The sequence below is a fragment of the Rhinichthys klamathensis genome, unplaced genomic scaffold (assembly GCF_029890125.1).
Source record: "Rhinichthys klamathensis goyatoka isolate OS25496 unplaced genomic scaffold, OSU_Roscu_1.1 h1tg000370l_1, whole genome shotgun sequence".
In the NCBI taxonomy this organism is placed as follows: Eukaryota; Metazoa; Chordata; class Actinopteri; order Cypriniformes; family Leuciscidae; genus Rhinichthys; species Rhinichthys klamathensis.
This window is the reverse complement of record NW_026606878.1, coordinates 604,679-676,767: the sequence shown is the minus strand read 5'-3', so window position 1 is coordinate 676,767 and position 72,089 is coordinate 604,679. Positions and strand designations below refer to the sequence as shown.

The 72,089-nt window shown below is 39.0% G+C and overlaps 1 protein-coding gene across 4 annotated transcripts; it reads left to right on the top strand.

Annotated features, from left to right (window-relative positions):
• The first annotated feature begins 36,557 nt into the window (after positions 1 to 36,557).
• vegfab (vascular endothelial growth factor Ab) lies at positions 36,558 to 46,640 on the top strand. Of its 4 annotated transcripts, none has more exons than XM_056233527.1 (8): positions 36,558 to 37,305; positions 39,217 to 39,259; positions 39,818 to 40,014; positions 40,565 to 40,641; positions 40,997 to 41,029; positions 43,195 to 43,260; positions 45,645 to 45,788; positions 46,378 to 46,640. In XM_056233527.1, exons 1-8 carry the CDS (start codon positions 37,138 to 37,140, stop codon positions 46,397 to 46,399), a joined length of 750 nt encoding a protein of 249 aa, XP_056089502.1. In that variant the 5' UTR covers positions 36,558 to 37,137; the 3' UTR covers positions 46,400 to 46,640. The 4 variants fall into 4 exon arrangements, with proteins under 4 accessions (XP_056089502.1, XP_056089500.1, XP_056089504.1 ...); XM_056233525.1 differs by having other exon boundaries at positions 45,642 to 45,788; XM_056233529.1 differs by lacking the exon at positions 43,195 to 43,260 and having other exon boundaries at positions 36,559 to 37,305.
• The last annotated feature ends 25,449 nt before the right edge of the window (positions 46,641 to 72,089 follow it).

Here is a 72,089-nt window from a genome sequence, read left to right as displayed (position 1 = left end):
ACTTGCCAATCACAGACTGTCAACCCATTTGGGTCTTTATCACATAAGATTTTTTCAGCACTGTATATTTTCTTTAATTAACCAGAAGATTTTTAACAGTGACTATATCCTACTGTGGTTTCTCAACTTTCAGGGGTACGACCCTGTCTCCAATATATATCTTTAGATGCTGAATGTTCAACCACTAGGGGACATTTTATCCATGGAGGTTGATGACATTCTCATCTTACCTTGTGCATATGAAAAAGCTTTGCCTTTCCATGTCTGGAGTGACCCCTAGTCTGAATCGTTTCGTACAGTAAGTTTGAACATGCTTGTAATGTCTTGTTTAGGAAGTAGGCTCAGTTCTTTGTTGGATTGTGTGCACCGGTGGGTCTGGAGAACGAGGCCTCTGTTCTCTCCGGTCTTCCCTTTAGGAATGTCTGGCTAGAGGCTCTGTGAAGGCCTGTAATCCTAGTATCCTGGCAGTGGAACTGCTCCAAATATTGCTAAGAAGCTTAAAAAACCCAGGCTGGAAATTCAATTACCCTTTCCTTCAGAGCACTCTGGTGGTCACGTGAAAAGAAATCACTCTGAGTAATAACTCATTCTGTTCTATCATCGTGAATAACAGCATCTCCTGGGATGGCTTCCCCAAGTGCCCTTGGAGTTTCCTCCCCCCCTACACCCATTTACAGCATATAGCCTTTTTTTTGGACCGTATGGTATACACTGCCGAGAGAGAGAGAGAGAGAGAGAGAGAGAGAGAGAGAGAGAGAGAGAGAGAGAGAGAGAGAGAGAGAGAGAGAGAGAGAGAGAGAGAGAGAGAGAGAGAGAGAGAGAGAGAGAGAGAGAGAGAGAGAGAGAGAGAGAGAGAGAGAGAGAGGAAGGCTGTTTTTCATGGATATTCTTCCATATCATCACTGTCCCATGCAATACCCATTAAGCCTTTCTAAATTTCAATGCTCATATTATCTACTCAGATTCAATATTTGTGTATATTAAACATTTGTCCTGATAGATGTCCTCATGTCAGGATGTAATGTCATGGTTTGTTTTAAGAAATTTCTTGCTTGATCCCTCAGGCTTGCTTGTTTTACAGAAAACAGACAGAAGGCAATTGGAATTCTTAGTGGATGAAGTACTGTTGGACGGGGTCGCTGAATTACATTATAGCTATACTGCAACCATCTATTGGAAAGGAGAACAGGGTTCATGTTTAAATCTCAAAACCGATTTTTCTGTTCCTAATGTTCTAGTGATGATAATACCCCTGTTCAATTTCAGCAATAAGGCCTGAACATAGGAAAAAAACATCCAACTTTGGCCTAATACTAGCAAATTGCAATATCGCACACATCAACCACATAGAAATCCAAAATAATCACTGCACATTTATGAATTATTCTATTATGAGTTAATGCATTATCTCAGAAGACTGAATGTGTCTCCAATACTTTTTTATTCCTTGATTAACGTTTTTGTCAATATTTAGCTGCCTTGCTAATGACAATATATTGGTATACAATAGTATACCAATAGTTGATGTTACTTCATATTTTAAAGCAGTAGTAAGCAGAACAACATTGCATTATTTAACTTGCAGCCAGGATGAGACCATACCATTTTTATCAACTTTTCTCGGCTTTTGACTTGTGTTGCTTAGGGAATGGTGTTTTTTTTCTATTCCCTGTAGAAAAAGAAGGGAAAGGAGTTTATTCTGAACCTGATAATGTGGAGGAGGGTTGACAGAGAACATTTTAGTTCAGTTCCCTTCACTTTGCATGAGGAAATCGGGCTCTAGACAAAGCAAACAAAAGTTTAATAAAATAAATGTAACCACCAAAGACACAGCTCATCTTAAAACTGATTGATTTAAATTGTTGTTTTGATATATTTACAGGTGTGATGTGAAATCAATGTAAATATATGTACTTGATGCACTTTTTATCCAAAAACTAGAAAGCTGACACTATTGCTTTTTTGAGGTTGACTCACACATCTGGGTTTGGTTAAGAGTGGAGGTGTTTCCTCTGGGCCGTTCAGCTTTCTTTCACCTCTCGCCTTTCAGTGTCGTCGGACTTTACTCTCTACATGGTGCTACTCTGAAATATGACGCATCCATCGACATCTTAGGATTTATTCTTGGTTTATAGCTCCTCTGAGACCCCTTATCCTTCACTTATCAGCTCATTTTTCTGTCTGCAGAGACCTAACACCCCTATTATCATCTAACACAGCACTCTATGGTGATAAACAGACCATGGAGTTCATGTCTTGGTGATCTGCTCACGTGAATAGAGCCTGTGTTACCTGCTTACCCCTCAGGTTTCCAGAAGGTGATGCTAAATCTGGTCACAGGTGAGGTATGATGTTAGGAGAAAAGATGTTATCCAAGGTTTCTGTCTGTCCAGTGTTCCTGTTGTGACCTCAGATCATTAAGCACATCTTGTTACTGTTGAGGTAGGGTGCTACTAAAATATATCCTCTAAAAAAGACAGCTGTTAATGTACTGAGACAGCTAGATGGTTACTGGTTATAAAATATGAGAAAAGTAGCTTTTTCCCCGGAAGCAGGTCGTTAAATACAGAATAGATGAAAGAGTTTGTCTGGCTGATTTATGGCAATTCTTAGCATAAGCTACCATGTTTCAATGCACAGATGAGTATGAGATGCACAGAAGTGGATGAGTTCAGAGAGCCAGACACATATTCTCAGTTTTTGGGGCATTGTTGATGAACTTTAAATGTTTAAAATTTTTAAAAGTTGATTTACTGTGGAGTAATGTATTAATGTAATAAAGTATGTTGCAGCATTGTCCCATTTGCATGCAAAGACTCCATATTTTCAAAATGGTGCTGGTTCTCATGTCAGAACCAGTGTATTTAACATCATTTATTTCCCTGTTTTTGCGCTTTTTATGATTGGGCAGAGTAGATAGATTTTGTGATTATAATGGGAGTGATCTAGTTTTATGCCATTATGCCATTCGCTTGGAGCATAGATATGTCATGCGCACTGTGTAGGCGTACACAACCACCTGACCATATGGGGAAAGTAGAGCTTTTCAGTATTGTGAGTAAATAAATAGAAAAGTTAAAATTATGGTGTAAATTCAAAAAGTAGCATGTTGCTCTGATTATGCTATAAAGTGTCCTAGTCTGTGCAATAGTTCCCTTTAGTACATTATATAGTACAATGTACATAATAGTACATTTTCAGCTCCCGGACGATACAGCTGGGGATGAGTGCATTTTGATGAGTTTGATTGTGTTACTGTGAATGTTTGTGCATGTGTTTGAGACAGCTTTGTTTGTTTGCTTTTTTTTCTCTTTCACTCTGTCTTTGTCTCTTGGTCTCTTTCTTCCCCTTATTTCCATAATAGGCCTTAGGGTTTAGGTCTGAAATAGAGACAGCTGTCTCACTCTAGAGCCACCTGACCTAACACAAACACACAAACAAACATATTTAGGTAATACTGCTTGTCCAACATTATAAAACACAGAAACTCATCATTCTGTCTTGCTTTTTCTGTTATTTACACACACACATACACAAAAGTGACAGTTCTGGTTTGCAATGGGGCACCAGGAAAGAATAGTGTGGTAGTGCCAGAACCCACTGGTGTTAGTCAGACTGCAGAAATAGCAACAATACACACACATATCCATATACCTCCAGACAGCAGACAGGGAGTTTGTGCCAAACCTCTCAGCCGAAAACACACATCCACACGCAAATAGTGACCTTAGAGAGGTTTAAACAAACTTGCAAACATAAACACACTGAAATCCAAACAGGCAACCTCATTTGTGCACAATTCGGTTGTTAAAGCGTTGCACGTGTAGCCATCTAAGCTCACAAAGAAAGGCTGAGCAAAGGCCTCTGTGCTTTTCATCTCCAATGCTTTTACTCATTCATCTGACAAGCGTGGAATTCAGTGTAGAATCTTATTATGCGCACACACATAATGGTGGTTTAAGGTGCAGTGGAAGGTAGTGTCCAGACCACCATGCTCACTGTCCTGTCCACAGTCAGAGAGACGCAAATTGTCGGTCGCTAATCCGCCTAAAAGAGTGGAATCCTAAAGCAGCAGTCAGCTTTGATCCACACCCAGAGAGATAAAAGCTTTTAAGCCAGACTGCTTTTGATAACTGCTTTTACACTCTTTTTCCGCTTTCCTTGATGTGTTCTCTGTCCTTTCACTCATTTGTCACATCTTTTTTTGTCAAAATAACCTCACATGTGATAGAAAAGAGAGACCGGATGGCCTTGAGTACAAAGAACGGACAGATAGATGTCATTGATGTGAACATTTGCATTATCAGAAACTCATCCTGCTTTGTGCTAAATCCCATTTGGTTTCATCCATTTGTATTTTGCACCTGAACCAGACAACAGTGGACTGATATGTACGTAGGCAGCCTTCTGCACAGGGAGAGGGTGTGCACATTAAAGGGGCACCAACCTCAAAGATTGTACTGCAAAAGAAATAGAAAATCTTTTTGACTAAAATGTTCAAAATTATGTGCACTTATGTGAGTTTTAAAACTGTTTTCATACTTGTTTCAATTGCTTGGTCCAAACCCAAGTTTGATTCCACCCACTCTCCGCTGCCCACGCAGGTCTTATTTCTCACAGTGTTATTTTTTTTTTTTTGTTGGTGTTTTTTTTTAACTACAGTCTGATTGCACCTTCAATGGGAGTACCAACTGTTTATCACTTTAGTTGGCTAACAAGTTAGCCTTTACTATTTGACTTGTCTTGTACAGAACAAGCAGAGAATGACTGTCTGCACTGTGAACTCAGGTGGCATTTGCTGGTGTTTACACTATAAAACAAAGCGAACTCTGACTTCACATAGACTCGGGTTTGCACTAAAACTGTTAATGCACCCCAAGCCATCAGTGGTCAAGAGATTTATATACTACTCGCTTGAGATTTCCTATTATTGGGCTCTTCCAGTTGCGTAATATTAATTAGTGAAAAATGTTTGAAAATAAAGTAATTCTGCAAGTAACATTGCATTTAAAACTTTTTGTGATGCTACATTCATAACGATAGATGTCAGTTCAGGAGATGACTAAGAATATGTAGTGTATCTGTTAAGTTATAGATGACAAAGCTTAACATAGATATATATACTGGTGTCTTACCGAACTCAAAAAGAGATCTGACCAAGGCATTGACTGATTTGTTGTACACACTCTTGCTTGAAAAGAGAACACCCAAATACATGGCTTGTAGAGGTTAAGGAGTACAGCTGGGAGCAGCTTACTGGGTAATTTATCTTTCAGCATAGTAATTAACCAAGAGAGGAATGAAAGCACAACCACCTTACTTCTCTCATCCCTCTTTCTCTCCTAACTACTGAACTGCATTTCTTGCTCTCTTTATCTGGAGTATTTTTCAGATCAGACTTGTATATTATGCCTGGCAACTGCACGTGATTCTACTCTGTGTGTATGTTGGCTCACAACTTGTCTCATCACTCTATGAATGACTACACGCACTCCCTGCTTGACTGGACTTCTTTCATTTACAATACATTGCAGTCTGCCTTTAAAAAGATAAAAACAATGTTTTGAAAATTTTCAGTATGATTTTTATCTTCTCTAAGAAGATAGATATTTCTAAATTCTACAGCTGCAGACTTTATTTTAGTGTGAGTTCTTATGGTTGGATAACAGGTTTTCTGGATTTAACCCTCTGGGGACCAAGGGGTTTTTGGGGCCCTTGGGATTTTTTGACATGCACTGACATTTGTGCTTTTTTCAGTTATTTATAAACATGTTAATGGCAAAAGTGTAAATTCACTCTATATAGCACAAACGGGGCTACCATAATATGTGAGCAACATGTATGTACATGTTTATATTTTTGAGAGAATATTATTTATGCATGGTTATTGAAAAAACTAAAACTAAAAGTTTCTGAAATAAGGCCACAAAACATATATTGATTTTTTCTTTATAAGACTTTTGAAAATTGTATCACATAGTCTAGAATATTTGCTCCAAAACTATGTGAGAATCATCCTGACTACTCATTCAGATAAGTCAATAAAGTATTTTAGAATGTGTATGACGTGTTTAGTGTGAGAAAGCTTTATGCGAGGAGACGTGATCTCTCATTAATATGTATGGCATTTCACACCTGAGAAAGACAAAGACCCTCCCATAATGGCCCTATTAGGTGCTATCAGGCCATATCAGTATGAGGAGCCTTGCACAAAGAATGAGGAGATTTAAAAAAGAATGGGTTTTAGATTGTTTGGATTTATTTACAACACAACATAATCCAAAGATACACAACAAAGGACAAAAAAGCACATTAGTAAACACACTGATCTAAAGACAGAGGCTTGAACAGTCACACAACATTGTCCCATTCCTGAAACATAGTACATACCTGTCATTTCCAAGGTGTTTGATTTTTCATTTTACCATGTTCATGTACAGTCTCCTGTGAATGTTGAAGTCAGCAGGACTCATCAGTGGCATCTCATCCCTGTAAAAAATAAAATAAACACCTGTGAACATGCTGATATCAAGAGAAACTAAATGGCTGCACGACTTTGGGCATGCATTGTAGATTTTTCTGGTTAAAATAGCTTTTTAATTATATATACACACACACACACACACACACACACACACACACTGCTTAGAATAAGTGAACACACCCATGCTAAAGTTGACTAAAAAGAGGAATAAAAAATCTTAATGCCTTAATTAAAAAAATGAGGAAAACTCCAACCTTTAGGGACATGAATAATGTCCCTGAATTCTTTGTGAATGAATAATGTATCGCAAATAACTAAATGTTCTTCTTTAAAATACAGGGTACATACGTCTGGACACTTCTATCACACACCCTTCACCATATAGACATGGTTTTAATTCAGTTAGTTATTAATAATAACAATAGCCTAGCATGCCGCCTATAAATCGTTAAAAAGGAAAACTTCAGTACACTAGAAAAAAATATATGGATACGTTTACTTCAAATGTTTCCATTCGTTACAAACACAGTATTTAACAGTAAACATGGTTCTAAACATTATTATATTCACCATATTAGAGTAAACACTGATACTAGCCTAACATAAAGCTGTGTTTTATTAAACATAAAAACATCCTCGTGTCGTACATGACAAATACATTTCCTGCCTGTCTTAGGCTATAGTTCATATTTCAACATGTTTCTGTCGATTTCATAAATTTTAGTCTAGCAACAGTTCAACTGGAATGTCAAGTGTATGCAACAATAACACTAACTAATATAATTCATTATACATTTCTTACCTTACATCATTCTTGTCTTCAAATCGCGTTCTTCTGATGTAACTAAATCCAATGTAAGCTCACTGCGTGTCTTCCGAACTCGACGAAAAGCAGAGGACTGATGAAGTTTGGTGCTTTGTTTTTGAGGTAATGAGCGCGCTCGCGTTCCTTCATGGAGATTTGCATATCAGTCTCTTTTGTGGGCGTGGTCAAATAAAAAATGATGAGCAAGCGTTTGAGAAACTGGAAATCTTGTTAGTTTTATACAAATTACTTAAACAGAGAAAATTTGTTTTCGTTTTGAATCAGATCATTTAAAAGTACAAACTTAAATGATTATAAAGATATACATTTCAGGCCTGGGTGAATAGTATTAGCTGACTTTTGTTTAAGTTTAAGAGACGTGCTCCAGAAAAAAAGTTCACGGAGAAGGGGAGGCAGAACGCACACCCTGTTTATTTTCTTTATTTTACAAAAGCACAATACTTTATTTCGATTGTATGTGGGCACATAAAAAAGAAGACATTTAACAGTTTATTTTCTCATATTTCTTAACTCTATATGACCAGAAATGATGGTAGTACTTTAAGTCTATTTTTCTGCTATGTGAAAAAAAAACGAGCAAAACGCACGGGTGCGTTCTTGGTCCCCAGAGGGTTAAGAACCTAAGATAAAACTCCTCATCCCAGAAACCACCAACCTTCATATAAATATGAGACATGAAACATGCTTGCTTGACTGATTTGCTGCACGTACTTTGTCAATGTGACATCACTATGTTTCGTCATTTAGGAGAAGAGCTGATGTTGTAAGTGTGATATCTGGATCATCACTGCAGGTGGAGGGGATCTCTGCATGTCAACTTTCTGATTTAGAGTGTCTTTATAAGAGATACTTGGCATAACATTTGGTAAACTTGTGCAGGGCGATTTGGATACAGTTTGTTTTACAACTGGCTTTCAACTGACTCTTAGAAATAGTAATAGCTCTTGTAATTTCACAGTTATGGTTGAATGAACTGTGTGTGAGTAGAGAGGGACCTTTCCATTTAACAGCATAAATCCATCAGTCACACACAACAACAGATTAAAGTAATTATTCTAAACTCATTATGGTCACAATTTAACCTAATTTGGCTCCTTTCCAGTGATCTCAGAGATCACGGGCTCAAGGAGCTGATACAACCCAGTCTGTTCTTAATTAGATAGTCATCTAATTAGTCAACTTTAATTTGAGTTGCAAATTGCCTTGATCATTGTAAGTGTGATTATAGTATAGATTTATTGACTTTCTTAGCCATTTGTCATGTATGTTTTTTAGCTTAAGAAATGGAGTGTGTAAATGGCAAAATTTTCTGTGAAATTTGGTTAAGTTGATTAGTGAGATTGAGATTTTTTTTGTGTGTGTTTTTCTGTATTATTTTAGTGGCAGTGCTGACAGAGAAGCACCTCAAATGTGATCTTTCTTGAAACCATATGACTGGGACCTAAGTGTCATGACTGCATCTCTATAAACACCAACTCCCGTCAAAAGTCTGACCACGTCTCATCTAAACAACAATCCAGAGTGCAAGAAACAAAGATTTTGAATGGGATGGGTGGGTCGTACAAGCAGAGCATTGCACTGACAATTAGACAACCAAAAGTAAGCTGAAATGAGAAACGAATACCAGCACAAATACAAAAGAGTCTTCTCAAACATATAGACTGGAAAAGTAAATGTTTGGAGAGAAGAAGGAAAATGGAGGTCATGACCTGCTCAGTATTTACAGCTCCTCATGGTTGCCAGGGTACAAATCTCTTAATATGCATTCTCAGTGAATATATTTCTTAACACTTAGGAGCTAGTGAATGTCTTCAAAAGTGAAAGTGGAGAGAGGGGACATGAAATAAGAAAGGTCAGAAGATCAGAGAGAAAGTGTCCTGTAAGCCCCCTGCTATGGAGGAAATGAATGTTTGGGTTGTGACGGACATGTAACTGAGAAGGGTGGTCACCTCTATCTGACTCTTTATCGCCCCAGCACTGCATGGGATGTTAAATGAGATGGAGAAGAGTTAGTGTGTGTTTGTGTGTCGTCTATATGTATATGGTATACTTATCCATTTGTTTTGGTGATTCTGCTAATTGCTGTTAAATGTGCCATTGCAATGCACTCTTATCACCCTAAAGTTCAGCAAAAAAACATACCAACATTGGTTTCGGGACCAAATTGACTGAAACACCTATAATTAAAAATCGGTCTGAGCTTTTTTTCTCTTCTAAATTGCACCGAGCACAGAAAAAATAAATATATACTCTGATGAGCCAAAACATTATAACCACCCACAAGTGAAACAAAAAATGTTGATCATCTCCCAGCAAGGTCACAAGTCAAGATCTGGGTTGATTAGATGGTAATCGTACAATCAGTTCTCGTAGTCAACATGTTGAATGCAGGAGAAATGGGCTGAAGTAAAGACCTGAGAGACTTTGACAAGGGCCAAATTGTTAAAGGGGTCATATACTGCCATTTTTGTACAAGCTAGTATGATTCTTTAGGGTCTAAATTAAAAGTTTGTAATATACTTTAATTAAAAATTCTCATTAGTATTGTAAGAAAACACTTATTTAACTTGGTCACAAACAGCTCTGTTTTGAGCACGCCGTTTCAGTGCATATGACTTTAAATGATAATGAGCTTTGCTCACCCCGCCTCTCTGTTCTGTGTGTACACCGTTTGTAACACAATAACACAATAACCATAACGCGTTGTTCAGTATAAACGTGGGATTATGAATTATATTGAGAACATCATACATAGAAAACATGCCGTAATGTACCCTAAGTGTAAACCTTAGACGCATTCATTGTGAAGCGTGCAGCTAGCGATTTGCAAAGATTAATATAAATATTAATATAAAGTTTGATAAAACGTTACACTCACTTTAGTTGTTCTAGAGGTTCAGCAGGAACACGAATAGCTGGTACCGATCCTTTTTTCATGAGCAGCTTCTTAGCAAAAACAGCTCATACTGACCCTCGTTTATAAAGCAGTCTGGTGAGAAATGATTCGCGCAAACATGAAAGCATTGACGTTGCTCGTGGGAATATTCCCTTCGAAAACAAACTCAGCCACTGCGTCTTCAGCGGTTCGGATTTAGGAACATTAAAATGACTGCTGTGTTCGTTATTACCAGAGGTGGGTAGTAACGAAGTACATTTACTTCGTTACATTTACTTGAGTATTTTTTTGGAATTTTTTTACTTTTAAGAGTAGATTTAATTGTGGGTACTTTTACTTTAACTCGAGTACATTTCTAATGAAAAAACTGTACTTTTACTTCGTTACGTTGGGCGACGTTCCTCTCGTTACTTTATTTTAATGCAATATGTTGTTAAAAGCGTAGTTTATTCTAAGCGCGCGCTCTCTCTTTTTTTCTGGGCATGAGCGATGCTCAATTCACAAATGAATCACTCTTTTGAGTCGATTCTGTTCAAAGACTTCATCAAACAAGTTGGGCAGATCTGTCTAAATCGGTTTGCGAATCAGTTTGAATGATCTGTTCAGTTTCCTGCACGCACTGAATCGTCTCGGAGTCGTAACAGGAAGATTTAAGAACATCAAGAGCGTTGTATGAACTGGCGGTCCACAGTCTACAGTACAGTCTAGAAAGTAAATCTGCAAATGCATCATATTTTTTGCCAGCGATGAAGATCTTTATTAGTTGAACATCTTCGTATGTTACTTCGTAAGCTGTCTGTGAATGAATTATTCCACACGACGATACATTCGATTTCATTCAGGTAATACATTTTACAACCAAACAGATTATTACGCCATATAGCACTACTACAAAGTATGACATTACCGTTTTTTTGGACATATACATTACTTTATAGTTATACATTAAATAAGCTACCATCGTCCAGTTTATGAATGTGTGTACACACACAATGTGTGTATTGCGCAGTGGCGTGCAAACTCGACTTGAAAACGAATGCCTTTGCCTGCCTTATTAGACTCAGTTAACCAGTTTAAAGATGCTTTCATAAATATAGCCTACATTTAAATACATTTTAGAGAACAGACAGAAGAAGATCCTTGCATTTGATCGTTGTTTGTGTTGGGCATGACATGACTGCCATCCCTTTACATTTGAATGCAAAACTCCATAGAGTCACTTTATTCCGACATTGTCTAATAATCCAAATGTAGTTGTATACGTTATTATACTATTATACAAACCAAAGGACAGGCAATGGTTTTCGGGCTATAGATATAATATACAGATATACAGAAATAATGTTTGTCTCTTCTGTTTTTGCAAAGATAGCTTATCTAATTATGATAATTTTAGTCATTTAAATGAAAAAATATCTAAATAATATCATGTTATATATATATATATATATATATATATATAGGCCTATGTGATCCAAAGTAACTAGTAACTAACTACTTGAGTAGTTTTTTCATTGGATACTTTTTTACTCTTACTCAAGTAACTTTTAAGATTATTACTTTTACTTTTACTTTGAGTAAATATTTCTATAAGTACTTTTACTTTTACTTGAGTACAATTTTTGGATACTCTACCCACCTCTGGTTATTACACACAAGAACAGAACACCACAATCGCTTAGACGCCATTCTGCTCATAGACAGTGCTCCAGCATATCAACAATGACCGCGCCGGTCCGCGCGGACTATGATTGACAGCTCGCTCACGAGCGAGGGCGGGTCTGTGTTGAAACGCTGCTGTCAATCAACAATCGTGGGAGGGGCTTCCGAGCGTGTGACGTCACAAAATCGAACGGCTCAATTTGAGGCAGGGGAAAACAAAAACACTGGATGGATTTTTATCATTTTATGATGGTTGTGTACAGGCACTGCCAACACACATTTCAGTACAATCAACTTGTAAAAGTGCATGTACCATTATATGACCTCTTTAAGGCCAGACAAATAGTTCACAGTATCTCTGAAACGGCGAACTGAAAAGTGATGAGAACCTACCGACAGTGGTCTGAGGAGGAACAAACCACAAACCGGTGACAGGGTGTTTAATGCATGAGGGCAACAAAGGCTATGTCGTTTGGTCCGAACTGACTGCAGGTCTATTGTGGCAGGTTACAGGAGGATTGTGTCACAACACATAGTACATCACACTCGGCTGTGTATGAGGCTGCGTAGCTGCAGACCAATGCCTATGATGACCCCTACCGTCAAAAGGACTTACAATGAGCACACAAGTGTCGGAACTGGACCTTGGAGCAGTGGAAAAAGGTAGTCTGGTTCTATCAGTCCCGTTTGCTTTTGCATAATGTCGTGGATGGCTGTGTACGTGTGCGCCATTTACCTTGGGGAAGTAATGCCACCAGGATTCACTGCGGGAAGATGTCAGCTGGTAAAGGGAGTGTGATGCTTTGGGCAATGTTCTGCTGACTGCAAACAAAGTTTTCCCTGATGGCAGTGCATACATTGTTAAGGGATGGTTTGAGGGACATAATGAAGAGTTCAAGGTGTTACCCTAGCCTGCAAATTCCCCAGATCTCAATCTGATTGAGCATCTGTAGGATGTGCTGAACACTGCAGCTCCACCTCGCAACTTATGGGGCTAATGTCTTGGTGCCAGATACCACAGGACACCTTCAGTGGCCTTGAGAGTCCATGGTTCGGTGGGTCTCCTCTGTTTTTTTTCGGCACACAGACCAACAGCATATTAGGCAGGTGGTTATAATGTTTTGGCTCATTGGCGTATACTGAATAATTTGTTCAATACTAATTTTTTTTTTTTTTAATAGTTCAGTTTAAAATGTTTTGCCCAGTATCTTTGTGTGCAATGTATTTTTGTTTATTAGGGCTTTGGGCCAGTTCCAGAAAGGTGCTCCACCATGCTGATTGTTAGATTAGCAACATGCTAATGTCAAAATCGTGCACGGATGGAGTTGTTGCCTATGTAGAATATGATTTTATTGTAAGTTGATGTGTAACATTTTATTGTACTTGCACTAAAAAGATTGCTGCATTTTTTAGGACGTGAAAATTACAGAAAATATGAAATTGCCCAACTCATCAATTTTATTTTGACCCAAAGCATGTCACTTTGTAATTGTGATTTTTGAGCTTGTAAGTATTGCAGTGAGCTTTTTTCCTTTCCGTGCTTCAGTGTTTCAATGATTGATTAACGAGTGTTAGTGGCAAGTATCATCATCATTGGTCGGGTCCCCTGGTATGGAGCTCGACAATATGTTTTCACAATTCTCTATTCTTGGCGATGCTGATGATCACTTTAGTTTCCTCTTCCCTTTCGACATGGGTGAGTGACTGACTGCTCTTCGCTGCGAGGAGAGCTATTTGATTCCGGGCTTTTTGACTTTTGTTGTACTCCTGTCCGGTTTTTATTTCTGAAAGTTAAGCGAGCCCGCTCCTTAAGCGAGGAGCTTGTTCTTATCACGGACTTCTGAATGATAGATGGCATAGATGTGGGCTGGTTCGCCCTCTTCCATTCGAAGACAGTGGCCCACGAACTCTAGCTGTCGCTTGCGGATGGTCACGCTGACTGGACGTTGCTTGGTCAGTCTGTAGAGTTCCTTGTTTTTCATATGGGCGTCTGCTTGTCTAATTCCCAACATGGTTCGATAGCACTTTCTCGCAAACACATCCAGTTCTTCCTCTAGAGCTTTCGTTAGAACCCATGTCTCGCAGCCATAAAGCAATACAGATAGACAAGTTGCATTAAAGAGCCGAGTCCTGAATTCTATCGTTGGCTTAGGTGGTGGAGCGGTAAGCAGATTCTTTAACTTGGTAAAGGCCACCCATGCAAGAGAGATACGATTTTTGACGTCTTTCTCCGTCGATATGATGTAAGATCCAAGATACTTGAATTCGTTTACGATTTCAACATCCTTTCCGTTTATTAGTAGATGTTCATTGTCACTGGAAGCATTCATTTGCACTTGGACAGTCTTCTCCTCATTTAATTCTAGCCCGAATGTGCCAGCTTTTTGTTGTAGTTGGGTGAGCTGTTGTTGTGCCCTAGTGAGATCATTTTCCGGGAGTGAAATATCGTCTGCAAATGCTAAATCGTTAAGTTTGCGTTCTGCTCTAGATTCTTTGGCTATTGCTGTACCGCGTTGCGGTCTCGTATTACTTCTGTGTGGAGGACCTTTATGTGTAAGGTATCCGAAGCTTCCAACAAATAGCCTGGAGACGTAATCTATTACTATGATGAATAAAAACGGAGCTAGAACGTAGGGCTGGGCGATATGGAGCAAAAAATATATCTCGATATATTTTGCTATATCTCGATATTCGATATATATCTCGATATCTTTACAGGAAAATGGATGTGAATACAACTCAAAATATAGGCCTACAATCAATAGAAAATTAATTTTCCATAACAGAATGTAACCAAATGAGAAAAATTAAACACAGGGCCTGAATTTCGTCATCATTATTAATCACGTGATTCATATACAGAAACTGAATAAAGTAATCAAATGGAAAATAACACTGAGTAGTATTTTAGTCCTGAATAAATTAAATACATAGGTTATTAATCCTGATTCCTTTAACTTAAAGCTATCTTTTGTTGTATTGACAACAAAATGAATGACACACATATGGCTGCCGTCACTTTAAGAGGTAACTTAGTGCACGGATCCTGTGTTCATTATACTGGCATGCGTTTTATGCTTATTAAAGACAAAACCGACTATGTTTAGAGTATACTCACGACGACCGAAATTGACAATTTTGCGTGTTAAAGCAATATAATCCGCGAAAAATAACTTTTGTTACTGGCCAGCTGTTCTTAAGGCGGATTTTCTATGAATGTGCACATAGAAAATAATCTCTCAGAGAGCGCGCGAGATTAGTTTAAAATCGCTTGAATGTTTAAACTGGTAAGACTTAAAAAGACGTGCAAATGGTAAACTTCAGTCACGATGCACTGCTGGCCCGATTGTGCGAGTGAATATCCATCATGTCCCGACTCCTAAACGCGAGTGTGTATTATCGCCGCAGCTCTTGATGCTTGCCTTGCACAACACATTATGAGAGACGAGAAAGAAGCGGCACCGCTGAACACTCACGCTGTTTGTGAAATTGCGTCTGGCAGATAGTTGTTAAAAGAATGATTTGATTTTATAATCTGTGTGGATTACGATTGCGGGAATTTCCCGCATTATAAATGGGAGACCTGCGGGAATGATTAGAATTATGCGCAATACCCGCGCCGAAATTCGAGCCCTGCAATATACAAGACGTTTGTAGTAGCCTTCTGATTACTGGAGTCCATTAATCGAACTGCCATGCCTCTTATATAGTAATTATATATTGTAGTATGTAGGCTACCAATTTACTAATGCAATTAATGCTCACACTCGGTTTCTCTCGTGCTCTGTCGCTCGCGCGCAGACACACTCCGAGTTCTGTAGCCTCCGGGCTGGTTGCGGATGAGACAATTGTTGAATGAGACAACACGCGAGGTGAGGGGGAACAAAAGCAAGGAGGCGGGGGCGAGCACAGCACAGAGAAGGCAAACAAGCAAAGTGGCGAAATCAGGATTAAATATAAACAATATATCGATATATACGATATGTCAAAATCCATATCGTGTTTAAAAAATATCTCGATATATTTTAAATATCGAGATATCGCCCACCCCTACTAGAACGTCACCTTACAATACTCCAGTTGTGACAGCAAATGGCTCTGAAAGCTGGCCCTCCAAGTACACCTAGCTCTCCGATGCGTCGTACAAGACTTGGATAGCATCAACGATCTTTTGAGGAATGCCATAGTGTCGCAAGATTGCAAACATCATAGGTCTATCTATCGAATCAAATGCCTTCTTGAAATCGACGAACGTGATGTACAACGGTAGTAGTTGTGCTCTTGCTCCTTCGATGACTCTTCGCAGGATGTGAATCTGCTGTGCGCAGCTGCGCCCGCTCCTGAAGCCTGCCTGGTTGTTTCTGAGCAGCTTATCGATTGGATTCTGGATGCGGTTGAGGACAATGCGATTGTATGTTTTTGCTGCGATGGACATCAGGCTGATTCCTCTGAAGTTGTTCATCAGCTGTAGATTGCCCTTCTTGGGCAGTGGGATGATCAAGCTCGATGTCCATTGTTTCGGTGCGCAGCAATGCTTAAAAACGAGATTGCAGAGTTTATGCAATTCATTTACTATGAATTCTCCGCCGTCTTTGAGGACTTCTGCTGTCATTTCATAATCGGGTCCTGGTGACTTGTTCCGCTTAAGCTGTTGAATCGCTCTCACCGCTTCCTCTCGTGTTAGACTCGTTGTTAAAATAGCGATGTCTGGGCTTGGTTCTGGAAAGTTGACCGTTTCCACCTTCGCGCTCTTGTTGTTGAAGAGTTTGCAGAAGTACTTGCCCCAGTCGCTGATGAGCTCAGTCTTCGAGTTTGGTTGAGAGCCATCAAGCATTTGGACTTTGCTCGCTGCAGCATTTTGCGGCTTCTCTTTGATTTTGTCGATTAAAGTCCATATTGTGCAATGCTCGTGTTTTTGATTTGCCAGTTCGAGAGCTTCTAGTTGAGTGTTGAAATATGCCTCTTTGTCAGTTTCAAAAGCTGTCTTGACACTCGACTGCTTTTTTTCTCCACTGATCTCTCTTTTCTCTCATTTGATTGCGCATGAAATCATCCTTCGCCACTTCTTCTTCTGCGATGAGCTGCAACGTTGAACTGCTGACCCAGCTGGGCTGTTTTGACTTCGGTCTTTTGCCCAGGACCTTTTCACTCGCTGCTATCAGCGCAGTGTTGAGTGTGTTTTGACAGCGCAGAGAATTGATTGCGAAGTTCCAGGTCGAAATTCGCTTGGATGTTCAAATCTTTCAGCTTGTCATTCTGAAAGGTGCACCTGGCGGTGGATGGGCTTCTTGCTGTTCTTAGCGCCAGTTTGAATTTAGCGCTCACCATCTTGTGGTCTGATCCAATGGCGCAGGTGTTGTAAGCGCGACAGTTTTTGACTGACTTCCAACACTTGGTGTTGAAGACAATGTGGTCTAGTTGAGCGTAGTCTCCTTTTGGGCTCTTATGTGCGTAGTCTCGTCGGTCGATTTCTGAACCAAGAGTTCGCTGGGCGCAGACTGGAAAACTCGCACATGCTGATTAGTCTTCGACCTTTGTCGTTCGAGATTGCGTGGTAGCTGAAGTTGCCTACCACTCTAGGATTGGTGTCGTGACTGTCCTTACCAATTCTTGCGTTCAAGTCGCCGGCAAGAATGGTGACCGTGTGTGGCGGAATTAACTTTATCAGCTCATCAAGATCGTCATAGAACGTGTCTTTTGCTGAAGAATCTGATGTCTCTGTCGGGGCGTATGCGGACACAAAGCATATTTTAGGATTGCCCTCTAAATGCATGGCTATTATGCGCTCTGATTTAGTGGTGACAGAGATGATCGACTGAGTGATTCTGGTGTTATATAGCAAGGCTGATCCGTGGCTTTCCAATGAGTCTGTATGTGCCATCGTCCAGCTGTTGTATTTCTTATATCCCACCGAGTCGGGTGTTCGGAGTCGGTGCTCTTGAAGTGCTACGAGGTCGATGTGGTGTTTCTCGCAGCCGGCTATGATTCGATCAACTTTGTGCGTGATGATCTCACCAGTTTCGCTACAGATGGTGTCGTTTAGGGTTCTAACGTTGTAGGTAGCAACGCAGAACTGCTTGATGTTGCCACTCTTCGCTAATTTGATGTAACCAGTGGCGGGCAAAGTGGTCAACCTACCACCGCGGTCCTTTTTCGACTGGGCGACGACCGTGCCAGCATCTTTTGAATTGTGTTGTGGTTCCATATTGTATTCTTTGCTAAATTACTCCACGAAGGGTCGCAAGTCCTCAAGCATGGAGCGCAGTAGACTACGCCTTTCAAGGGTCTCCCTTTACTCGCGTACGTCTTGTCCCCACCAGCCTTTCCAGAGTTGAACACTGTACTTGCCACCGTGGGGTTAAAGTAACACTGCTGCTGCCCTGGTACTTCAATAGTTACACTAGGTCGGTCCCCATAACCATATTGATCTGTGATCCACTGGTAGGTTACCCGAACTAGACCCTATTGGATCAGTTTAACGTCATGACCAGGACTAAGTATAGTGTAGTATACATAGTGTATAGTGTATATATGTAGTAAATATAGTGTAGTATAGTGTAGTGGCAAGTATAGTGTAGTCTAATGAATGAAGCTGTGACATTTCTGCTGTCTGCTTAGGAGCACAAACTCAGATGAGGATAGGAGCTGAACCCAGTGCACCATTTCTATTTTTCTCTCTTATCACCTGACATAATTACATTTTGAGCCCTAAAAAAATACAGTCTGCAATGACCGGTCTTGTCCAGTATGTTGTTCTCTGTCTACACTTTTTAGGTACACGTCTTTACCTTTGTCTTTGCTTGGCTATTTGGCTCTTTATATTTAAAACTTGCGCAAACAAGCAAAGCACAAGCACTATGGCCAAAGAAACCAGTCTGAGCTATATTTGAGAAACCAAAGAAAAAGGAAGGAAAAAAGACAAAAAAAGAATGACAAAAAGGAAAAAGAAAGGGAGGAATGGACAGGAAAACAAATTACTTGGCTGGGAGGGTTTAGAAGACATTAAGAGGTTGCTACTGACAGTAGATTTCTGTTCTCAAGCAAAAAGAAATAGAAAAATAAACATAATTCACTTTTGTATCTCTTTTCACAGTCTCACATCAAAAATCATTGACTATCTCCTTTTTTAAAATATCTTATTTTGTCACCATGACAGATATAATATATAAAAAAAAGAAAGAAAGAAAAAGTTTACTTTAATGTGAAGAAAAAAAAACTTTAAATGGTATAAAATGCATCATGGTAATATTCGTTGTACTTTCCTGTTGTATGACCGTCTAATTCGATCCAATGGCGGCATTCAAATTAGCGGTGAAGGTCTCACGCGTGTTCCGTCTCTTCCCATGGCAAAGGGATTTTTAATTAAATGCAATACATTTTATCTTATGTATTAACTCGTTTCATCTGACTCCATAAAATGAAAAAGTTTTTCAATGATATCTGTGCATCATTAAATATACGTTAATGTTTGACTATTCCTTTTAACTCCAATGAAAATAAAGTCAAAGTCTGTTAGAATAATCAAATATAACAATTTATTATGTCAGGTAAAAGTATTATGCCAATTTCATAATCAGTTCAAAGATCATCAATACAAAACATCAAATGCTCTAGGATAAGAGAAATAGATGCAAACCCAACATTTAAGAAATACATGAGCTAACCTCACGGGCTATCTGAAATACACAAAGAGCCACGATTCCTTGCTGCATTCCATTAAATAGCCAGAACTTCTTTACAATGGTAATTTGCATTCAGAGGTTACACCTCTTGGGAAGAGGAGGAAGACCATTGCCTATCTTCCTTTGTGCCAGTTTCTCTAAACTTCTAAAAAACCTTATTACCTTTTGTTTTACTCACTCACTGAACCACTCACTCTGGGACATTTAAAATGATACTAAACGCAATAATCATTCACATTAAACCATATATATATTCTTATGTGAGTTTTAGCTGTTACTGGGTGAGAGAATGAAATGTAAATCAGGTGAGACTGCGTGAGGGGGAGGTCGAATGTTAATTTTCAGCAAGTTCCTTTGTTTCAATAGACCATGTGGTCAGGACAGTTTCTCCAACCAGTTTTACAGTCTTACTCCTGTAAAAATATACTTAAACTAATAAAGAAATAATTTTACAGTAATGAGAATCAGAATTGACAATAGCTGCGTTTCCATTACCCTTGAAATTGCGCAAATTGAAATTGAAAAATACTCCCAATGAATGGAAATATATCGCCATATATCCATATATAAATATAACTGCCACATATCGCAAAAAGGTTTTTACGCTTGCAAGAGGTGGTTTTTCAGGCAATTCGAAAAAGGAATATTTTGCAAAACTGCAATGGAATTATTATATTTTTTTTTGCATTTACAGGTCACCTGCCGTATGTATAAGTCACAAAATCATTCTTTGAAGATCGCTACAAGAGGCCCTATTGCATTGCACAACTCAAAAAAGGTTGATTTGTTCATCCTGAAATTCTGAAATTCTGAATCCACAATTCCTCTGTGAAATCGTGTACTATAACCTCCCAGAAGCATCTCATACGTGGCCTCTCCCAAATATATGGGGCTTTTCTTTGCCATTAATGCTTGGATAACATGCCTACGTCTCCTTCGATTAAAAAGAATGGCTTGTGCGGTGGCTGCGATATACGTAAACCTACCAACATCCGTCGCCATGATTTTTGGAGTGACTTATCGTGAGTAGTTTTAGTCGCATAACATCGGTTAATAGAAACGCTGTTATTTCGCAATAGTTTTTTATCGACATTTAGAAAATATTGCAAAAGTTTTGTGCAAATCTGCAATGGAAACGTGGCTAATAATAGAGATTACAAAAAACTTTGGAAGTAAATGTGCTTACGTCATAATGCAAAAAACATTCACATGCTTCAATTTCATTACGCAAACTATAATTTATTATTTTCTTTCTTTGATTTTAGGGTGAAATGCTTTCAGATTCACCAAAGTGTTTCCATAGAGATGGTGATGACCTCAAGCAAGATAGAACGGGAAAGAAAGAGAGGGGAAATAAGAATGATGAGGGTGTCTAAAGATAATGAACTTTTTTAAGTGCCGTACATTAACTGCAGGTCAGTGGAGTCTGACGCCGTGGAGGGGGGCTGCAGGAGAGCAGTAGAGCTTTGTGGGGAGAAAAGGTCAAGGCCGGAACGGATGGAGAGGATGCCGAAGGTCAAATGCTGGGGAGGAAAAGACAAACAAGGAAAAAAAGAGAAAGAGGGAGACAAACAGAGAGAGAGACAGAGAAGGATGGGTTGAAGATGGCCACTAAATCACTAAATGTGGTTACAAAGACATCAGCAGCTTTTTATGTTCCCATACAGTCTGTTCTTGTGTTTTTCTTTTGTGTTTGTGTGTGTGGATAATGGACTTACAAAGAGAGTTTACCAGAAAACAGAAAGGAGGTGATGGGTGCAATATCCTGTTTCCAAACAAGCAGGGTCTGGCATTAATCATATTTCCACTTTATTTGTGTTTTACATTAACTAAGCTGTTTTATCACAGATCCACTGTATATTCCCAGGCGGATTTGAGTATTATAGCTGGAGGAGACCAATTATCACACAGGCAAGTCAATCTGTTTATTTTATCAGCCTATATATCAGCTCACAAAAGATTGGCTTTGTGCTAGTTTAGTAGATACAGTAGATAGAAAGACATACTTAATCAAACCTCAAGGGAAAATAAGGATATGCAGGAAACGTGACCAGTTTAGACTAGCACAAACACGTATGACAAACTATTACACAGCGTGATAAAAGCGTGCCAATGAGGTATTATATATACATAGATAGATTGGGAAAAACCATGCCATGTGTATATGATGTGCCTGTGGCTGTAGTGTGTGTGTGTGTGTGTGTGCTTATGTGTGGTTTTATGGCTATAATTACATTAAATGACTGGAAGGGCCCATTTCCCCTCCGCCTGCTTAACCCGGTGATTAAGACGGGTCATCGCTACTCACCCGTCAATACTCACACACAGCTCCATTTACACCAATCCTTAACAACACAAACGTTGTGTGATGGAGAGAGAGGGATTGTGATCAGTCACAAACTCACTCACTCATGCATATTATCAGTTATTTTTGCACTATAGTTTCCAGTGCTGTTGATACTTATCTGCGATCACGTCTTTATCAGAGCGCTTTCACACACTCTAAGTTTCAGTTTACTGAGAAGTTTGAGGCTGCTTCATGCTTCTCTTGGAGGAAAATTGTTTTAGAGGTAGCACAAGTTATCACGTTTAGATGAAAGATTACAAAGGAAAACTTTGCATTAAGAATGCTTTTCATGTTGACTTTAATGAGAAATTTTAGGAATTTTAGAAATTTTCTATAAAACATATAGGTTGTTATAAACATGTGTTTTCATTTATGCTTTTGGTTGCCACATGACTAGCGTATTACAATAAAGTGAAATAAACACCCCCCCGCCGCCATCACCACCCTTGCAGTTTTACTGCATTCGCACGAATGTGCTTTGATGTTGCTAACCCTAATGCAAACACACAAATCAGGGCCACAGAGGGTGTCTGCATTGCTGACAACAGCTTTCATTTGCTAATGGGCTTCTGACCCAGAACCAGGGCCCACCTGTCGCCCCAGGCAACCAGACAGCAGGCGCTGATAAGGTTCTGCAGGCCTACAAGTGCTGTAGTTTTTGGCCGAAACACTGATTCAGCTGGGACATGCCATCTGAGTATGAGACTAGGGTTAATACTGAACTGTTGTGATTGTTTCAGGCAGTTTGTCGTTGTTATATCAATTACATCCTAAATTGCGATTATGGCATGGATGACATGGTTTATTTCACACCGTTTATGTGTAGTCAATGTTACTATTGTTTATGATGATTTTGTTGAAAGGTTCAATTTAATATTAAACAGGACAGATAAAAAGCTTTCTCACAAAAACCTTACCAGATAAATGGTAAATTCGCTAGCTATTGTGTTATATAATTGCACCCTTTCACCTCACCTCAATTTTTATTCCTGCTTTTTGTTAATCCAGTTTTTTTGGAAAGGAGTCTTTGGCCTTGATGCTCTTTCTCTTGTCTGTCTGCTTGTCTCTTTCTCTTCATCTTATATAAACTCTTTGAACTCTTGTTATATTCTTCTCTGGATTAGTGCAGTCAGCTGTGTTTGGGTGAGAGTGTGAGAAAATCAGGTTCAGTAGCGACTGAGTTCATCTCATCCCCCACACTATCTCTTTCCAGGCCTTTTCCGAACTCTATTAACCGTCACCTGTCTGCTCTGTACCATTCATAACTTGTGAAGTGCCTCTGGGAGCAAGAATGTGCCCATTCACAAGAGCTCTTGTGTCTTCTGTTTATTCACATAGTGCAAGAAAATGGGGAGGAGGGGTCTTGATACCACAGATCTTAAAGACAGTCGCCTACAGTGGTGCAGAGGTACACTGGAATGTGTGTGAGTGTTTTGATAGTGCTTGATTGCCCACAGCTTCAGAATACCATCCACTTTGGGATATATCTGTCTAAATCACAATGCATCACAATATCATATTGTGGATTTTGACTGAAACTGTGTCCACTGTGCAAGATCCATTGTGTCTGAACTGCAGGATTAGTTTCACTTTCAGCTCACATCATAATCTGAACGCCTTTCTGCACTCTACAACCCTCAGATTCAGTACTGTGAACTCTGACTTCATCAGCAGAGATGATTTGAAGTGAGAAGTACTTTAATGTGTAAAGAAACCACATGTTCCTATTCAGTACATTAACATACGAGTTGTGAAGGTGTTTTTTTTTTAGAAAAACGACATGCAAAGTGCAAGAGGGAGTGAAGCTATGACACCTGTTAAGACATTACCACACACTCATAAGCATGCACAGCACACACATCCCATAAACGAATGTTCACACTGACAGTGATTAAATTGATGGAGGTCAAGTCACTGTACCGTGTTTTTTTTTGTTTTTTTTGTAGTCTTACTTACTTTATTAGGACTGCTGTATCCAACTGCATCAGGGTCACTGAGTTCCACCTATTTTAGCCAAGGGTTTTCCTGTGTCTGAAATTCCTGTAACTTATGCACATGAGCATTCACATGTAAAGTTTTACAGATGATTACATAATTGCTTAATAACTGATTATTTAATAATTAACATACTTGTTAAATGTGATTTTGTTTACATGGGTTATATTGTTTATCTTTTATCTAATGATCTTAAAGCTGCAGTCCGGCGTTTTTCCTCTTTGTCGCCATCTCTGTTCGAAATCTGCAATTGCAGTCATTCGCGGAATTATCAACTTTATGTGAGTTGTGCCGCCACACGGCACAGCGCGGATGAATCCAATATTTGAGGAGAGTGTGTGTGGCTGTCAGTCACCGTGCCGGTGTGGATACTGGCATTCAGAATCACAGATTATTCTTTTTGGAAGTATGACCAACCAACATAATAATTTTAACCGGAAAATATCATCTGAACAAGTAAGTGACATCCACTTTTGTACTGGTTCTAACCAGCTAAGGGGAAAAAATCATTGCAGTAAATCGCGCTGATTAAATCTAACAATCGCTTATCATATCACGTAAAACCGTGCAAATTATACTTTGTTCTCAAATTGTTAATGTTCAACATCAGCATTGCGTGACTACATTTACCGTATTTTCTGCACTATAAGGCGCACTTAAAAGCCTTTAATTTTCTCAAAAAACGTCAGGGCGCCTTATAATGCGGAGCGCCTTATATATGGATGGTGAACACACGTTCACCAAGACGGGGAGACAGCGCCGGCCGACTTACGCCACTATCTGGCAATGGATCGTGGATGCCTGGGCTGATATATCAGTCTCCTGTGATCCGAGCTTTCACGAAGGCAGGAATAATCTCTTTATTCAGCCAGCTCACATAGCCCGTATTTACTTCCTGTTTTCGGCCGAAGTCCACAGTAGTTGATTGTCGAGTTCGCGCGCGCGCGATCAAACCTCCTCCGTGTGTTCAATATCTGATTCGGATGAACCAGAGCCGTAGCTCTGGGATGAACTATCCATTTGAGCTGATATTCTCACAACACCACACAGCACTGTCATCGGCTGACAGCTGACAGTCTGAGTCTCCACTGTTGCTTAGTTACCAATGATCGCGCGCGCGCACTCGACAATCGCCTACTGTGGACTTCGACCGAAAACAGGAAGAAAATACGGGTATGTGAGCTGGCTGAATAAACATCATTTTTATTCATATCTTTCACATTTACTGGAGTCAGATTCACCGTGTTCACTCACATGGCTGTGCACTTGTAATGACACATTAAGGTTGTTAAGAGGCTAAAAGCAGGTTTAAAACTTTTCCCGTTTAAGTCAACAGGGTGCAAATTTTAAAAATAGGATAACACGGTGTAGGCAACACCAGTTTTTGTCGTTGTTATCTGTACTGACAGCACTCCAAATTTACAAAAAATGAGCTCATTGTTAAAATTGACCGGAGTTTTCCTTTAACGTTTGAACAACGTTACTATGGGAGTGAACGGAGTTGTCAGAACGCTTAATAAAGTTTGACTTTATCTGACTGTTTTGTTGACATTTGTTGACATCTAGTGGATGCATAACGCAAACCCAGTCAAACGTTTGACTGCAGTATCTTATGCGCCTTATAATCCGGTGCGCCCTATATATGAAAAATGTTCTAAAATAGGTCATTCATTGAAGGTGCGCCTTATAATCCGGTGCGCCGTATAGTGCGGAAAATACGGTAATGCCCTTCCGATATTTATCCTTGTTTTCGCATGGGCCGGTTGCTCTTCTTGTAAACCAGACACTCTCTAAGCAAATATGTACATACACTTAGCTGTGTGCCCATTGGTTAAATACCTTCTTTAGCGCTCTGTGGATTATGTTCTAAAGCACACACGCACCCTCTTGCACAAGTTTGTACATTGTTTAAATGCAAAACGCATCTTAATACCAGGTGTAAACAGGGCTTTTGTCATAATGCTAATTGTTTTTTTGTTTTTAAATCCAATATTCTGGAGATTAGTACTGTTTTATGTATTTCATGAAAAACCAATTGCCATAGGTGGATTTATTTGACAATTAGAATTGAGCAGATTTGCACTTTTTTTCTATACCAATTTCATGGTTATGCTCCTGACATGAATGAAGGATCAGCCTAAAAGGAAGCATGAGGTTTTTCCCACTTTGCTCTGTTATTTCAAACATGCATAGAAGGTTGTTGATGGAGGTCTGTTTTTGTGTGTTTAAGTGCGTGTGGTCGCGTGTTTGTGGTTTGCGGCTCACCTCACTGGCTAACCGCCGAACAGTGATCTCTCTATTGTCCTGAATATAGAAATAAAGAAAATTCCGAACTGTCTGTTACAGAAAATTCCTGATATCTCGATATAAGCAGCAATGCAAAATTAAATTCTTAAATCTCCTGATTCTAAATTATTCCCCTGAGGACTCCTCTAGAAATTTCCAAAGAAAACTTTGTTATATTCGCCAAGACTCCAAAGTCTGTGATCAAAATCAGCGATTTAAATATGAACATTTCCAGTCAAATTCTTCAGAAAGCAAATGATCTGTCTTACAGTATGTTTATACATTTATTAAATACCTTCTGAACGTACTTTTTTTGTATACTGTATGTCAACATATTGCATACTGTATGTCAAGAACAAGAGACTTTGAGGAAAGGGGAGTAAATAGTGACTTAAATGAGAGCATTGATGTGGCATTCAGGCAGAACTGTGGTATATCTGACTCCCAATCCTGGACTCTCCCCAACACTCTCTCTTTGATTACAACTTCTCAATGACAGCTTTCACCTCATTCTCATTTGTCCTCCCACACACACATACACACCAGAACGTCCCACAGAACAAACATTAAAAGTGGGTTAAGAGATGCATGTGTGTTTGCAATTGTTGATTTGTCTTTTTGTGCACATTACCTTTGTAGTTATTTTCCCCATCAGTTCAGAATTCATTCTTGTGATAAATTTGAGCTTTTCGCTTGTGGATCAGATGTGGCTGAGAGAAATCTGATTCTTGATCAGTGGCTCCAGAGGATTCTCTGATTTCAGTGTCAAAAGCAGGAAGAGCTCTCCGCTGTTCCTGCCAACCCAGGTGGTTTCCCACTGAAGAATCTCTTTGGCTCCTTCTGTTGGTCAGTTACTATCACAGAGAAAATCAACTGACAATCTATTTACAACAGATTACAGATTCATAATGAATTAGGGTCTGGATTTCACCTTCACTCAAAATACAGCAAGAATAGCAACTCAGATAACCTGTTGTAGAACGCTGAACTTTAGTTTTGCAAACAGTTTGTATTGTAGTAGATTTTTCAAGGCCTTTAGTAGTAAAATTGAGCAAACCCTGTACTGACTACTTAAACTTCTCCCACTCCGCTCCACATCCTGAAGGTCTCCAGCACTGTAATGTGGTTTCCTGAATGGTCATTTGTCCACTTGGTTCCAACTGTCATAATATGCTTCTACAACATTCTACAAAAATGAATCAATATGGCAAAGAGGTGCCTATGATCGTAATCTCTGTACAGTCTCTCCATCTCCTTTTTAAAGGAATAGTTCAGTTCAAAATTCAACAAACCTATATGGCCTTTAAAAGGTGCAATGTGTACTACTTCCGAGTCTTTTATTTTGGTAGCAGATAATGAGGTAAGTGGGATGTTTGCTGACACCCCACCAAGGGTATCAGAGGGGATGGGTACAGATCAGGGTCACAATGTCATACAGTGTGTTGAGCCTGATGAAGAAATAGACAGACAAAGAGAAATGGACAAGGTAGAGAAAAACTTAGCTTGAGAGATGGAAAGAAGAGGCAATTTGAGGAGTGAAATACAAACTAAGCACAGAGACTCTGAGTTAAAACAGATCTAAAACTACAGATCCCAAAGGGAATGGAGCTAAACTAATACATAGCCTGCAGGAGGGGGATGGGAATTTTACTTTCTGCTCACTTTCATACATCCACCTCCTCCATCATTAACCCAACTCATTATAGCCTTTCATTCAAAGTTGAAGCCAAGACGTTTTTGGATATCATAACAGCCATGTTACTTATCTTATTCCTATAATTGTTAATATGGCAACTGAGAAAGTAACCATGCTTTTTTTTGGCGTCTGTCCCAGCATACGCTAATACACACAGAGCTGGTTTAACCCCGATCCTCTGCTTGATTTCTGCATTCATGGTGATTTTGCTTCAAAAATATTTTTCTAGAGAAAGGCCAGACCATCACAGAACATCCATGTTTAATAGTCTCTTCATCCTATACGAGTCTTTGTCTGTGATCTGGTTCTATGAAACTGTTTGTTTTAAAGTGTTTGTCTGAGAAGTCATACTTCACAGATTTTATGTGTTTCCTCAAGTCTTGAATCATTAAACATCTATGCAGTCCCCCATTGAAGACTGATTCCCTTGCCTCTACTCTGAGTAAAAGTGAATTTGGCTGGTTTGAGTCTACTCAAAACTTGTGAGCTCTGGCTGTGAGCTCTCAGATGAGTATTACGAGAAACCCATCATTGTGATGATGGGCCACCAAGCACGAAGTTTTACCTCGTAAAGAGATCTGTCATTATAGCGGAAGATTTGCCCCAGGGGGTCTTCGCTTTCACTGCTGCTCTGGTGCTGCAGAGACAGAAGCGCCGCACTGTACACACACACACACACAGGGGAAATTGGCCCCTGAAATGTGATACGCACTGTGAGGTAGGGCCATGATCTTTCTCTTTCACACACCCCCACAATGAAACACAAATATATGTATAAAATCAAAAACCTTCACACATGAAACACTTCAAAGTCCCACCTTACCCATCCAACCATCCATGTCTTGTTGATCTTTAAGGCTTTAGGCTAAGAAATTCCACAAAACCACTCAAATAATCAACCCTCGCCTCACACAAACACAGATTCTTAAAAGAAACATCCGCACATTACTCTCAACCAAGTAGTCTCACACATACACGCACCACTTTCAAACAAATACTAAAGCCTTATAAATACTTCTAAGTCTTTTAAAAAGCTTTGGCAATCACAGATGTTTTCTATAGTTTGACCATGTCATTGTAGCATTTTTATAAAAGTATGTTTTTTTTAACAAGTTTCATAATGATCTTATCCTCGCCAAGTCCAAGTCTGCCGTAGTTCCAGAATGAAAAGGAAAATAAAAAAAGCGCTCATGTTTGTTTGCTTTAGAGCCTGAGCTGGTCTGCTCAAATATTTTAAAGGAATTGTTCACCCAAAAATCAAAATTGTACTAAACCATATATCTTTCTAACCTGTATGACCTTCTTAATGTGAAAAGCAAAAGACGTTTTGTAATGTGTTCACACTGCTCTTCACCATAAAATGAAAGCATATATTAACTAAAAACTGCCAAAACCATAAAAGTAGGACTACAATTAGTGTGCCATATCTTCCAAGTCTTCTAAGCCCATAAGAAGTGTGAAGACGTGTCATCCAAGATCTTATGTCAGTCTAACCACTGTAAGCCTTGTAAGTGATCTCGAATATGTTCTTTTTAGAGTTTGACAGCCACTCAATTATATATTTTCATTGTGTGGAAAAGAACACTCAACAGTTTCTAAAACATTTTCTTCTGTGTACCAGGCATTGTGAAAGTCATGAGGATGGGTGAATGATGAAAGAAATCGCATTTTTGGGGGAATTTTTGCGTATAAAATGACAAAGACTGGAAAAATGCTGAATATTAGTGTGACCACGACACATGGAGTAACAAGACATGGAGTTTTCCACAGGATAAATTGTCATTGTGGTCAGGGTGAGACATTTTTTGTTTTAAATCTTGTGAGTAATACTGCTAAAGTGTTTTGGAGCTTATAACCTATTTAATATTTGCCTATCCATTCACAGAAAAGACTCCTGTTCTCCTTCCTCATGTCTGCATTAGTATTTATCTCTTACTATTGCTCCAAGGTACCTTCACCACCACATCAGAAGTCAAAGGTCATAGGCGTAACACCCTCATTCAATCAAGCAAAGAGGAATAAGGATTTTAGGAAGCATCATGTTTAGCTGATCAGTCAGGCATTTGACATTTTAGCCCAGCCTTGAATCCTGTCCCTGGAACAGACCCTTTTTCAGGAGAGCAATGATGAGGCCCAACACTGTCAGGCAGCTATGACCCAAACCAGTGAGGGGTTACTAGCTTTACCTTCCGGAAGACAACAGGGCCGTAACTGGACCACAGGGTGCGTGTTTTGGACATAACTAATAATACCCAGAAATCTTTGCCTGAATGTGATCATTGAGTTTTATCCATGTTCCACCCTTACTACCTTGATCTGCACCAAAAGGCACTTTGGAATGTATTCTGGTCAGTATAATTCTGGCACCAAAAAACTAGGAACCTTATTTTCAAAAAAAAAAAAAAAAAAGTATCTCTCAATCCAAATCTTAATCCAAGTCTTGCAATATGTAACCAGGAGGAGGTGAGGAATTTTGAATGCTTATATTTAAATCCATATTTCTCTTTTTTTTTTTTTTTTTGTGAACTGGGGATAAGTGCATTTCTGCCCAAACAGCACTACTGCAGTAATTGGAGGCATCCACTTTTAAAGGAGCATTTCAATGTGTCATTCAAATGTGTCATGAGTTTTGAGTTCAGGCTCGATTTGTTTGTTGTAAATGTGTCCCCTTTTGGGGGTTAGTGAAGTTGCTTGTGCACGGACAAAGAATGACTGCATCTTTACACAGTGGGCTACATACCCTCTCCTTCTGCCTTCCTAGGAAATTTCCATTTCTGTTTAATGCGCAGGTGCTATAAAATACAGTAAGAGCTTGTAATCTATACCCTATCACTCAGTCATACACCAAACCACCCAAGCCAACTTTGTGGAGAAAAGTTTTTGCTAAAAGTGTAGCCTCTCTGTGGAAATCTTGAGCTGAGGTACTTGCATAATTTCTCGGAAATGTCCATGTGTTCTAATAAAAGTGTTCATGAAGACCTGCCAGTTTACACGTAGCACACAGTAAGAGACACATATGTACACTTTTAGACGCACAGGGAGCTTTTTTCATTAGCCAGAATGAAACATCTGCTGACTGTCACCTCATGGAGTGATAGTGCAGAGAGGTTTGAGTGATTGGTACTCATCCCCTTTGAAGGTATCCAACAGATTGGTTAAAGTTACAGATTGAAAACTTCCTTGTTTGAAGGGTTTACATCAAGGCCTGACTGCCGCCCCCTGCCATTTTTTTCCAAACAGCTATATCCATAAAGATCCTTTCAAGTGCCATATGGTTTGGTTTTGACATGCTAGGCTGTACAGAGAGCTAAGATATATGTTGTATGTTTACACTTGATTGGTATTACATACAGTTTCAGAAATGCGGTTCTAGCATGTTGTCTCCCCGATGCCAACCTCCTGTATTTCCGATCTGTTGCACTGCAGGAACAAAAATACTCATGGGGCCAATTTGTCACTTTTGGACTACATCGGGTGTTTTTTTGTGTGTGTTTTTTTTACGGTTGGCAGATGAATCACAGGCAAATGCTCATTCCTCTTCTATTGATATGTCTTAAATATGAAGGGAGTGTCAGTATTTGGCATGTTTCTGGGAAAGCCTTGTTGTACATTCGGTGTAGGGCTCTACTCTTAAAGGTTGCTTCGGGTCGGGTAGATGTGCGCTACAACACTGCTGCACACTTGCCACAGCTGGAGGGGTCGGGGGTCACTCGCTCTGCTATCAAAATGGCAGTGATTTATTGGCCATTTAAGTTTAATGACTGAATTCATCTGCTTTGTGTCCTGTCCAAGAATCTGTCAGAGTTCCTCGGATATTCTGATTAGCTCAGACGAGGTTTCTCATTGTCGGTCTGGAATACTCCTACAACAGTACCATGGGACTCTTCACTGAAAAACAACTGCTCTAACTTTAAGCCACTTAATGCAAGATCAGCATTTGAGACAGTAATTATCAAATACAAAGGGTTATTATGAACAAACATATCTATGCATGTCCATGTTCCAAGTTTAATACTAACTTTTTTATTTTTTATTTTTCTGGAGGACACATTATTGGTGCATGCGTGCCCATGCAAAAGTCACCACCATGATGCTAGAGTGTTGCTTGTAGGTTTAGAGGTTTTTAGTGATGCTATGTGGTTTGCTCTTGTCAAAAGAGTCTTAATGGAGATGAATGGAATTTTTCCACTTGTTTAATTTCCTGTAGGGCTTATATCAATCTGAATGCTTAGAAAATAACATTGTTTCAGAAAAATCGGATATTGTATGACAAACCTTTCCACAAGGAAACCCCGAAAAGGATGTAATCTCGAGAAGCATCACAGACATGAAAATACATGGTAGGTGTTTTAAGTTTAAGCTCTTTAACTGTGGTGCTTTGTGTAGACTTGTCTGCAGTCAGTGTTCAAATTTTATTCCTAATATTTTCACTTTCAGTCTTCACAGAAAAACTGCTTGTAGTTTAGAACAAACGCCTACCCTAAGCAGTCTGCTGTCCACAGTCACACTTGTGAACATGTATATGTAAATGACCCTTCACAACAGATAACGCTTTACAATGAACTCTTTTAGGGAGCTACATATGGCAATGTATCTCTTCAATAAAATTGAACTTGTTGTGACAACTAACCAATGCCACACCCATTTCCATCAAAGTAGCAACTATTCTCTATTTATGAAATTGACGAGACACACACAAGCCAGTGATATAAGTATGCAATTTCCCGCGAAAAGCATCCCGCTCGGTCTAAAATATAAACACTTCTAACGGGCTCACCATAGTGAATCAGGTTAAGACAAAAACACATTTTGGAAGAAGGATTGATGGTGTATTGACTTTAAATTTTGTTAATTTTGGTCATAAAAAAGTTACATAGTGCACCTTTAAGAAGCCCATTGTTTTTTTTTCATTGCTGAACATGTACAAATAATCCAAATATGACCTATTTAAGTTGCCACTTGCAAGGTTAGTGACTAATCACACTGGGTAAAGACTTTTAGGTTAAAAAATTAGGTTAATATGCCACCTTCAGGGATGATGCAACCTCATAATCAGGTTTCATGATGAACTTTTCTGATTTTATTTAGGAATATTCTGGGTTAAGTAAAAGTTAAGCTTTGTCAACAGCATGTGACATGATGCCATATACCACATAAAATCATTTAAACTAGTCCCTTGGTGCTTTGACAGTTATGCATTTACAAGGACTGTCTATGGTGCAAGCAAAACAACTGATGCTCTCAATAGAGTTTGTATTTAACCTGGAACATTTTAATAATTTGATTTGGTTTCAGAGTAAACCCAATTGAAGGATTGCATTTTCTCAGCATCTGCCAGAAACCTACATATTTGAGTCTGAATTCCCTGATGGCTATGGAATATTTTCTGACAGATATGGCAGAAATTTCCCCCAATTCTTTCTCTGGATATTTGAGCTGTGCTTTTACTGGAACACCAGTTCTTGCATTTAGGGTAGAGTCTAATCTGGGCCTGGCTGCGAGCCATTTCATTCCCCTCTGACACCGACCTGTGTGAGTGTGTGTGGAAAGGAGTGGTGTATGCATACAAGACTCGCCCCATACCTGAGTGAGTGATAGTGAAGTGTAATAGATTCTCTTTGTGAAGCACAGATCTAGAGCTGCTAGAGCTGAACACTAGACAGAACTATGAATGAACCTATGAATACAATGACCATGAAATCGAGTGTAAAATGCCACTCAAGAGAGAAATTGATTTTAAACAAATGCAAACTACATGAAAATCAAACAATACACCTTTTCCTAATACACCTTTTCCAAAACACCTTTTCCTTTCTTTTTTTAATGCCTGTGTATGGAATGAATGGGGATTTTTTTTAAAACCCAATGCCGCTGAAAATGTTGGTGGTCACTGTTGCGCTCTATAGAATGATAATGAAAGTACAGTCGTTTTTGATGACTTCCCCTCTGTGGGTCTGGGCACTGAATCTTTCTGGATGAGTAGTAGGAGTGTAAACTTAATTAGTTTTGTCCTTTCTTTGTTTCTGCTGAGTTTGCAGTGTTTCTAAAAGGTGGCAGTGGAGCTCATATCTGTCTGTTATTTTTCAATTAAAATCTGACGTGCGAACCATACTAACAAAAAACAAATGTCTCTTCTCATTACCTCCTACGTCAGCTTCTCTTTTTTAACTCGTTCTGTCCTGCTCTCTTCTGTCTTTTTTGTCTTATTTGAGTGTATCCACTTATTTCTTTCTCTGAGACTTCCTCCCACTCTTTCACCTTGCACTCAAGGTTTCCTCTCAGACTAAACAGCCCTTACTGAGGTGTGTGTCCGTCTGAATGTGTGTTGAGAGAGAGAGAGAGGCTGGTGCCTTTCTGCAGTTGCTGAGACATGCTATTTGGTGAAGGATTTCTGTCACTATGACCAAGATATGCAATCAGGCTGTATCTAATGTACAGTATATTAAGACACGTTTTAACATCATAAATTCTCTTGGTAATCTTACTCCAAGTGGCTTTCATTGCATGTTCAGTAACATGGGAGCGAAGTCCGGTGTTGCCAGATCTGGGGAGAAAAACAAGCAACCTAGTCTGACAATAAATTCCGTAAAATTGCCTCACAAAAATAAGCCTACATAAGGGACCCCAGTTGTTAGTGCTTTCTATGGATGTGTATGGATGTGCTTTTCTATGGATCAATGGGAATTGCTTGATTTCGTTGATCTGATTTATTTTAGTATAAATTTACAAACAATCAAAAATGCTGGAAGTAAGCTCAAACATTGAAACGCATGCATGCCCATATTAATAAGCCCAAAATTACTTTAAAGTCCCCGTGAACCGGAAGTTGCAAACGACTTTTCTCCAGTGTGACGTATTTCCGAGAGAAACGGAATACTAAATGAGGCAAAATAGTGGGCGTGGCTTTTTTCCCCAACTAGCACCTGATTGGATCTAGAAAATTAGGTGTTTTCATACAAAACGATCAATTTAGCCAAACAAAGTAAGTATGGTCAATTTTGAATTCATGGGGACTTTAAGTGGACATGGCAACACGGGGAAGCCCCTTACACCTGCTATGCGTGTAGTGACAGGCAGATGGCGCCAATGCAACTTACAGTAAACCAAATGAGCCAAGAACTTAAACAAATTGGTGCTAAATAAAAGTTTTTTTTATATTAAAAAATATTATTAAAAGAAGAGATAGCACAGGCCTGTGAGATGCTTTAGTCTCATGAACCGAGTGTCAAGTCTAAGAGGATTTTATGTATTGGGATGAGAGAAGGGATCCCATGTGCATTTGAAAGAAAATGCAACAAATGCCTACGTGTGAAATTGCCACAAGAGGAAAAACTTTTTTTCTACTAAGAGACATATATATATATACTATTGGGAAAATAGGTGTGTGAAATTGTTTATGGAAGCCGAAGAAGGGATGTCTTGTAAATTCGAGCGGGTCTGTTGGAGTCTCGCGCGCTGGCCGGACTGACCGCGGCTCACATGTCCAGCGTGCGCTAGAAGCGAGTCCGTCGTTCATACGCGCGGGCGCGCGCACACACCAGTACGTGGTGATGGACACACACACTTAAACATGTGATCACGCCCTCATTACCTAGCACTCTTTCCGTTTTCCAAGCAACCTTGCAAATGACCGAGAAGCCTCAAAAGGGCGTCAGCGCGGCCCGTCATGTGATGCTGATGATATTCAAACTGGGATTACGCACATACTGTAGACCGCTATGCCTGCACGTACGACCTATCATTACGCAGCGGATATTACTTATTATACATGATTAATTATTGATAATACATTTTTAAAATGTTGAAATGTAATAAAGGAATATATCAAGCCCTATTATTTGCCATATTTGATGCTGTTATTAAATAAAATGGGGGAACATCAAGTAGGCTGAAATCCGTTTTTTTTCACTCATTGTTATATTATTGTTATAACTATAATATAATGTGTATAATGAAATTGTATTAAAAAGTGAACATATATATATATATATATATATATATATATATATATATATATATATATATATATATATATATTGGTGGTCTGACTTTTGGATCAAACTGTTACGCATACAAATAGCAAATAAGGAATATGTAAAGTCAGCCGTTATAAAAGTAAGCTCTGTAGGGTGATCATAAATGGGTTTATTTTGCTATAATATGGGCTCACTATATGCCTACATGGTCCCGCTTTTTATACAGCTACTTACAAAATAAATAAACGTAAAATGTTTGAATAATATATTTTAAGGATAATTAAATCCTTTTGAAACAATTTAAAGTATTTTATTAGAACATATACGCTGAGCTACGAGTGGACAGTTATACTGCGACTATGGACAACGGTCATTATTCAGAAATATTTGACCGATGAAAGACGCAATTGACCAATCAAAATCAATTATTTCAGAGAGCAACTTGCAATAAGAGGGATGACTGTTTGCTCATTTGATTAAACAGTAGCCGTAATACCGCTTTTATACAAAATATCGAAACATAATTGATACCAGGCCAGCACTCTGTAATTAGAGAGCGAGATCTCTCGTTTTACAGAAGCTCTTACAGTTATCAATAAGTCAACATCTGCGCATTGAACTTAACTGAGACACTGGACGGCACACTGACACCACTATAGCCACGCCCATCGCAGTGACTCGTCCAATGGCGTGAGTTTCAATCTCACTGCGGTGCCAGAACTGACCGACAGCTGAAGCTGTTCGTTAAAACCGGGGAACGGCGGCGTCCGTGATCATTCATAACGGCAAGGGGGAGAACTTGAGAATCAAGCCGACAAATCAAACAGGAAGCGGAATTAAAGCAGGGTTCATTCGTAGGGACTAGAAGTGCGCTTGGATATAGCATTCTCTCTTCGGCGTCTTTGTGTTCTCATTGGTATCACTGTATGGGCAATACTGAAAGTTTTATCAGCGAGTGAGTTTCTTATCCATTCTGCGTCCCTTTCCCAATGAACCCAACGCACTTGGAGACGGGCGGCAGGCTAAGCATGGGATTACTTTTGTGATGTGGATTGTAATAGCCTTGGAAGAAAAAATTGATCTACTTCTCAACAATGTGAGAGGACCTGCGTCCTGGATTCTCATATTTCTGGATATTCTGAAAATAATCGGCAACAGCTGAGAGACGTTATAACATATTTTCCGTGGGTCTCACGCTCTCTCAGGTGTCTGCATGCGTGTTGTGAGACCAACATGGGATTGTTGTTGCCCCTATAGGTCGGACCCCGTGCGAAGAAGCCTTTACTCATGTCTAACTTGCTTTCTGAGACCTTTACCAATGCGTTTGCTAAAGTCCGCCTATCATCGGATAGGGTTTTAAAAAGAGTTATTCGCCTTATAAATTCAATCATGAACTTTGCCGTTGGCGTGCTCCAGTTATTTATTGTGACGCTTCTGTATTTTTCAGCTGTCAAGGTAAGTTTTATATCCCTATGCATACATATATAGAGTAAGACGCAGACGTATTGGTTGAATTTGAAATAGTGTTATTTCGAATGTAATGTCTGCGCCACTATATTGGACGTCCTTGTGTTTCCCCTTGCGAGGTCATTGACCATGTTTTGCCAAGCTCTTCAAAATTACGTGAACAAGCCAATGTGATCATCCCACATTGAGCCATTTAACACTGTAGACAAGTTACAACTGGGGGAATCCAGAGATATACGCAACCCAAGTGCATTCAACTGTTTGGAAGTTTGTTGTCGATTTTGGTGAAGGCCCTATCATAACCACCTTAGTGATATTATTACGCTTTAAAGGCGCAGCTACAGTATACAGTTCAGACGGACCAGGCACCAACATATCCGGCCTCAGGAGACCACAATATAGAGATATAAATCATTAGGTTGTGATTTCAGCCTATCTTCAGAAATTATTCACCAATTAGTCTTATTCTTGATGAAATTCGAAACTTTATTATATTCAAGGGCATGGATGAATACAAATAAACTGTTAATCAGTTTGACAGTCTGACGAGAAGTTTGTGCTTATATCAATGACATCATGTGATTCTCAGCCATTGATTCACAAGCAATGTTAAATCCATATAAAACCCCCCAAAAAGTTCAGCTGGTCTGTTAAATTGAGTAAAAGGCTCAGCTGGAAGGGGGGAAAAAGCTTCATTGAGAAGTGCACGTGTCTCCATGGAGCTTCTGCAAAATCTGAAGTGTGAGATCTGACATGTTCACAAGTCTCTAATGCAGAGTTCAAGGCCAGTTTTGATTTGAGACTAGACTCGTGACAAAAGACTATCAAGGCCAAGTCTAAGTCAAGTCTCCGATCATTCAAGGCCAAGTCTTAAGTCCCCTTTTAATATAGTTTTCTGTATACTACAGGTTAATGATATATATGTTGATATGTGCACTTGAGTAAAATTATTATTTTAAGTCAATGTTTAAGTATACACACACAAAAAGAATCATTCTTTGTGATAGCTAACATTTATTATTTTTATTTTTTAAAGAACTTTGACTTTGAAATGAAATTAGGTAATTTGTTGCATCATCCTAAAACTTGAGTAATGATGCCGTGGTGAATAACTAGTCAAACCTGTTTGGACTCTTGATTATTGATTGTGAACAAATATGTATAACTGAACACAGTCTTTAAAGGGATACTCCACTTTTTTTGGAATAGGCTCATTTTACAACTCCCCCAGAGTTAAACTGTTGAGTTTTACCGTTTTTGAATCCATTCAGCCGATCTCCGGTTCTGGCGGTACCACTTTTAGCATAGCTTAGCATACATCATTGAAGTGGACAAGACCATTAGCATTTCTTTTTAAAAAAATGACCAAAGAGTTTCGATATTTTTCCTATTTAAAACTTGACTCTTCTGTAGTTACATCGTGCACCAAGACCGACGGAAAATGTAAAGTTGCGATTTTCTAGCCTGATATGGCTAGGAACTATACTCTAATTCCTGTGTAATAATCAAGAAACGTTACTGCCGTACCATGAGAGCAGCAGGCACAATGATATGACGCAGCGCTTGTCAGCGCAACTTTACATTTTCCGTCGGTCTTAGTGCACGATGTAACTACAGAAGAGTCAAGTTTTAAATAGGAAAAATATCTAAACTCTTTGGTCATTTTTTTTTTTTTTTTTTTAGAAATGCTAATGGTCTTGTCCACTTCATTGATGTATGCTAAGCTATGCTAAAAGTGGTACCGCCAGAACCGGAGATCGGCTGAATGGATTCAAAAACGGTAAAACTCAACAGTTTAACTCTGGGGGAGTTGTAAAATGAGCCTATTTCCTAAAAAAGAGGAGTATCCCTTTAAATATGAATTTCTGTCAAAAAGTTGTTGTTGTTTTTTTACTACAGAGTGCCTACATACCCAGGGAGGGAGGCAAAAGCACATATGACGGTGAGTTTCTGCTTGAACTCAATGGTGTCATCCAGAGACTGGACACATACAGCGCCCTCTGGTGGATAGGTTAAGAGGGCAATGCTGTGCCTTTAATCAAACACTCTGTAAAGCTTAGGATAAATTGTTGTATTTATTAGAAGCTCACGATTACATCTTAACATACAAATCTCAAAGGGATAATTTGGATCACGCATTGCCAAACTGCTCATTGCTCAATCTCTGTTAAGCCTAGAGAACCAGACTACACATTATTAAATTACAATACATTTGTGCTTTAATTCTTCATGTAAAAAAGAGACTCAAACAGCTGTGCAGAATATACACACAGGCTACTTTGGGGTCTTTTTTATTTTTAAGTAGGTCGAGTGCAACACAAGGAATGTACATGATTTAAATGGACACCCCTGTCAGTCACAAATTCCTAGAAGGGCTCCCTGATTTCCAAACTGTGTTGGCCATTAAAAAATTGTGCAACTCTTGGCCAAAAAGGTCCTACATTTTTGCCACAAAAAACAAACAAGTAACTGATTTTCCTATTTTTTCTCTAACTTGCAGTGGTGCCATTCATGGAGGTGTATAACAAGTCACTTTGTCGTCCTCGAGAGGTGCTGGTGGAAATTCAACAGGAATACCCTGATGACATAGAGCATATCTTTATACCGTCCTGTGTGGTTCTCACCCGCTGTGCTGGGTGCTGCAATGATGAGATGATGGAATGCACCCCCACCGTCACATACAACATTACCTTGGAGGTCAGAGACCCCTAACTTCCAGACTGTTGCTCTCTTTTTCTCTCTATGTTCTCCCACTATCTGTCTGAATCTTGTTAAGTCTACTTTTTGGAAACCCTACACTCCTCTACTTTGTCTCCCACATTCAAACCCTTTATCTCTCTCTTTTTGGCCAAGCTAACAGGGTTTCTTCTGAATGAGAGTAGCCAATTTTTAGGTAGTGTTGAATGTAGCTTTTACTTAAAGGGATAGTTCAGCCAAAAATGAAAATTGTCATCATTTACTCACCATTTATGAGGTTGTTTTCTTCTGTTTAACACAAAATAAGATATTTTAATTAAGAATGTTGGTAAGGAGACAGTTGACGGTAGCCATTGACTTCCATAGTTTGTTTTTCCTATTATGGAAGTCAATGGCTACCGTCAACTGTATTATTACCAACATTCTTTAAAACATCTTCTTTTGTGATAACAAAAATGTAATTTTTTAGCGAACTGTCCCTTTAACAATAACACTGCCTTATATGTCCATGATGTGGTGTTTTAATGTTTGTTATTGCTTTTTTCTGTAGATTAAAAGATTGAAACCACTCCGTCATCAAGGTGACTTTTTCATGAGTTTTGCAGAACACAGTGAATGCCAGTGTCGGTAAGAATCCTCATTTCTACTCATACATTCATATAGCTACCTAAATGGGGACAAATGATTTCTTACACATGAAAGAAAACCTTTTCCATTTAAAAGAAAAAAAGTGATTTTTTATTTTTATTTTTTTTTACTTTTGAATACTTTACTATAAGGAAGCTTGTCCCTAGAGGAAGGCTGTCAGATTCAGCTAACCTTTGGGGACACTTCTTTATGCCGTCTATTATCTGCTCTATAATTGTATTTCTAGCTGTATTAATATAACTGAGGGGTGTTAGTGGATGTTTGTCTGTTGTTTTGTGCTCACAACAAACACGTTCACTTAGGTAATGTCTCCCTCTTTTTGTTGCTTTTTCAGGCTGAAAAAAGATCTTCCAGAGAAAAGAGAAAAGTGAGTGACATTGTTGTTGTGTGTGTGTGTGTGTGTTTGTGTGTGTGTGTGTGTGTGTGTGTGCTTTTGCTCTCGCATTATTTTGTCATTTTCCCCTCCATCATTCTTGCATTCATTCTTGTCTCCTAATCTCTCTGCCTTTATCTCAGTCACTATTATCTCAAGCTAGGTGTATTCCTTCTTGTTTTCCTTTTCTCCATGATCCTTTCATCTAAGCTTGTTGCTTTTCATGTTACATAAAGCCATAAAATCTGATCGTGAGAGAACAGTGGAACTCTTCACTGTTGTTTCTAAACACATAATATGAGGTAACAGGTGATTTAGATCTTGAAAATCGTTAGTTGCACCATTGTCAAACTAAAGCTAAGCTAAAACTAGGACTGGGCGATTTAATGTATGCCTGATATCTTTGCTGGCAATATAAATTCAAACAACATTGTAAATATCTCATGACAATCAGCTGTGATCACTTCTGATTCAACAATTTGTTCATCACTCAAAAGTATACATATGAATGTTTTAGTAAAAAGTATTACTGTCTTATTATACATATACATACTTTCTAAGTGTTTTTCATTTTGTGAAATAAAAAACAATTTTTAAAAAAAGCCTTTTTAAGCTATATTGCCCAGGCCTAGCACAAGACCAGAACTACTGCTTTTGTTAATCAGATGAACTGAGATACTCTCTAACCCGTACACCATTATCTGATCTCACTTCCTTTTTGATGTCTTCATGTCGTTGCACGTTGCTCTCTCAAGTGTAAATTCAGCCCCTCAGGTGTGTGAAGAGCTGCGTGAACAGGTGTGCGAGTTTCGCCCTCTAGTTCAATGCCCTCGCCCTACATTCATCTCGGCGTCGGCTAAGCTCTGCGATTTGAGGTTCATTGAGGTAACAGAGAGATTTGTCATCTCTGAAGTGTCTTTAAGTCCGGCGATAAGATAATGTTTTCAGCGTTTGTTTATGAGCCCGTTTCCACTCCTCAGAGATACTGCAGCGGTCAGTCAACCCCCTCTCCGATGCCTCCCTCTCACCAGAGAATGTGGGCCGAAGTGTTTGAAAGTTTACTGAAGTTGAGGGTGTTGATCTTGTGGCTGATGTGTTATGGGTCAGAGGTTATCTCTAGGGGTTTAAAAAGTGTAATTGCTTTCTGGTTCTGGTAAACAAGTGGCCCTTTGACACAGAGGCTGTTCTACGACAGCCCCGTGTTCACAGACACTGATGACAATGATTGAATTTGATCTATGAAAAGAATGAATGTAATCGTAGAGTATAACCAGCCTGATTTGTCAGCTGTGTATAGGAGCAAATTCAACTTTATAGTCCTGACGTTCTGTTTAAAGAGCTTCAACTTCGTATCGTTTGTAAGAGACGCCCATTAAAGGATTGATTAAATTAAATGTTTTCAAATAAATTTAGTGAATATTGCATATGTCGGCCACCCTGCTCTCTGCTTACTTTCATAGAGCATTGAAAAACCCATGTTGATCAACCACTAATGCAAATAACCTTAAAGAGATCGCAGCACATCAGTTTGTACTCGTGATTGCGAGATAGGGGAAAGTTCACATTCTTGCTGCCTGACGTGTCTGACGTGATATGCCAGGATTCTCAGCTATCTGAAAGATAAATGTACGTGTATGTCGCTAATACTCCGTGTTGATTTGCTGATTGATCAGTATTATCATTATAATGAAAGAGAGCTTCTGACGGTTTCCATTAGACTTCTCTAATATAAGAGAGTTCAATCTCGCCAGTAGACTTTGAGCTTTGGCTCAATTTGAATCAGTTTGTCTGTGTTTTGCACCAGCCAGGAATCCTGCTAACATTAGTGATGCCTTTGAAGATTTAATGCCTTGTTTATTTATTGAAACTGCTTCGTGAGAGAGATTCTGAAGTATTGGCGAATTTTCCCAGAGCCTGGCTGGCTTTTTATTTCAAATTCATGTCTAACGCCCCTGGAGTTTGCTGTCGTGTCAGGCACTAATACAAGAATAAGAAGAGAAAGATGTGTTTTAGTGGGACATGTTTACTGATGTTTCCATCTGGATCATTTTAGCACTACGTTCACTGCAATCTGACTGTGTGGATGATCTTTTGCAACAACTCCGATTCAGTTTTTGTTTTTCGATGTTCTTCTTTGTTTGTCATGTTCCCTTTTCCAGAAAACCCCGGAAGGGCAAAGGCCAAAAGCGAAAGAGAAAGAAAAACCGTGAAAAAAAGCGGGATTTGTACGTCACCTCTGCGTTCGCCTCCTCTCGCCTGCACCTGAGTGTGGCACTCTTGGTCGTCAAATTAATTTGGGAGGAGATTTTATGCCTCCTTTAATCAGTGTATTTCTGTCGGACGGTGTTAATTGCCATTAATCCATCAACTCCTCTGCCACTTAATTAAAACTGACCATGCCACAAAACCACATGCTCGATCTCTGCTCTCACAGAGCTTGCCTTACTAATGCAGAAGCACATGCTAAAACCATTAACATAAACAATGTTTGGCCAAATTGTTTATGATTTGTTTTTGCAAAAGGTACAAACAAGTAGAGTGACTGTCGACTTTTATAGTCAGAAAATGTTTTCCCATTCAGTCTCCTTAGGCATCTTTGGTAAAGCATTCTAAGCCTTTAACTAAACCATTCAACTCCAAGATGAATCATAGGAATACAACCTTTGATTTGAACAAAGCAAGTATTTGGAAAGAAGTAGTCTCTTATTAGAGAATGCATTATTCATTCCATGCGGCGTTGTGAATGATGTAATCCAAACAAGAGCCACAATACACTAACAAGTCTGACAAGTCATTAATTGTAGGCATAAAGCAAAATGTATACAGACGATACAATTTGACATGAGGTTTTTATTGCAAAGTAATGACATATGGATATTGTGGGTATGGAAGCTCCTTGGATTTCGTCATTAGCAGTGCTTTATGGGAATGGACAGTCAGTGGCCTCAGAAGCAACCTAGCAAAACGAGATTTGTTCTCATTTCCAAGGTTGGTTCTCACGTTCTCTTATTGGAGGACCTTGCTTAATGATTGTGAGTAGTGCAGCACTTCATGGTAACTCGGAAATGAAAAATGGCAAAAGCACCATCGCTTAACTTCCTCTGAGCTCATGGTAGGTCTGTCCGTTTTTCAATGGGGGGAATGAATGGGATTTCTATTTCTGGAGCCGTACAGTTGCGCTCTATAGTTTGTGCCGTAGGACCTAATAAATAAATGAAGCTCTATGATTGGAGGAGGTGAGCAGTGGTGAGGTAGCCGACATAAAAACTCACCTGACCCACTCAGCATGGCTTTCTGTTGATGGTACTAATTTGTCACAATATTTCTGTTGGAATCACAACCTTGTTTGTGCCGCTTCCTGTTTTTGGAATGCGAATTATTGTTCTCACATTTTTTATTGTATTATGACCATCATCCTCACATTGTTCTGTCCTCTCTGACATATGAGAAGGATTGTGTGAGATGTTTTTTTTTTTTTAAATTCATTGCTGTGAGTTTTGTTTTGTCATGCTGCGTGAGCTCTGCCGCACAGCATTACGAAAGTCAAACAGCCTGTTTACTTTGGTGCTTCTCCCAGTAATTGGAAAGTGAAATGTATTTCAAAGAAATGCGTACATGAGGACAATCTGCTCCTGTGAGACTGATGCTTTTGAGGTCAGTATTTTTCTGAGGGTTTGGATTTTCATATAAAAATAAATAAATAAATAAATTAGATTTAAGGCCTGTCGAGACAAAGATCATGAAAGTATGTTATTGTTTGCACCACAACTATTCACATTGAATTTATGACATTCTCTGAGAAGATTTGGATTTCAAGTTTGGCTGTCAAATCTTATTGTGACTTAATACTAAGAACATCATTGAGATGTGGTGCTCATGTAGGTATAAATCTGACATTTCCCTAACACAGTCCTTTTTCTCGCAATATTCCTGTCCTTTTTTCCTGTCAAGAAAGTGGCCAAAGCACATAAATGGGTAAACTATAAGTCTTGTGCATGTTTTTCATGCCAATCGTTCTTTGTGTAAATAGGCCTTTACACTGTTGTGATTTGAAGTCAGGTCAGGGTTAAATGTAGAATTTAGAATGTGGTTTTGATAAGCCTGTCCTCAGAGCAATATTGGCTTCAAACAAGGTCAGCTGGCACAAATGCATGTGAATCTTCCTCTTGGAGTCCATCATTTCGTACTGTACATGTGTCCTGATGACCCTGATCCAACACTACAAGAAGCAATAAACTGAAACACTGGATTCTTATGCACTGTTCTCTCTCTGCCTTTTATTCCAGTATGCTTTTCTAAAATGGAAAGAGTGAAAATTAAACAGTTTGTGGTTGTTTTTATTGTTTTCTTGCATCAACTGAGCTTGCAGGTGCATGGCCACATCCTGCCTATAACTTCAGCTATTTACACTCTACAAAACCCCCTCGGACCCTCAGAAGGGGCGAAACCGTGGTGCCAGACCAGGGTGGCTCAAAAAGTGCACTGCTTGACTCACTGAGTGCCTGTGTGTGTATGTTTGGGTGAACGTGTTTAATAATGGCCATTACTATGTGTCAGCAGTAATCTCCCCCAATCCTTCTCCTTTTCTCATTCTCTCGCTCTTCAGTAGTCAGTGTGAGCCTTGCTGTTCTACATGCTCTGAAAGGAGAAGAAGGTTGTTTGTTCAAGACCCCGAGACGTGTCAGTGCTCCTGTAAACACTCTGAAGCCGACTGCAGGTCTAGACAACTAGAACTCAACGAAAGGACCTGCAGGTGTGTTTGTAAATCTACACTTTTTTTTGTGTATCTATCTACACATGTTAGTGCAAGACTGGCCTTCCTGTTTTTGTATTGTCATATACAGATGTGTTGCTCAGAGGGTTGATCTTTCATGTAAAGCAATAGTTCATTCAGAGATCAAGTGAATTCTGTCATCATTTCCTCATCGTCACATTGTTTCAAACCCTATGACATTTTTACTTCGGTAGAAGACAAATGGAGATTTTTGGCCGAATGTTCATTCTGCCCTTTTCCCTTGAAAGAGTCGGTTGCTGCTTCTTTAAATATAAGCTTTGTCTCAGATCTGTCTCCTAAACAACTAAAAGATATGTTGATATATTGAAAGAGTGTAAAAATGATTTGGTCTGGTAAACGTTGCATCTTGGTAAATCAGTGTACAGTTTGAGACATTGATGCATCTCTTCTGAAAATGAAGGCGACATATGTAAGATACTCTATTTGTCAGAAGGAGCCTTTGTTTGGCAGCAACCTTGAGCAAAGGTTGAATCTTCTTCCTGTCTAGGATAAAACAATTGAGATGTTATAGAGATTTCATTTGTGATTTTTCTACTTACTTTCCCAGATGTGACAAACCACGGAGGTGAACCGAACAGATTTCAGAATGGACTCTGTCATGAAGGAATATTTCACCAATAACTCACAGCACTTTGAACTTTCAGCTTTGAACTTTGGTCTCATTTTTCCATCACGGAGATATTGAGAGAATGAAGTGGGGGGTTAATAGTCAATGAAATGCTCTGTCTGTATATTTTCATGATTTTCATGTGTGTATTAAGCGAACCGAGAGACTGAAAGCACAGGATTTGATTTGCTGCTAAAGGGTCTTCGCAAAAGACCTACGTAAACGTTTCTGATCTTGGCTGGCATGCGTAAGGTCGTACTCGGAAGTCGTACTCAACGAAACACATCACTGGATTTGGGTCTGCTGTGCAGTTTTTCATGTGAATCTAAATGTAAACGAGCGCATACAAAACATTTGGAGGACTGCAAAACTGCGTCAGCGTCCACTACACGCTGTGGAATCATTCCTCCCAGTACGTGAACACTTGAGCACAATGTGTGTGTTTTTAGAGATGGACAAATGACTGGAGTTTTGGTGGTAAACCGAACTGATTCTGCCGTTGGAATGTCACACAGTGATGCCATGGAAACCTGCTGGGCGCTGTGGTAAATGTTTGCACCAGAGCTCTGACCTTGATGAGGCAAACTCAAGAGGATTTTGGTCATATTCACTCCTTAAAGGGATATTCATTTTTTGACATGTTTGGAAACCACTTTGAATAGATTGTGTGATTAGAATCCATGCTTTCACACTACTGGGGATTTAAAGGGATAGTTCACCCAAAAATGAAAATTCTGTCATTATTTACTCACCCTAATGTCGTTCCAAACCAGTAAGACTATCATTCATCTTCGGAACACAAATTAAGATCTTTTTGAGCTTTCTGTCCCTCCATTGACAGCTACGCAACCGACCCTTTGACGCTTCAAAAAGTTCATAAAGAGATCGTAAAACGAATCCATATGAATCGAGTGGTTTAGTTCAAATTACCTGAAGAGTTTCAAGTGCTTTATTTGATGAACAGATTTAATTTAGGCTTTTATTCACATTTAAACATTGTGGAGGGACAGAAAGCTCTCAGATTTCATCAAAAAGATCTTCATTTGTGTTCCGAAGATGAACAACAGTCTTACGGGTTTGGAATTACATGAGGGCGAATAAATGATGACAAAATAAACATTTTTGGGTGAACTTTCGCTTTAAGATGACAATTCTGGGCTAGGTTTTTTGTTGTCGTTCAGCTAGTCTTGGAATTTTAGTCCAAATCTATTCCCCAAACAATTCAGTAATTTATGATTTTTTTTAGAATATTTTCAGTATTCTATCTCTTTGTATTTAATTTGACCTATTTATGTGCAGTGTTATGTTAAGATGGATCTTCTTGTCCTTTTTTTGTCTGCAAAGCTCCATGGCTGTCTGGAGAAAAAAAAGCTTTTAATCCTGTTTTATTTTCCGTAGATGAACAGAGAAACATTCCTATAACTGATCAGTGAGTTATGTTGCCAACTGCCTTGACTTTGCCGCCTTACTGCAGATGTGTGTGTGTGTGCCGTGTGATCTCTAACAAACTGTGTATATGTGATTTCGTGTGTATACGAGGCTAGTGTTTGTGTGCGTGTATGTGTGAGTACGTTTTGGCGAAACAGTCTTGACGAAATCGTCTTGATGTCAGTGTGACATACGTATTGAATAACAATATAGCAGCCAAATGTAAATATAGGCCAAACTCATGTCACCATTTACTTCTACTATAATAAGATCTAACAAGCTGAAACAGTATGCTCAAATGTGGTCTGGTTTGATTGGAGTTTTACAGTTTAAACATTATTTATTTACTCTATGTAAATATGTTGGATATTAACATCTTTTTGTGTCTGTGTAATGTAGTACAGCATATTTATTTTCAAATTATATTGCCCTTTTTCTATAAAATTTTGTTTGAAAACTTTCACAGTTTTGATGCGTCTGTACTGTGCGATAACGTGAAAACACCCCAAGATGATAATCTTGATTAATTTATGATTCCAGAAGCATCGTTGCCATTCAGGAGCATGAATGATGTTCATTCTTTTTGTAGACCAATCGCCTTCTGCAATTAATTTCAGGTTTAACCTGAAAACTGTCATCAAAGAATTGGTCCCAAAAAAAACAGGTGTATGTATGATGCTCCTGCATGTCTCGATTGTATCCATACATACTCAGCATCCCATTTCATCCCATTTCTCAGCATTTTCGGCTTCCTGTTGTTGGGTTTTAACGTCAGGAAACTTTTCAATGACGCTGTTCTAAATCACTGAAACAACGTTCATACCGAGCTGCAGTTGAAGCTTCATGCTAAAATGATATTCATGTACTTTAACATTTAACTTTTACTACAGTTCACTCCATCTCGGCACGAACAGTATTGCCTGCATTCCTGGAATAATTCCTAAATTTCATGAAACATGCTTTAACATTTTTTGTAACAACTTTATGCACTTTAAAAAAAAAAAGTATTATTTGAAATGCATATCAGTGTTAGGCCTTAAAACAATGCTTGATTTTTGTATTAGTTGTTTTAGATGTTGCCTAGAGTTGCATCGCTTACAGATTCCACTTTAAAGCGATATTTTTGTCCAGAATGTTTCCTCCACGTGGTAGTTCAGCCTCGAGCACATTACGTAGGAATGTTTTGGTTTGTTAAACTATAAAACATACAAATGTTAAACAAGCCATTACCATTCCAGACATATCCGATATGTCTCGCTAAACCTGAGCCCACTGGTCCATGTGATCATCAGAAAGGCAGCCATCAGTAGATCAGTGTTAATGAGGCTTAGGTTTAAGAGCAGTTTGTGGAACTTTGCGTGTTTGTTTTGAAACAGCTGATTTTAGCCTGAGCGGCGCTCCACTAACACTAGATTAGCCAATATGTTTGACATAATATGACCACGTGAAGCACTTAAGAGCAGCAGCTTAACACTACCTATGAAATATAAGATAATCCTCATGCCACTCTCCCCCCACCTGCACAGGCCCCTCAGCTGCTTAAATACCCCAAGAATGTTGTAAGTGACTTAATCTGTGATTAGAGGAATTTTGGGTTGGCAGGTTCTCGTCTCCGGTGCAAATCATCATAGTGTTGGATCTGCCAGTGAACTTTACCCCATCAGTTTAACTTCGAGTTAAATAGCATGAACCGGAAGGTTGTAGGTTTAAATCCCAGATATTTCATGTATTTCTGCCAATCAGGAAATGGCCATGTTTCCTTGACTTGTAACTGATATAATTGACTGGATACTCCACTTAGTACCACTGTTTAAAATATTTAACTTAACACTAAATGAATTTGATATTAATACTTTTTTTATTTATTTAATTTAGCCAATTTGCATGTCCTCGTTGATTACTAACTGTTATTTTTGAAGGTTTTTTCAGAATCAGATTCCACCTAAATCTTGCCTTAATTGAAATTAAAATCATGTATTGTCTATGTACTTTCTGGTGATGTGCAACATTTGTATTTCCCCTCAATTTCCATTCAGCCTTGTTATGCAGTGAAATTTCCCCCTTTTTCATTTTTCACACAGTGTGTCAGTATTTAAACGGATAATTCATCCAAAATGTTTTAATTCTGTTATAATTTACTCACCCTCAAGTTGTTCCAAACCTGTATGAATTTCTTTCTTCTGCTGAACACAAAAGAAGATATTTTGAAGAATGTCAGTAACCATACAGTTGATGGTCCCTAGTATCCATTTACTATAGTATCCATACCATTTTTGCTAGCTAACTGCTTGTGCTCTTTCATATGCAGTGCTTCCTTTACTAATCCGCTATCCATTCAAATTATATGAACTCTAAACTTACTGTGACAGGGTTGAAATCATTTTGGTAGTAACTTTGCAAGGCTGTAACCACCTATTTTGCATATACAAATCTGCACAATGCAGAAATGCATCTATTAGGCTCAGTTTTCTGAGAATGAGCTTAGATGTGGGATCAGATCCATTGGGACATATAGATCAGAGAACACAAAGTCTTGAGTTCTTGACATTTGATTTTATTGTTTATCAAGCGGTCATAAATTGGTGCCATGTGTAATTGTCATGTTGCTGAAAATAAACTGGAATTTACCCTCATTTCCAACAGTGTGGCGTGACCAAGGTCTGCGTCTTTGCAGTCCACACCCTGCTGTCTGTAGAGACGTGCACTCTGTCAGGAACATACAATTGTCCAATGGCATCATTACTCATCTGTCCACGTCTCACACCTGTGTGTGAGAGCATCAGATTAGGTGCGTGCTCACCTACACATACTGCATTTGCATGTACAACCACCATTTAGTCATCAATCTCATAAAACACGGCAATATTTAACATTTTGTTGGCATCACTTAGGGTATGGAAATATCTTTGAAGAAAAAGAGCATGAGTGGGAATGAATAAACTACCCATTTGAAATTTCCTTGCCAGTCTTTTTTTTGAAAAGCTTTGTGGTTTAAAGTATGAAAGCATAGCCGCTTTTATACATTTAGAGTCAAATGCACGTGTTACGGATTGTTCTCTGACAGACTGCATCTAATTCACTTAAGTTTGCTTACAGATTATATAAGGTTTGTGAAGAGACGTGATGACATTTTGAATTTGACGGTCCCTTCGTTGAGAAATGAGCTTTGATCCTTGTGAACAACAAAACACTTTTTCAATGTGAAGAGTTTTGCAAACTCAAACAGGAATCAAAGTGGTTTTATAATGAGGAAACTCAATGCATTTCCTGAAGTGGAGCCACCTTTGAGCAGTAGACGACAGGGTATATGTGTGTGTTCTGTTATTTAATGCACATGCAAGAGTTCTATACTTTTCTGTCCTGCAAAGACGGGTCAGAAATTAAAGCAGCACTAAGTAGGAATTCCGTTTTTGTCAAACAGCGACCCCTAGAGTCGCTGTGGAGTACTTGTACTGTCGTGAATAGCACTCACGCAGAGATGGCTCGCACTCACGGCCGGATCCCCTCCCCCTGTACACCGGTACCTGTTCAGTAGGATGGACGCTCTAACGAGTGGAAATAAGGTATGGCCCCTTTAAGAGCTGCGCGCGTCCTGTTTAACTGTCGGCAGTCTGTATTGTATGTGCGCCTCGAACACCACATGTATACGGCGCCGGGTTATTTCTGTTTGATGCTCATTTTATCAGAATTTTATCAGATCTGTTTTTTGCCGTAAAGCAATCCGTTACCTCGCGAGAGCTGATATCACACGATACTTCCTAACACTGCGGCCGGCCCAAAGTTGCAAGGATGGTTTTGCGGCTCACAGGCACCAGGGGGGTGCAAGATGACCACCATTCCACACGAAATCAGTAATATAAACATTACAATGACTCCAAAGCTGTTCGGTTAAGGTAAAAAAGTTACTTAGTTCACCTTTAACCAGGGCTTGGGGGGGGGGGGAAATACTCAGACATTTCAAATGCGATTATAGCATTATCTGTTATCTAATATTCTAGAATCTAATTTCTAATTCTGTGTAATTATGAGTTTGTATTCACTGTCATAGAAGCAAGTAATGGATTATTCGGCAGTCTGAGTCAAAAGAGCTCACCCCCGTGTCTCTATTCTATCCTCGTTCAGAGAAATGGCCGGTTCAATTTATGGTTGTTCAATATGGTTGTTAGGGTAGTCTAAATGGCAGGGCCGGATTAAGAGTTCAGAGGCCCCTGGGCACAATGTCTTGTAGGCCCCCCCCCCAAGGGCCAAATGTATATTTTGTCCAAGGACATTTTAATATGGCATTTACAGTTTTACTGACTTAAAAGGAACTTTGTTGCTATGCTGGATTAAAGTTCATAAATGGTTGTTCTTTCCCATAGGATTTTGTAAAGCTATGTTGGGTGGACCTCTGTGCCTCTAGGGGGGTTCGGGGGCATGCTCCCCTGCAAGAAAATTTTGTACATTTTAAGGTTAAATGCATCAATCTGGTGCTCTTTGAGAGGTCAAAATTAAGAGCTTCAACCCATGAACTGCTCGTTGAACAAAGAAAAAGCATTGACTTGTACCAGGGCTCAAACATCTTTTTAGTTATGAGAGTCTCAGTCTACATTACATTATCAATGGTGTTTTAGGATGCCAAACAATTATTATAATAATGTAATAATGATTTATATAATTATTCCTATGACGTAAAATCCATAATATAGCCTATAAATGTACTATAAATGAAAATGAATATTTCAAAAGTATATTTTAGTCTACATTACACTATAATACAGGAAAATTTAAATACGTTTGTCCTAATTTCTTCACTTGCAAGAAATAAACCTTTGAGCTTTTATTTAGGAGAAAACACCAGATAACCATGCTGATCGCGTGAGCAAAGAGCGCACTTTTCTTTAAATCACCCAGCACACACAGGATGCCTATTCTTAAAGTCTTGTGCTGTTTTATAAAGGCACAACACCATATCATGGTTTCGATTTTAGTTCGTTGGCCAAATATAACGCTAGAGACCTTTATGTTAGGTTATACATTTTACATCTCATATGTGTTGGGAAAAGGGAGAATAGAGAGTTCGGCAAAAGGCGGGTTCGAACTCGGGTCGAGCGCATCAAAAGCTGCATTCATGCAATTTACGCGTTACGACCTACGCCACTGTAGCTAATACGTGACGGGCGTCTTTTTGCTATAAAGACAGGCACTTAGTGCAAATATACGCTCCGTTATATAAAATATTTTTTTCTTCCCCTCGCTTTGGCCAATGGCCACAAGTGCGCATGGCGAACTTGCAATGAATACATTTTATCAGACCGGCCCTCGCGGCCTCGAAACACTACCGGCCCACCGGGGAAACTCCCGACTCTCCCGATTGCCATTCCGCCCCTGGTGCCCAGGGCCCCTTAGATGTCGTGGGCCCCTGGGCAAGTGCCCAGTTGCCCTAATGGTTAATCCGGCCCTGCTAAGTGGTTGCTAGGGTGTGGGTGAAAGTCTATGGAGTGGTATTTATAGGGAGCTGTATGTGGTTGCTAGGGTGTGGCTAATATGAAATGTCACCATTTATTGGGTACTTTCTAGGCTTATTTAAATGAGCCCATCCCCAAGTCTCTACATACAACATTGTGATGCAGAGTTTATGATGTCACAAAGTTCTGTCCAATGGGATGTCTATGGGATTTTTCGCCCGATTTTTCCCGCATAAACCTCGCTGTGGTCATGACAATCAATGCGAGTCTCGTTTTCTGTTGGTTGTGCATGGAAATAAAAATATAACAATACAAAAACATTCCGATGTGTGATGCATTGGTTCCTACGTTTCCGATTCCTGTGTAAATATGCTTATGCCACATTAAAAAGCTCTTTTGTCTGGGGGATAAACCACAGCAAAAAAAAAAGATCAATACATTCATCAGTGAATCATACAATGTACAAAGAATGAGTCACTAAGGCTTTTCACTGTGCTTTACACTGGGTTTTAATGTTTCAATTGGTTTCAATGTTTTCACTGTGCTTTACACTGGGGTTTAATGTCTTTCCAACCTGGATTTCAAAACCAGGTTAATCCATGGGTAATTTTGAAAGTGGGTTGGTCCTCCGACCTCCCAATTTTGTTTAAGAAGATAATTATTATGCATTAAGCTGATGTCAGAGGGGGAGTTTTGGTCAAATGTGATGTTGAACATATCTGTGAAATAACTCCAGTGTGGAGAGAAGCCTAGGACTGATCATCTCTATGTGTGTCAGGTTAGCGTTAAGTGTGTAGTACAAGTACTTCCCTCTCCTTCCCCATCTTTCTTACACCAAAGATAAACGTAGTTTTTCTTAGATCACACAATTTTGGAAAAGTATAAACAACCATTGCACACTCAATCAAAATCCGCAAGACTAAACACACAGTCATCCACACACACACAAACACACAAAGACAAATTCTCTCATTTGCATTGAAATAAACACTGGGGTTCTCTTGCATCCCTCTACATACTTGTTGAATCTGTGGTTTTTGACTTTATACAATGCAAATGTGAGTCTTTAATGGGAATCCTCTAGGCTTTTTACTTGAAATTGTAAACTCAGTGTCATAAAGCCCTGGGTTATTTTAGGGTGTGTTCACACTTGGCATGTTTGGTTCGATTAGAATGAACCCTGATGCGAATGCTCTGTTAGTGCGGTTCATTTGAATCATAGGCGTCATTTACGGGGGGGACGGGTGGGACATGTCCCCACCACATTTTGCCAGGGTCGATTTTGTCCCCACCACTTTTGAAACATCTCGGATGTACCAATACAAGTAAAACATCTCCAGTTAACTAGCAGAGCATTCGTTTCGTTCGTTAGTTAAATAAGAGGCGATCTAGCGCTGAAATGTGTTGCTTTTTTAATCAAGTGATCATGTGCTCGTTGCCTCTGCGATCAGAGCCGCGGATAGTGTTCTGTTGTGGCTCGCGCATGCGCCGCAATGTCTTCACTCGGACGCGCGCTTCAATCCGTTGCGGAGATTCTCTATTTGTTCCGGTGAAATCGCAAAACAAAATGCAAACAAAGTGTCCCTGCTTGATATACAACCACTGATAAACATTATCGGTTTTTTTTTTTTTTGGTACGGTTCGCTTTCACACTGCTCTTTTTGCAAGTGAACCAAAATTTGTAAACAAAACCACACGTGTGCTAAGGTCGTCCATTCATTGGACAAGGATTCTCAAGTAGGGAAATCAGGAAGTGCAAAAAAGGCTCAGCATGGAGATATTTCGTACTGCAATATTTGTTATTTTACTAATTGTGTGTTATTCTGTACAAACGCAATATGAAGAAACTGCGCAGAAGACGGATAAGGTATAAAGTTTTCATTCATAGAGAGGGGCTATGTTCACACATTCAAATAATGAGATTCTTATTGTATAACAAGTGCTGTCAATGTTAACGCTGCGATTAAGTTTGTCCAGTTTAACGCAGCATCATCCTTGTATATCGTTACATAATACATTATATGAACTGGAAAAGCTTTTTTTGCATCTATGCGCGATTAGACTAAAGAGAACGCTCTGTATGTGAATGTCCCGATGCACACACTCATTCATTCATTCCATTCCAATGATGCACACACGACGCGCAGAAAGACGCGCAACAGTATTGTGTGGCCAGACAGCGCGCCGGAATGGAATTCTCTTTCGCACTTGAACAACAATTACACAAACCATTATGCCAAAATCTCCGACTACGGAAGCCTGTTAACTCAAAGGCGCAGTGCTTTCGTGCAATTGGGTCGGTTCATGTTCACACCGTAAACGAACCGTACCAGAGTTCGTTTGGAACCGTACCGAGACCACCTCTTCAGCTGGGTCTCGGTTCGGTTGTTTGGTCCGCACCCGAGTTCGATTGCTGTATTCACACCTGCCCAAAAGGTCCGCACCAAGGGGGGAAACGAACTAGAGTTCGATTCAATCGAACCAAACAAGGCAGGTGTGAATACACCCTAACTGAACGCTGCCAAACAAGCAGACCGAGACCGCTGAAAAGATGGCTCTTGCTCCGCTTCCAAACAAACTTTGGTGCGGTTCGACTGAAATAACGCATCACGGACCAAAGACATGTAAACGAACCAAAAATGGGACATGATCTCACAAGATGCAACCTTAAAAAGGATAGAAAGCTCAAGCAAGCATACCTGTTTTTTCTCGTCATAATTGTGATGTTGCCCATCACAGTTAGGTACAGCCATCAGAACCGTGTCTCTTCACAGATCTTCGTTTGTGTGTGACGGAGGGATTCCTGCCGCTGTTTTGACTCCTTTACACTCTCCACGAGTGTATATGTCGGCTACGCACATACAACGAGCGCATTTATCCCACCACACAGCGTTGTTTTGGATGTTCGGTAATTTGTTAATATTATCAAAATATACGTAATAAAAGCAGACCAATCAGTTTGTGAACATATCCCTATGTCTTTAGGCTCGGTATCTTTTGGTGCAGTGTTAAAATGCCAATGTGAACACTTTGGTCTGGACCAAACGAACTAAGCGAACCGAAGTGTGAACACACTCTTATATTCCACACTTTGATACTTTTACTTTGGGTTAGTTCATCCTGATCATTCGAGGTTTCCAGATTTCACTCTCTACATGTGTAAACCCATGGGCTAAACATCTCATTTGCATATTTATAAGGTTAGTCTAATTTATTGAAGAAGTGGTCCACCCGCTGTGGTTGGCTCTCAATCTTCTCAAATACAAAAAAAGTATTTTTTTATCACTCCGGTGACTGTTTACTCTTTTCTCTTAACCGAAACTAAACGCAGTGCGTGAAAGTCTCTGCAAGTGTGAATGAATATTTAATGACATAATCACTGAGACAGATTAGTGGTTGTCCGTTGTAAAAAAAAACTGGCATCAAATATTAGTGCTGCATCACTATAAAAATGGTTCTCTGGGTTAAAAGATATTAAGTGCAGTGTGAGAAGCCTGTTTAACTCATTGTGAGTTTGTTTGAACTATTTGGCTGCAATATTACTTGAGAAAATAAGAAATATGTGTAAGAAAAGTGAATGAATTGAGTGTGCAGGTCAAGTCCCTGTTTTATTAAAAACCTCACTCTCTCCTCAAAGTCTCATAAGCCTTTTTGGCTTCATATGTTTTTGGATCTGGTGTAGGAATTAGTTTTTTTTTTGTATTTGATTGACAGTTGGTAATATTGTGTGTGTGTTCTGACAGGAGTCTTTAGCACATGCTATTGTCTGTCATATCGTCTCTATTTCTTCTCGAGTGTGTGATGGAGTGTTAGCGAGTGATTAGTCTGTAGTGTTGCTAAGAGACCAGTTTAAAGCATTCCACACATTTTCCAATTATTCCTTCATTCCAGGCTGTTAAAATCATTGACATGTGATTAGTGTCTCTTCTGAGGGTTGAGCTGATCCCAGTGTTTCTGTGTTTGGGTGTTCCCACATTAAAGATGATTGAAAGCGTTTTAATAGTAAGAAAAAGGGTGCTGCAGGGTTTTTTGTATGTTGTGATTGTTTTTATGTGCATGCTTTTGTTAATTTTTATATGTTAGCTGAAGTATCTAGTTTTTACAATTCATATTCAATCCATTAGAAGTAAGCACTTTATTTTATTTTTATTTTTTTTGCCCACTTTCCATTATGGTCCAGACATTCCACTAACTTTAGCAACTACATGTCATCTAGCAGTCATTAGAGTATTAGTAGACTGTTTGCTTAATATCTGTTAACACTTTATTCTGATGCTCGCCAACAGATATTTCTCTGACTATAAGTAACGTTGCAACTTCTACATGTCAATTTACTAACCCTAACAGTCTACCACAGTCACCTTATACTCTAATGAGAGTTAGTTAAGATGTAGTTGCAAAGTTACTTATCATAAGTAGAATGTCAAAAGTGGACCATTAAAATAGTGTAACCAAATACATTTTTATTTTTACATCTGGGAGAATTTCACATGTCCAAATTGAAAGAAATATAATTGAAATTGACCATTTTAACTCTTTATCATTCACATTACTGTAATGCATCCAGATGAATTTGATAATTATTTTTGTGAATTATTCTAACAAATATGTAATAACATCATCCTGTCTAGACAGAGTGATTTATAATTCAAATCAGCATGCATTAAAACAAATTAAAGTACGACCCTTTTTGTGGTAATGTACATATTAAATAATATGTCATTGTTTCGTATTACAGTAATGGGAATTGAGGGTGTATTTAACTGTAATGAAAAATGCTTTTAAAAAATCATAATGCTCCTTCACACAAAGAAACTGTGTCTGTGTGTGTGTACCTACTTAATCATAATACACTCCTAATGTACTTTACACTATTTGCTTAATTTTTTCATGAATAAATGAGTTTATTGATTATCGACGGAGTAAGAAGTTTAGGAATATCTTAAAGGGATATTTCATCCCAAAATGAACTTTTTGTCATCATGCACTCACCCAAATGTTGCTTGTATCGCATCAGGTTTGAACATGTTGATTTTAAAGCTGGGCGGAAGGTGAGATGTTCAGTGAATCATGTATTGTATGATTTCAGAAAACGTGACTTGCCTTCTATGGACCACTTTTATAATGCTTTTTTTTTTGTCTTACAGGTTTATTTACTGCATCTTAGAAGGTCACTGCAACAACACACAGGTGTATGAGAACATGATGACTGAGTTTTAATTTTGAGATTTGGTCAGTTATGCCAGTTAAACCATAGAAAGCTCAACTTGAAATATCAAATGGCTCAAGTGAACTGTGGGATAGAGACTGCGAGAAAGATCGGTCAGTCAGACGCATTGTGTGCATGTCTCTGGAGTCATACCGCAACTACAAACATTTGTGTCCCTGTGACTCGAGGTCTGACTGACAGCCCTTAATCTGCATCTGTGTGTGTTTATAAAGGTTATAAAGCGTTTTTGGTGGGCGGCCAGGGTTCAGGTTGTATCTGAACACTTTGAAACGGGGTGGTATGCGATCAGCTGCACCGAGAGTTCAGAGTATCTGATTTCTTCCAAGTGGAGAGACTAAACCAGAAAGGCTAAACGCACACAGATCTCCATCTCATTAGCCTTTGCTTTGTTGCTGTAATCATGTAGCACATTAAAAATAGATCAAAACAGATGGATGCACTTTTTAAAAAATGTAACTTCACGGGACAGTTTGTCCTTAAACTATGTGTGTAAACGCACACACTAGAGAGAGTAGTGGCCGCTATACAGATGTTTGCCTCACCTTTGCATGAGCAGAATCAAAGCGGAACTGCAACAGTGTAATAAATCAGCTCAAAGTATGTGACCCATATACTGACCTGACCTCAACACTTCACCGGCACTCTTTTACTGGCTGTTCCTGTCTCTCTCCTTATCACACACTTCCCAGCAAGCACAATTATGCTTTTAATGTTGTGACAAAGTGCAACATTTTTACCGTAAAATGTTTTATTTTGGATGTCTAAAATTAAAACGTTTTGGTAATCCAAAAAAAAAATCTCTTCATTGCTTTCATTTTCTGACTTAACGTAACTAAAAAATAATTTTGTCTTTATCAAAATTTACACAACACCATTTTAAACTAAAAACGGAAACTTTTATTAAGCATTTTGGCCGTTCATTTACACAACTGTGTTTTGGGGGCCTGAAAGCGCAAACTTTTGCATACGGGTTTCAAAGTGCAAGTTTTTGAAAACGATACCATTAGCGTCTCCATGTAAACTACAAAATCATGAATTTGTGAAAACAGTGACGTCATGTGCATGCATATCGCCAACTACAGGCCTGGCATGCATACAGCATTTTAAGTCGTTTCCGCGGATCTGTGCGAACGGGGATCGTTTTGATAAATTTGTTTATCCTTAACCCATATTTAATATAATTTGGGTCTTATTTTCTTTAACCCTGTGTAGTTTTGTTAATGGTTTTCAAGGATGATGGCATGTCACGCAACCTGTCCATGTTGGCATCTGGCTAATTTGACTAGCTTCTACCAGTTGTACTGTATGTACGCCCAAAAATGAGTTTGATTAGATGCACAACCTTTGACATCAATAACAAAAGAAATGGCAAGCATTTTCTCCTCTGTTTTAAAAGCTGATAAGCCTGTTCATTTTTACACATCATTGTATGGTTATGTTGCAATGTATTATTAGAATTTAGCATTGTTTACCAATAACATCTGAAATACACAAGTATAAGTTTGCATTATTAGACGAGTTTTATTTGTATTTCTTAAAATTTAAATTTGAACTTAGGTGTAGGTAATTTGTACCTTATTGTTGTTATTATTGCATCCCTCATGCATTTTTCTCATTATCGTTTAGAAGTCAATGGATCACATTCATGAAACACAAGAAGATTGAATTTTGCATTTGCAATTTTTGCATCCAATGCAAAATGTAGGCCCTACTTAAGGATAATTTATATAATGTGGTGTGAAGTATCTCACCTCTAAAAACCTGACTAGATATGCTGACAAGATAATTGAAGGCTTTTTAAAGCCTAAATAAAACATTTAGTTGCAATTTGCTCTGATTTTGTTATAAAAATGTGTTGAGATGATGTTTTTAGTGAGTATTTTCACATTTCAATGTTTTATTTTTGTTTTTTTTTAGATTTATTTGCACTTAAAATTATAACTTCACAGTTTGATCTGACTTTTTTCTTTGGTAATTCAAATATTTAAACTACTCATTGTCTTTTGCTTCAGTGTCTACTTTTAAAACATAACCTAACTGCAATCAAAATGTGACATTGGGAAAATGTTTTGTAGGTATGTACACCATTGCAGCAACACAACGCCATTGTTTGCAATGTGCATGAGTGTGTGTGTGTGTGTGTGTGTGTGGGTGTGTGTGTGTCTGTTACATGCACCTGCTGTCGCTCTGACACACGAATGAACGTGAAAAACTTTCCCTTTCATTGCCATATTCTTTTGTTAGCATCCTCTCACCTCACCTCACTGACCTGTGACCCTTTTGTGTGCTGTGCTTAGGGACGATGTCATCACCGTGGGCCTCAGAGATGGAAAAATGACAGAGCTATGCAGGGGGCCGAGAGTTTCTGGCTGTAACGTGACCCTGCAGATGCTTCAGTCATGCCTGCTATGAGAGGCCTTTGCATGGGCCTCAACCCCCTCCTCCAGGGTCTGGATGGCCCGACCACCACTGCTGGGGGTTTGTCCGGGAAGACGTGGGATGACCAAACAACACTGAGGTGAGTTATAACCTCTGGCAGACCATCACAGTGACTTGTGTGTGTGTGTATGTTGGGTTAAAGTGGCCTGATCTCATATGTCATACGAAAGGCTCAGAGAGAGAAGAGGGTGAAAGAGTAACAGAGAGGGACAGAAATAGGGGGAAGGAGAGAGAGGGAATGTGTATAGATGTCACTGAGGTTACCCTCACACAGCAGCAGAAGACAATTAAAACAAACTATAAATGAACGTACAGGAGTCACAACACAGTTTTATACTCTGTATTTCTTACCTTTTTTTTATGGTAGACATATGCTAAACATTCTTAAATTGAGATATATTTACTTAGGAAGCAAAATTACTTAACGTATTATGTCTTGTCTTCTAATGTCTTGTTAATGTTTATGATTAAAATTGAGTTATACTGTCAATGTGCCAAAAATATATGCCATCTAGAGTTTCATAACAGAAATTTGTATATCTGCCAATGGGGTAAAACAAAAATAAAACTTGTTTTCCCCTTGAATTAGGTTTATTTTTCTTACCCCATTGGCAGATCTACACAGTTCTGTCATGAAACTCTAGATGGTGCAGGCTGATCGTCCCTTAACTCAATCTGCTTGCAACCACATCGTTCTCTTTAGGGCACAGCTGATTGGTTCCTGCTGTATCAGTAGCCAATGAGCTTTCTGCTCAACCTTCAAATACTGTTCAGAATTTTCTGTAGCAGTTGCTGCACGCTTTCAGAAAGCCCCCACCTCTCCCAGCTCCACCTGTATCGATCTGCTATGGGGTTAATAAATGTACACTATATTGTACAGCAGCAGCATGTCTTACTTGCTCACAGCAGCATGTCGTGTGTGTATTGGCAGTAGCAAGTCCTGTACTTGTTTTGTACTGCATTTTTCATACTATGCTGTCAACCTCTCTCAGGTTCAGGAAATTTGCAGAAAATTTCTGAGAAGATGAAAGCAGCCTGAACTAGTTCTGAATAAAAATGAAAAATAATCATTATCATTATCTGTCACTGTGTAACTTTTATGCAGGCTCACAGATTCATAGAGCTGCAACTTCTAAAATTCTGATAGAATTTTACACCTCCCTTTATGTGTGCATTTACTATAAGATATTGTGCTCAATTTCATTATGCATTTTTACCACATTTAAATCCATTCAGTTTTTCCCCCCTTGATCAGTCTGCAGACTTCATCTGGGAGATGTGCTGCTGCTGTGGAAGGATTGCCTCTCTCGTTCTCTTATGGTTTCTCTCCCTCACAAATCTGATTTTCTATTTATATCCACGGCATCTCCACGTAGTGCCAGAACAGTGTGAGCGTTCCACTCAGGCTCTGACATTTTTCCCAAACGCAGGCCAATAAACACACACACACACTCCTTTCTGTCATATTCGGTATTTTTAAAATCCTGATTTTCTAGACTAATTATTTTATTCTACTTTAATACTCTGAAAAAAGCTGGTGTAGAATTTCCTTAACAAACTTTTTACTTAGAAATTGCTAGTGAATTTCACAAATAATTACAAAGAAACGACAAACTTATGAACTTGAAGAAAGACTGAAAAATTATTTTCTTGTAAAACACACTTTGATAATCTTTCTTTTATTTACAACATTTTTCACTGTGTTGTAAATTTTTGTATTACTTTTGCTCATATATATAGAGCTAGTGATTTAAACAAACCCCTATCTATAAGTATGAAACTTTTCTTCGTATTAAACTTTTATGCAATGGATATGAATTGAAGGCGATCCAAGCCAGATCTACAGACTAGAATATAAAAGATACTAAGGAGCAGGCTTTTTTTCTTTTTACTTGAAAATCACCTCGCAACCATGTAGCAGCACCCTAACAACTGAATAGAACTTACTAATTCTAACCATTCAGAAAACCCTGCATCATGGTGGCGAGTTGCATCATGCAGCCCATCCAGATTTAAGAAATCATTTTTTCAGTTAATGATTTGCAAAATAATTCAAACTGTGAACATTTCTTTTAAAAATGTTTCTGAGTGGTATTACACAATCTTTGGCATTTGCTACCATGATATAAGTGTGTGTGTGTGTGTGTGTGTGTGTGTGGACATCACTTTGCCCACTGACAGAGGATAAAAACAAACAAAAATGAAAAGAAGAGTTCTAGAAAGACTTTGAGTCAGTGTGGTTTCCCTGGTTGGTTTAAAGAAGTATATCTTAGTCTTCCTGTGGAAAAACATATGCATACAAATGTCCTTTGCTGTCCCTAAATAGAAATATATGTAATTGTAGCTGTCACAGAGATGAAATATTTCCCATAGTTTCAAAGAGATCTAGAGAATCTGTCATCTTTTGAGCGAGAGTCTGTCTTCTTCTCGCATACATGATTTTAAGAATGTTTTCCTGCAGGATAGATAGAATAATACTATAATGCTTTGGCTTTTACATTGTAGAGGTTTGTAAAATGTTTTTGTTGGATGGGGTGCATTGAAAAGCCCAAATAACTCAACGACCCTCCATAAATCTTTGGTGTGGTCATCCCGATATAGACATTTAATTTCTTTGAGATGTCATGGGATTTAGATGAACGCATTCCGCTTACGTTTATTACTTCACTAACCATTAACTAATTGCACAAATGGCCCATATTACCCAATTTTTGATAGTTTTGATGGATGAGAGCAAATGCAGGGATTGACGCCAACTGAGCCATTTAGCTTGAAAAAGAAGCCAACTTAAATCTTAATGTTGTAAGTTTTTGGATACTTAAAGGTGTTTGGATTGATCAATTTTGTTTTTCTTGGTCTCCAAATCAATTCCATGGCGGAGAATCATGTGAGGTGAACGATTACGCCTTGCTTAGAAACATCACTTCCAGAAAGTCTTTGGTCAAATGTCTAGAAGAATGATGAGTTGGTTTTGTGGGCCAAATATTAATTAAACAGAATCAGTGATGGTCGTTTGCTGAAGCCCAGAAAGCTAGCACAAAATCTGGACTATTTTAGACCATTTCCCGCCTTTCAGTTGCAACACAATGACACTTTAGGAGGGGAAACTGCACATGTGTCAGGATGTCCCTGGTCACTGCAAGGTTTCCGCATGATTGAGATGCTATACTGGCATAACTGTCAACAAAACTTGCCCTATTATTTTAAAGTGAAACTTAGCACAAATTACATTACAAAATATGTCTGCCTCATCCATCCCAGCATTCTCTGTATGCTTCAATTGAACAATACCAACAGGTGTCAGACACGCTAATACCTGAGAATAGAGACAGATCAGTAGTGATCTCATTAGACTCGTGCACGCCGGGCTTGTGTGTTCAGTATAATGGCAGTAATGGATTTCAAACACGCCGCATTGCCCACGTTTGTTAGAAAAACACTGAGCCATTAAGGCCAGAGGGCCTGGCACAGCAAATATTTGGCCATGGATGAAGGTAGGGGTCATGTGATTGGTTTTATGGCACTCAGATTTTCCACATGTAACAATTACTTCAGAGCAGCATGTCACGTGGACCTGTAATTACCTCAAACTAAATGCTCTGCAAAGGCCAAACGCTGGCCTGCGAAATCTTAAAGTCCCATCGAAACCTATTGTAATTGTGCACATATACTTATATGAGCGTGTGTCCCATTTGTTTGTGCAGTGATATTTGATAATGGAACCGAGCTGAGTTTAAATGGTCATCATTGCCGAATTGAGAAAACATTGCATAACCTAAAAGTGAACTCACCCCCCCTCCTCCCTTTTTTTTATTCAAGTGTATGCCTAATAAAAATCACTGTAATTATAGGCTTCTATGTGAACATATTGACATCAAAGCTGTTTTATGAAACTAAAATGTGAAAATAAAAGCTGGCTATAGTGCACTTGCTCAGACATGTTTCTCATTGGCACTTAATGGCATCACAAATTCGAGTCTGGCTCTTATCATTTCCTTGAAAACAGGAAAATAAACTTAAGAAACGTCTTTAGTTTATATTAAAAAATAATTGTATTAAGAAAATCAAAACTTTAATCAACTAGTTGATTATCAATTTGCTATGTGGCTGCTTTCTAGTCCAAGTCATATTCTGGTCTAGTCTATGGGATTTTTGGAGTACATTTACAAGAAAAGACTACATCAGTCTTTCTACTTTTTTTTAATTTAGCGTTACTTTGTAATTATTTTTTAAATGTAGCATGGCTGTCCTCAATGAGCCACAAGATTTGAGGCATCAATTATGTCCAAAACTTAAAGGTGCTCTACGTAACTTTTAGCGGCCTCTAGTGGTGATGTTTCAGATTGCAACCAAATTGTACAAGAGCGCTCGTGCTCAAACTCATAGACAATACCGTCTATTACGCAAATATCTCGGCGAATACTAGACGGATTCGGCGAGCACCGAGCTCGTTGGGACCATCTAGTCGAGCTGAAAAGAACCATATAAGTTCCATAGTTTTTGGTGGTGTTTTCGCGGAGATATTAGCAGAAAACCATCGGGCGCGCTGCAAAATTGCGGACGCCGGTGACGTCACGATCTCAGAAGAAAATCGCTCGTATCTCTGGAACGCAAAGACCCAGAGAGCTCAAATTCGGGGAAGGAGGTCCCAGGGGAACCCTTGCCCGAACGCGAGAGTGGCGGGCCTCGGGGATGCCCCCTACCGGATCGCCGTTCGCTGGGACCCCCGATTTCGAACGGCTATAACTCGGGGAGCCGGGCGAGTTGGACCTCGGGGTTGGGCTCGTTCGAAAGGCCCCGTCCAGCACTACGAACGATGAGTCTTGGGAATATTGATCAAAGATTGACTGAGATATAAGCCGAAAAACGTGCGCCTTTAACCTGACGTAACTCCCTAACCGTCTACAATAGACTGTATATAAGGAGAGAGGCTCGGGAGCGCACATGTACGTCACATCCGTTGGATTTTGCGGTAAATCCGACCCGGAGACTTAGAAATACATAGAAATAGGAATACTGGCCTTCAGATGTAATAGCAAAACTCGACAAGTGGATCATTTTAATGTGTGATTACAACCCCTTCACACACAGGCAATAAAAAAAGGATTCATTTTAGAAGAAAAGTTCCATATAGCACCTTTAACGTGTGGGAGTTTGAGCAATATAGTAATAGTGACGTTTGCTTTCGCTACTAAATGTTATGCCACAGATGCACTGGCAATGATAGGACAGCGTGGCATTCAACTCCCGATTGGTTGGGATGTTTGGTAAGTCACGAATAGCCTACTAATGTCCCATTTTAACAAACCCTACCCTGGTTGTTGACCGGTAGCCTAAACATAGCAAGGACGAGGGACAGAAGCGCCCCTGAAGTTTCTAGGAAACGTGTGTTACTATCTTAAAATCAATACAGTAATGTGATAACACACCACTGGGTGGAAATCCTGCTTCGATATCACTACAACTTAAGCTGGCATTTAGAGTTTAATGCTAACGGACAGTTCAACCGTGCTGATAAGACATGGCCAGATGCAGTTGAACAGTGGAAGTGACTGTGGCTTATCCTGTTCCGTTCAAATCTGTTAAGCTGACTCATGCGGTTGTACTCAGTTGATCTCATGCCAACGCTCTGGCACAAAGACTAGGAAACGTTCATCAGGGCTTCAAGAAGGCAACGTCCCGCTGTCTCTATGGGTCTCTGATAAAGTAACATCGCCCTCCTGTGGCAAGATGCCAAAAGATGCCCACATAAAACACAAACTTTGCACTTTTTTCTTTGTAGTTGGGTACGGTAACAAGCTGCAGATCAGAAAAGTTAGCTTTGACCTGTCCCTGAGTTTGTAAAAACAAACAAAAAAATGATGTTTACAGTAATGCACTTATAATGGAAGTCTTGTGGGAAAGGCATTCGGGAGGCATTAACAGCAGAAAAGTTGTCGTATTTTTGTCGTAGTCTATAATTAACTCTTCCGTACAAAAGTGTTATTTCAGCTGCAAAATGTTTAATTCATCCTTTTTTGGTGGGGCTACTATTCTAGGATTTTTGTTGTTGTTGTTGAAAGAAGTCTCTTATGCTCATCAAAGCTGCATTAATTTGATTAAAAATACAGTAAAAATTGTTATATTGTGAAATATTATTTAATTTAAAATGCAATTTCTTCCTGTGATGTCAGCTGGATTTTCAGCATCATTGCTCCAGCCTTCAGTGTCACATGATCTTTCAGAAAATCATTCTAATAATGCTGATTTGGTTCTCAAAAAATTCTTGTTATTATCAGTTGAAAACAGCTGTGCTGCTTAATATTTTTGTGTAAACCATGATCTTTTCAAATAACTGGGTGTTTTGAACGTTCAGAGAACATTCAGAAATAATAAAGGGAACTTAAAACTTTCATAACTTAAAGGGAACGTTAGCAAACCATTCTTAAAACATATTTTTATCAGCTGAAGAGCTTGTGTTGAACCTCAGACTTTCCTTAAAATGCCACAACTTTAACAAAGGTTTTTTTGTTGTTGTAACATTTCGAGTTCAAAAGTGCTTGTTGCAGTGCTATTTTTGAGTCCATGTGGTCCCAGGTGCACCAGCCGGGCCAGTCAGCCAAATTGTCCCCTGTGCAGATGTCCTCCATAAAACAGGAAGGATGCTGGAACACACTCACGGGACACACACCGTCAGCAGAATTATAGACTGCACACTTACACTAAACTCCACCTGGAAGTTATTTAACATTCCAAAAATATATTAGCTGTTAAATCTGACTTTGTCCCACTAACTCTCGGGACAATTCATGTGGAATGAGACGGCGAATCGCCTCGCTCTCCCACTCTGACAGAAACCAGATGGACAGTCTGGATGCTCGATGTGAAGCGATATAGGTAATACATTAACCTTTGACGAGCTCAGTGACATACACACTCTTATGTAACAAGTCTTTCTCTCGCTGGTTAATATTTAGTGTGTTGTCCCTCAGAGGCTGAAGGTAGACGTTTCATCTCCTGTGATTCTGGACCTCCACCGAGTACCAATCTAAACACCACACAATGTTTGGCTCAAAGTCACCTTGCCTACCCAAGCAGGGCTATGGAAATTGGTCAGTGAGAAGCGTCGAAGGATTTTTAAAGCGCAGAATTTACAATCAACTTTTATTACAGCCTTAACCTAAAGACTTGCATGTGAGCAAGTGTAGAGAATTTTAAACAAGACACCATGTTGCTTAAAGACGTCTCTCTCTCTTCCTCTCAATGTACACATTCACTCTTAGAGTTATGCACATAATACATATGTGGTTTGAATATGTATGTAGGAAACAGTATGTGTTTGTTTACTCACCTAACCAGAAGCTCTCTGAGCAAAAGCCACAACAGTGATTAAATCAAGATAGCGGAGACATTTCACTCAAAAATAATAATTCTGTCATCATTTACTCACCCTATGTCATTCAAAGCGTGTGTGTGTGTGGAGAATATATATAATCAAACTTCAATGCATGTGAGTACTAATGAGATTTAAACACTGAACTGCAATATTTCAATCATTAATTAATGATCCTGATTGAGGTCTTTACCTCAAGAATAGCTTAAAATATAACATAAAGGGCTTGAAATATACCATAGATCTCATCTGGAATAGTTTATATGGTATGGCACTAAATATAGTATTTTTATAGCGCTTTTTTGGAGCTCAACAGCACTTATTTCTCTTTCATATATGGAAAAGAGAAGCGTGAATATTTCTCCTTTTATGATAGTTTTATGGAGCTTTTTTGTCATTTGGGAGTTTGACTGCTCATCATTCACTTTCATTGTACTTTTTATTACAGGAAGCTGTAACTAGAAGCTCCTAAACTAGAGAGCACAGCGCTGGCAACGCTAACATCAGGTTTGATTCCCAGGGAAACATACTGACGTGCAGTTTGAACGTCTGCCAAATACGTACATTTAATGTAAATTTGAACAATATGCCCAGGAATTTGCCTTTTTGAAAACTTGAAAACTTTTTACGCATTTTGGCCGTTCATTTACACGACAACGGCATTTTGGGGGCTTGAAAACGCAAACCTTTGAAAACGGGTTTCAAAGTGCAAGCTTTGGAAAGCAATACAGTTATCGTCTAAACTACAAAAATGCTAATTTGTGGAAACGGTGACATCATGTGCATGCGTATTACGTGTTCACTCTATAGGCGCATAGTAATCTGGACTGAAAGACTGAAGGACTCTGGAGTATTGCTGTATTAGGTTATGACAATGATGATAATTGTTATTAATGTTTTTTTGTTGAAGTTTTTTTTTTTCATTTCTTCCAGCATTTAATAAAATAGAAAAATAAAACTATAGGCGCATAGTGTTTCTTTACATAGTGGCAGCTAACTACTGGCCTGGCATGAATAATACAGCGTTTTTAGTGGTTTTCATGGATCCGTGTGAATGGGGATCATTTTGACAACATTGTCTGTATGTGAAAAACTAAAAGGAAAAAATGTATCCGTTTTTAGTACATTGTTGTCCTGTAAATGCACCCATAAATCATCAATGATAAATGATAAATGAAAACACAAGTGGAGAACCCTGTTATTTTGGTATTATTTATATACTGGTATTGCTTTTAACAATTGAATTAGCTTTTATTTTAATATTTTCATTTTAATTTGTAGTCAATTTTTGTGAATTTTATGGGGTTTTTTTTTTTTTACCCTTTAGCTTTACACTTTTAATTTTTGTTTCCAGTAAGTAATTTTAGTGCTTCAGCTTCGGTTAGTTGCCAAGTCAGCATTTCAAAATTTTGTTTTGTTTAAGTTTTTCATCTGATGTTTATATTTTCTTTTATATCAGCTTTATTTAAGTTAAGAAAAGGTTTTTTATAGTTTTAGTTTTAGTCAATGATAATAACCCTGGTGGGCTAGAGTAGACATGATATAAAAATCTCTTTTTGAACTTGACAGGTGTACGAGTCCAGAAACGGACATGAAGAGTTGCTTGCCTTCACTGTCCTCTAGTCAAGAATTTCACCTTTCCTACAACCTTGACCTACATGTCCTTTACTGACTAGAGAGCAGAATATCTCTGATGTAGATCATGTGCTCCTCGACTTGAGTTTGACAGGTGTGTGTCATCTGGTGAGGACACAGGGACAGTGAAAGTGTTGTGTCAAGGTTTTAAAAACACATAATTGTGCACATGGTGAGTAGGACATAGTGGGCTATTTAAAGAGCGACCAGGCCAGTCAGCAGATACTGGCCTTTATAGAACATCCTTTCACCTTTACCGTTCACATAAGGGATAAGAGTGATCACAAGCTGCTTGAGCGGCATTGAAAACTCAAGATTTATAGGAGAAACGCACCCTCACCACCTCCCGGACTATTCTGGCTTAGCGTCAGAAAAGATTTCTCTCCCTCTTTCTCACGTGGCCATGATAGGCAACAGTAGGCAAGTAATTCATATTTACAGTAGGTTTTTGCAAGACAGGACCTGAAAGAGTTGAGTATAAACATTGATACGATTAATGCCTTCAACCACTCCCTTCTCCCGCAGGTTTTCTTGGCACTGGGAGATTCTGAGCAGATTCCCTAATTTTCCAACATAAACATTTATATTAAACACGCAGACAAGCCAAAAGCTGTCATCCCAGCGTGGGTGTTGACATACGCACATACACAGAAGACAAAGGAGGTTGTGTTTCTTATTTCTAAAGCTTCTGAAGTCTAAACGAGGAGTGGTGGATACACATTGTTCTCTGTAATTAGCCATAATTCAGCGCAACTGGGATGACTTACTGTCTAACAGCTGCCATTGATCAAACTTTTGAGTCACACGTACATATCACGTGCTGGTATCTGTATATTTGAGTTACAGATGTGGGTTATCGTGTATCTCTGAGGATTTCTGAAGAATTGGAAGTGAATTCTGGGTGGAACAGGTAGGAGGATTAATAAAGGCCTTTTAAACTGTTTAATTTCACCACAGCAAATGTGAAACATCTTGAAGGGGGTCTTCTGGAGTGATAACATGAGCTGTGAGAGTTTTGAGAGAAAGGAGGAATGATATAACCGTCATTGTGAAATCATCTTAGGATACTAAGGCCTGTTCACACCAAGAAATAAAAAAATAATTTTTTTAATAGTTATCGTTGTTGGTAGCAGGTGCACATGGAATCTGTGCTCGCAGAAATCCCCCCCTAAAATATTTAATAATACTTTTAGCTATACCAGTGAGACTAATATTATTATATCAGCTTTTTTACCATGATTGAATCCAGAATTCTACAGATTTTCCATTAAAATCAGCACAGAAATATGAAAAAATCCCACCAGTTCCTATTTCCCACCAGTCAGCTGTGCTGAAACTGTAAGAAAGTGTGAGGCAGAAAAGCAGCAATCATATAGATACAGAAAAGGGTCGTTGATGGACTCAAGATTTTAGGTTAAAGTTTATGTGACTTTCTTTTGCTTTTAGCGATAAAACTCCAATATGTGACATGCTAAACTCTAACAGTCACACTGCACTTCTCAGAAGAATTTCATGTCAACGGGGTCTTATATAATCAATCATCTATATCGCACTGCACATTCAGTTTGGTCACGCTGGATCTGCTAAATGATGGACAAAAATACTGTCATTATGTGCATTGTATGAACTCTGACTTGCTCTTTTTCCACACCCTTTCAAAGTCGCCCTCTCAGTTTCTTTCTTTCAATTCAAGTCCATTTCTGCTTTTTGGCCGCAGACTACATAACACGTCCTTACAAAGTCTTTCGTTCACTCTCTCTTTCCCAATTGGCCCCTTTACAACTCTCAGCCATATCCTTTCAGACTCTCTCTCTCTCTCTCGCTCTCGCTCTAGTCAGCTGACTGTCTGGCACTCTGCCTCAGTGGCTGGCTGAGCTCAGCGCCGTGGTAACGTGCAGCTTGCCATGTCTGCTGTCGCTACGGGAACCAGCTGCAGTGAGAAACACAGCAAAGATGGGTCAACATAGCCTGCCGCAGATTCATTCAGAAAATCTTCTGCCTGAACGAAATGTAATACTGAAGGTGTGTAAACAGAGTTTCTCACAGTTTCTTCACACAGGTGATCATTAAATCCTTAAACCAATGACAAGTTCCCTCATAT

Coding starts and splice junctions, on each gene's coding strand:
- vegfab (XM_056233525.1), top strand. CDS start 37,138: ATGTCTAACTTGCTTTCTGAGACCTTTACCAATGCGTTTGCTAAAGTC. Junction 39,260..39,817: donor AGGCAAAAGCACATATGACG/GTGAGTTTCTGC, acceptor TCTAACTTGCAG/TGGTGCCATTCATGGAGGTG. Junction 41,030..43,194: donor CTTCCAGAGAAAAGAGAAAA/GTGAGTGACATT, acceptor TCCCTTTTCCAG/AAAACCCCGGAAGGGCAAAG.